This window comes from Anguilla anguilla, chromosome 13 (assembly GCF_013347855.1).
Source record: "Anguilla anguilla isolate fAngAng1 chromosome 13, fAngAng1.pri, whole genome shotgun sequence".
Lineage (NCBI taxonomy): Eukaryota > Metazoa > Chordata > Actinopteri > Anguilliformes > Anguillidae > Anguilla > Anguilla anguilla.
Genome location: NC_049213.1, coordinates 40548354 through 40619309, shown reverse-complemented (window position 1 = coordinate 40619309; position 70956 = coordinate 40548354). Strand labels below are relative to the sequence as shown.

Here is a 70956-nt window from a genome sequence, read left to right as displayed (position 1 = left end):
TGCTAAAGTGTATGTATTTATCATATTAAGTGCTGCAGGTATCATGGTTAAATAGTTTTTCTTTTTGTTTCAGTTTACTTCATAAAACGTCTGGACGATGATGATTTTTTTAAGTGTATTATCTTTAAAAAAAAAAAGAATAAAAGTTAGATCAGTGGTTTAGGTAACACGCCTGTTTGTATATTTATCTTAGCTAGGTCTATTTTGATACCTTTTGTCTCTGTACTGCATTTATGCATTTTTAATGAAAAAGGACTAAAGAAAACATGAAACAAAAAAGTTGAGTTCATTGTGTATTGATACCTCAGAAGGACTTTTCTCAAAGACAGGACCAAAACCTCAAAAGGGGAATGAAAATCGAAGAAAAATATGTAGCCCTCTCTTGCTTTTAAGAAAGAGCCAAACTGTAAGGTGTTTTTTGGTCCTCCTAGGTGCCCATACGTGTACAAACTCCCTTTAAACCGAATCATTCCTGTATTGACCATTACTTTTCGAGACTGTCCTTCACTAAACGGTGGTAGTTTCGGACTGTTGTTGCCCATCGTCGGGCTTTGGAGAGCCGTAACGGTGGTGTTAGTCCCGGGCACAGCCAAGGGGCCGGCTCATTCGGCCGTTCATTTTAATTGCCGTGGAATCGATATTGCTTTCATTACCGTGGAACCAATGTTGCTGTTCCGTGTCTCCCTGCGCCTCTCGTGCGGCGGCCGTTTGAGCTCACAGGGAGGCCTGTACCACTTTCAGAGGCAGAGATAAGACAGGTTTCTGCTCAGGCTGAAGGCAAAATTAATCTGCCGTCAGCTCACTCTTACTGACAGGGAAGAAAGATTCGGCGATGCATTGTTTTTTTTTTGTTTTTGGAGTTGTTTAGTTGCTCTTCTGTGAAACAGTCTCAGCTTTCCACGGCGGCATACCAAATGAGTTTTAAAGGCTTTCAGAGATGCATGTGATCTGATGTGACCACCAAACAGGCTCTGTGCTGCCGGGGTTACCCTGAGCTTATCTGTCGTAGCCCAGCGCAGCTGCAGCTAAGCGCGCGCTTTGACGACGGGGAAAGCGAGGCGTCCTTAGATTTATGAAACTTTCCGGCTGTCGATCGTTCAAAAACACTTTCATTCATTGTCGTGATTATTGTTATGAGTTGAGGTCGCGGTAAAGTTAACGCCGACGCTATGGGCTCTCCGGTGAATTCTGTGACGTGGAACTCCATAACCCACCGCCTGACAGCTTTGAGGTGACGTATCTCCAGGAAAGGGGGACCTTGCAGGGAAGCTTTGACCAATGGTGTTAATTTCTAGGCCAACAAAACGGAACTACCACTTAAGCTTTCCTGTCATTTGTATCTTTACGAATGTGTGTACATTTTTCCGCAGTGACTTTCTGTACCTGGGGGTTTGTTTTTGGTTCGATTTGTTGTTGTTTTTTTTATCTTTTCTTTTGTTTGTTTTTTTTTTCCAAGTGAGACCCAGGTGAGAGAAGATGGGTGTTTTTCAGATGTTCACTAAAAAAAGAAAAAAGAGGCAACTAGCCCCGCCCACCTTGTTGCTGTTGCCCGGTTACCTTCTCTGTGTCCGTCACTGCCATTTTCCTCATGCTGTATAAAACACATATATCTGTGTATTTGTAACCTGAATCTTCTTGTGTCTGTTCATGCAGACAATAAAAAAAACTGTACAGTAGTTCTAGTTGCATGTAATCTGTACTAATTATTGACAATGGCATTATAAAATGCAATAAAATACTTATTACACTGTCTGCACCCTTGGTCCCCTGAGTGTTTCTCTCTCAAAGATGAATCTGTACTCATGAATTACAGACTTCGGGGAAGGAAGTCCAGTCCTGGGTGTCGTGTTTGTCATACTCAGAATTTTGTTGAGCGTGTAATTGTTCATTGGGTTCCTTTAGTAACAGTTTCATTGGCTTGACAGTATCCGTACTATTTAATGACAAAAAAATATATTTATCATTAAGGATCAAATTCAGTTAAACCCAGTCCTAAAATATTTGTTAATTTTTTTTTCTTTCATTGTGCTGAGGTGTTATTTTAAGCCATATTTTGCTTGCACCCCCAACTCACGCCCCCCTCCCCAGAAGTGATTTTGCTCGGTTCTCAGTGGCATGGCAGTCCGCAGGTAGCCTCAAAGCCTGCTGAGAGAAACCAGATTTCATCCAGTTTGCCTTTCAGTGCATTTTTAAAGAGCCGTCGTTTTTTTCAGGTAACTCTGTTAAGGTCTCAGTTAAACACTTTTACTTTTTAAAAAATTTATTCTGCGGCCTTGTCTTACATAAACCTTCAAGGATTTCGGAAGGAGACTGCTGTCATTCTGATTCATCGTTCCGTTTGGAAAAGAATGCGACTGTTCAGCATTTTAAAACTGGTTGGGTCTTATTTGGGTTTTTTAGAAGCTTGAATATTTTTGCACACTGATTTATTAAAAGCCCACAGCAGTATTTTACTTGAATATGACCTGTTTTAGAGAAAAGGCTTTTACACTGAAAAGCTGCTGATTATCTTAGAACTCAATCAAGGAATTCAGAATAGTTTTCACATTTGTTGAATTTGTCTGACAGCTTTCAGTAGAACTTGAACTTTCAAATATAAAGGTGACCTACTAGTTTAAAAAAACAATGCTAGACACCTTTTTAGTGTTTATAATAACTACTTTCTTATCAGTCTTTTGTCTAGGCTGACTTGCATTTGATTTTGTCGCTGCATAAAAATACTGTTCAAAAAAAAAAAAAAAAAACATTTTTTAAAGTATTGATTTCCATCAACACTTCACACGTCGGACTCAAACCAGCAACCCCCTGAACAGCACGTTGCTGTGCTGTGCGCCACAGGCGGAGCTGTGTGTTCCCACACGCATTAGCAGAATAAAACCTCCGTCTTCAGTACGGGGGGGGGGGGGGGGACTTCAGCTGTCAGCCTGTTCTGGGGAACGTGGCGCACCTAAGCGAGTTTTCTCTGGCGGCTGGTGGCGGTTGCTAACGCCTTCTGCATTCTTTCAGGTAACCAAGGCCTTCCATGGCGGCCTCTCTGCTGACGACACGGAGACCCCGCGCTTCCTGCCGCTCCGCGCGCGGGAGAAAGGGCTCTATTGTGTGAGGAAATCTGCTCCCAATTAGAGGAGCCCCACCATTTCAGAGGTAAAAAAAAAACAAAAAAAAGAAACTTTAAAAAAACACGTGCCACTTTTCCACGCCGTGTCTGACGCGCACGGCACATTGGATGTGAAAGCGGGGGCCTCCGAGGCGGGGCCTTGATTGTCGTTCTGGCAGCTCAAAGCCGGTCGCGTGGGGTGGGGGGGGGGGGTCGGCTGTGTTGGTTGGGGCGTCGGGGCAGCTGAGGGAAACATCTGGACAGATTGGGGTTTAATATCAGCCCCCACCCCAGGGGCAAGGTGGGGGCAGGCCAGTCAAAGCTGAGCAAAAGGAAAGGGACTTCCAGGGGGGGGAGAGGACCTCTGGAGCAGCCCTAGCCCCAGCTGCCCCCCCTCAACCGCCACTCACCCCACCCCTGAGCTCCGAGGCACAGCCCCCCCCCCCCCCTTCAGGGACCTGATTGTAATGGGGGCTAATGTTTGCAGTTTGTTTTCCTGTGTGGCGCTGTCGCAATAACAAATGACTTATTGAATTTAAGCTGTTCTTACGAAAAATAGCACTTTATTTATGCTACGTGAAGAGTGGCTCATAAGTTAGATTCTTCGCTTCGTAAAAGACCTTGCTTGTGACAGCAAGACAAAGTGATTCCGAAGCCCTTGCAGTCGAAAATGATGAAACCAGCTCCGTTTAATTTTCTCACATAATACATATTCAGTTTTGTGCATTAATCATCCTTCCGTGCTGGTCTCACACAGGTGCTTCGCCGTATCATACCTACCGTCTTCTCACGAAAAACCTCTTACCGAAACAATCCTGGACTTTAAAAGATATCGAGAATGCTAATTAAAATAGAAAATAATAAATTATTTTAAAATGGCTTTAATTTTAATTAAGAAAAAGTAAAAAGAAGAATAAGTTGGTGGTTCATCTGCGAGCCTTTTCTAATGAGTAATTATTATCAAGCGGTAAAAATGAGCCTGTACCATATCAGTTTTTAATTAACATTCAGCACATTGTTTATAATACGGTAAGCAGGGAGAAACGATGGTCGCGTCGCGTCGCGTCGAACCATTTCCTACACTTGCCATCGCCCTCCCCAGAAGTGCTTCCCACATCCTGTAACATTCTTTCATCGACACGGCTCCTGCTTTTGTTTCCTTTCGCGGTGAAAAGGGTTTAATTTTAACGCAGAGATGGATGGACGGAGTTTAACCACAGGGAGAGTAAATCTGGATTTGCGGCTGTATATAGAGCGAGTGCGCGCGGAGCAGGACGGGGCCCTTTAACGCAGATAATGCACTTAATGGGGGCTGTGACAGCGCTCCATTCAGAGTCTTTGTCAAAGGCCTAATTTGCATAGTCATCAAGGGAGCTGCTTTGTGCTTGTCACCATTACAGGAAATGGCTGTCCCTGGTTTGTCTTCATTTTAATTTTTGATAAAATACGGAAAACGAGACCGCTTCTGCCCGTTTCCACCGCTGCCGCTGTTGTGACGAGTTGTCAAGTTGTTGGCGCGGCTTGGGCGGGGGCCTCCGGGACCGCGGCGGTCTCGAGAAGAGCCTGGAGCTCGTTAGCCCTCGCGAGCTGCCCGCGAAACGCAACGGTCATCTCGCAGCGCTGTGCTGCAGGGTCTGACCACCAGGAGGAGTAAACAACCCAGTGATTTCAGGCAAACGCACAGACCGTCTGCCCCACTGCCGCCCGAGAACACCTCACACCCCTGGAACACAAAAAAAGAAAGAATTTGACTGCTGAGGGGATAGATGGGAGGATGTTGTTTTAACCCAAATAAAGTCTACGGAGTTGTATTTTTCTTTTCTGTATTTCGTGTGAGTATGAATTGTGCCCAGGGCTTATCTGTAAATGTGAGAGGCACAGGCAGAAATATATTTTTTCTGTAGGGAGAGTGTGTGGGAGTCGGTAAGGAGAGGAGCTGATTGACTCTGGAGCGGTTTTTGATTTTAACTGTTTTCTCTCCTTATCAGGGGTTATCGGGGGTTAGGAGTCAGGCATAAGTGGGCCTTCCTCATCCATATTTCAGAGTGAGACCACAACACCAGCTCACCCAGCGAGCACACGCCTTGGAACAAAGATCCTGACAAAATAAAAGATAAATGTGCCCTTTTGTGATTCAGATGATTATATATATATATATATATATATATATATATCATGAGATGATTGCATGAGGCAGAGTGGTTGGACAGGCGCATGACACAGAATCCTAAAAATGGCCCCATTAGATCTAATCCATTTAGGAAGGGATGGGAGTCTACCTGCATGTTGCGTCTGCGACGGTCTCATGTCTCATCTGAGACACTGCACACAAAGAAAGACTGAACAAACAGAAAACTTTGGGCTGTTTTTTTGTTTGTTGTTGCTGAATTAGTTTTATTTTGTGATTAGATTTATGAAACTCACTGCTTTGGAATATGTTCGCTTTATTTATTTATATATACGGGTCGACCGTTTCCAGCTAAGGTGCTAAATGCTGTCCGTCTTCACAATATCAAACTTAATTAAGGTTCCGTAAGAGAACTATCCCACCCGGACCGCTGAGTCATGTGCGGGCCTTGTGTCGGGGAACAAAAGCATCTTTGTGAATGATTGGAACCATACTTTTGCTCTCTTTCCCTCTCTTCCCCTCTCTCTCCCAGTCCGTGCCAAGCCGGCCAACCCACCAAAAACAATCAGCGTCAAAAGTTTAAAATAACACCCAGGCTCCCGGCCGATACGTGCGGAACGTCAGCAGTTCTCCGATGACTTTTAAAAATCTTTTTTCCTCAGCACCCCCCCGGGACAGGCCAGACGACACCCCGGCGTCGGTACCGCCGTCGGATTGGACGAGGGCGGGGGGGGGGGGAAGTTCAACGAAGGTCTCAACCGGTCGTTGTCCTTGCAGTTTCCAGGGGAAGTCCACGGTGGCTCCCACGCAAGGCTGCTCAAAGGAGACTGGCTTGCAGGAGCAGGGGTTAGGTCATGCAACAGGGAGAAACCTCTATAGGGCATGAGGATGCCAAGAACCCCAGAGGCATCTGGACAAGGGCAGAGCGCTTTAAATGCCCCATGGAGGCAGAACAGAGAACAGGGGGGTGAAAACGGGCCGACCCGTGCCACAGCCGATCTGGGCCACGTCAGGCTGGAACTCCAGCAGCGGGGGGAGGGACGGCAACGCAGTCCAACCCTGTGCATGGATGAGGTGCCACATGGTCCTCTCAGCCTGGACCACTGTACAACTGAACCAAGCTCAGACTGTGCAACCTGTGTCTTAGACTGTGTAACCTGTGCTTTACAGACTGAAATTGGCCTGTGTAACCTGTACTTTACAGACTGTGCTGGCACTATGTAGCCTGTGTTTTGCAGTCTGTGTAACCTGTGCTTTACAGACTGTGTAACCTGTGCTTTACAGACTGTGCTGTTCCAATGGAGATGAAGAGTAGTTCACCTTATTATTATCATCCATCATGTAAGTCCAGTTATGCTTTGCATTTCATTTTACATTTTCTGAGGAAAAAGGTCATTGAGTTTTTGAAAAGTGCTGATTTGGATGTACAGGCTACTAAGAATATATCAGGTTTTTCATTGTTCAGTTTCTAATCATAGACGTGTCAATCTAGACACTTTTGATGGGTGGTACTGTCCCATAAAACAATGCTATGCACTCTGTTGGACCGATATAATATGCCTTTAATAATACATGGGCCTATCTGTAAATATATTATAACAAAAATTGGAAGCATTTGTTCGGACTCCACTCCACTTTTTATGGGACAATTTGATTTTATAAGACATTAGTTTGCATCACTGTATTATTTAAAACAACTCAGTTTCAGGTTTTCACAGAGCAAATTCCTTCTTTGTGATATTTCATATAAATATGTTACTATTTCAAGGTATATCTGGTGTTTTTAAAAATATTTAATTTTATTTTATTGCTATGTCCTCAAATATAACCAACACATTTCTGCAATTATAACATTTTTAAAAAATGTTATTTTATGAACTATTTTTTTTGAAGAGACTGGTGAATTTTGTGAAATGGTGTTTAAGTATTGAACTAAATACAGATTTAAAATATTTACATTTCCTTACAGGAGAGAATCTAAACATGACACAAATGAATAATTCATTTCTGGACCGTTCTAAAACCCAATAACAGTTCTCGATTATTAAGAAAAAATTTTACATGTGGCATGTCATATATACAGTAGTGTTAACTAATTAATATTTGCCATGTCTGTAACAGAGTCCTGTTCGTAACATAGAAATCCAGTACCATTTGCAAACAGTTACACAGAAATTCAGTACCATTTGCAAACAGTTACACAGAAATCCAGTACCATTTGCAAACAGTTACACAGAAATCCAGTACCATTTGCAAACAGTTACACAGAAATCCAGGACCATTTGCAAACAGTTACACAGAAATCCAGTACCATTTGCAAACAGTTATACAGAAATCCAGTATCATTTGAAAACAGTTACACAGAAATCCAGTATCATTTGAAAACAGTTACACAGAAATCCAGTACCATTTCCAAATAGTTACACAGAAATCCAGTACCATTTGCAAACAGTTGCACAGAAATCCAGTATCATTTGCAAACAGTTACACAGAAATCCAGTACCATTTGCAAATAGTTACACAGAAATCCAGTACCATTTGCAAACAGTTACTCAGAAATCTAGTACCATTTGCAAACAGTTACACAGAAATCTAGTACCATTTGCAAACAGTTACTCAGAAATCCAGTACCATTTGCAAACAGTTACACAGAAATCCAGTACCATTTGCAAATAGTTACACAGAAATCCAGTACCATTTGCAAACAGTTACTCAGAAATCTAGTACCATTTGCAAACAGTTACACAGAAATCTAGTACCATTTGCAAACAGTTACTCAGAAATCCAGTACCATTTGCAAACAGTTACTCAGAAATCCAGTACCATTTGCAAACAGTTACACAGAAATCTAGTACCATTTGCAAACAGTTACTCAGAAATCCAGTACCATTTGCAAACAGTTACACAGAAATCCAGTACCATTTGCAAACAGTTACTCAGAAATCTAGTATCATTTGCAAACAGTTACACAGAAATCCAGTACCATTTGCAAACAGTTACACAGAAATCCAGTACCATTTGCAAACAGTTACACAGAAATCCAGTACGATTTGCAAACAGTTACTCAGAAATTCAGTACCATTTCCAAACAGTTACACAGAAATCCAGTACCATTTCCAAACAGTTACTCAGAAATCCAGTACCATTTGCAAACAGTTACACAGAAATCCAGTACCATTTGCAAACAGTTACTCAGAAATTCAGTACCATTTCCAAACAGTTACACAGAAATCTAGTACCATTTGCAAACAGTTACTCAGAAATCCAGTACCATTTGCAAACAGTTACACAGAAATCCAGTACCATTTGCAAACAGTTACTCAGAAATCCAGTACCATTTGCAAACAGTTACACAGAAACCCAGGACCATTTGCAAACAGTTACTCAGAAATCTAGTACCATTTGCAAACAGTTACACAGAAATCTAGTACCATTTGCAAACAGTTACTCAGAAATCCAGTACCATTTGCAAACAGTTACACAGAAATCCAGTACCATTTGCAAATAGTTACACAGAAATCCAGTACCATTTGCAAACAGTTACTCAGAAATCTAGTACCATTTGCAAACAGTTACACAGAAATCTAGTACCATTTGCAAACAGTTACTCAGAAATCCAGTACCATTTGCAAACAGTTACTCAGAAATCCAGTACCATTTGCAAACAGTTACACAGAAATCTAGTACCATTTGCAAACAGTTACTCAGAAATCCAGTACCATTTGCAAACAGTTACACAGAAATCCAGTACCATTTGCAAACAGTTACTCAGAAATCTAGTATCATTTGCAAACAGTTACACAGAAATCCAGTACCATTTGCAAACAGTTACACAGAAATCCAGTACCATTTGCAAACAGTTACACAGAAATCCAGTACAATTTGCAAACAGTTACTCAGAAATTCAGTACCATTTCCAAACAGTTACACAGAAATCCAGTACCATTTCCAAACAGTTACTCAGAAATCCAGTACCATTTGCAAACAGTTACACAGAAATCCAGTACCATTTGCAAACAATTACTCAGAAATTCAGTACCATTTCCAAACAGTTACACAGAAATCTAGTACCATTTGCAAACAGTTACTCAGAAATCCAGTACCATTTGCAAACAGTTACACAGAAATCCAGTACCATTTGCAAACAGTTACTCAGAAATCTAGTATCATTTGCAAACAGTTACACAGAAATCCAGTACCATTTGCAAACATTTACACAGAAATCCAGTACCATTTGCAAACAGTTACACAGAAATCCAGTACAATTTGCAAACAGTTACTCAGAAATTCAGTACCATTTCCAAACAGTTACACAGAAATCCAGTACCATTTCCAAACAGTTACTCAGAAATCCAGTACCATTTGCAAACAGTTACACAGAAATCCAGTACCATTTGCAAACAATTACTCAGAAATTCAGTACCATTTCCAAACAGTTACACAGAAATCTAGTACCATTTGCAAACAGTTACTCAGAAATCCAGTACCATTTGCAAACAGTTACACAGAAATCCAGTACCATTTGCAAACAGTTACTCAGAAATCCAGTACCATTTGCAAACAGTTACACAGAAACCCAGGACCATTTGCAAACAGTTACACAGAAATCCAGTACCATTTCCAAACAGTTACTCGGAAATCCAGTACCATTTGCAAACAGTTACTCGGAAATCCAGTACCATTTGCAAACAGTTACACAGAAATCCAGGACCATTTGCAAACAGTTACTCAGAAATTTAGTACCATTTCCAAACAGTTACACAGAAATCTAGTACCATTTGCAAACAGTTACACAGAAATCCAGTACCATTTGCAAACAGTTACTCAGAAATCCAGTACCATTTGCAAACAGTTACACAGAAATCCAGGACCATTTGCAAACAGTTACTCAGAAATTTAGTACCATTTGCAAACAGTTAGAGTTGGCTTCTGCCTTTGGCACTAAATGCAGAACCCAAAGGCCAGCTCTGAATGCAGTAATGCTCCGTAATGACACTGTAATTGCACAAATACAAAGATGAAGAAACGGATTGTCTTACCATATTCATCTACAGAGCATTTATGTGACTGTTACAACAAACATCTGAACTGTTTAAAGAAAAACAGACTATTTAGAGGAAGTTGGATGTTGACTGATGTTTGTGTTTAATTGGATGGGGAAGATTAAATAAGCAAATATAATATTTCAACTTGTCTATACGTTACCAGTATAATATTTCAAGATATCTACTCCACTCCAAAAAAGTGTCCTTGGTTTGTAAAAATAAAATAAAATAAAATCGATTCATTTGGTTGAGAAACCGTTGGATTTGGATTTCAAAAGACATGCCGTGCATGTAATCGGGTCTACATGGCGTGCACGAGCTGAGAGCAGTTTAGCTATTTTGCTCTCACAGGTTGTTACGTCAGTGAACCACATTTAAATGTGATTTACGGCCTCCCTGTCCGCCAAGCTCTTTCACGGTCTACCTTACATACGATTCCGATCCGTTCCACTGCTTCAGCTGGTACCAGATCCGTCTGTCCCAATGATACCACATTCTTAGCTTTTGCTTTAGAATCCACAGCGTTTGGGCACGCTGGGGCCTTTTGATGTTGATCTTTGACCCACCAGTAGAGGTAACGCTCAGCTCATTAAATATGTCCAATTTATCCTGAGTGAAATGATGTAGTTGAACTCCTCGGCACGCGCCTTTGCCTTCCGCTCTCCTGTTGCGATACCACTTTGAACTCATCAAAGGAAATGTCTGAAAGTTGCCGCTGCTCTGGATATTCTAATGGCTGCCACAGCCGTGCGTATGCTACTTTATTGCTTTATTCCTGCGTATTTTGTGAACTGTTATTTTTCAGAACACTATGAACGGTACACTATACTCACCTGCGCAGCTAGCCTCTAATGTGCAGTGGCGCAAGACATGTACACACGCGCGCACACACACACACGCGCGCACAGAGTGTGTGGGTTTGTAAAATCGTAGAAGTATACTTATATTATGCGTACATCCATCAATAGGTATGACTAAATAAGTAGTGGTCAAAAAAATCCTTATCATCATAATCATCACCATCATTATTGTAAATAATAACAAGAAGAGAACGAAAAACCACATTTATGTAGCAATTCGTGCTATTTTTAAGACAGACTTTCATATGAGGTTTGCCTGTTTGCATTTGACTCTGGTTTGGTTTAGCTAACATAATTACAGATTACAGTGTTTAAGTACGAGCTCTCGCTAACTTTTTTTGCCCGGAGGAAACGCAGTAATCAGCCTTGCAATGCAATTTCCTGTCGAAGAGTCTGGAGCTGTCTCCAAGACCTGGATCCGATAGAAGGGAGGCGAGAATGCGAGGGTGAGAGAGGAAGAACTAGAAAGATAGGGCGAAAGACTTGGGGATTGAAGAATAAATAGAGAGGACAGAAGAAAACAGAGGTAATAAAAAGGAATGCAGTCGCAGAAATTGAGAGCGCTGTCAAGTCTGTCGAGGGGCTGAACGAATTCTACACGGGACAAAGATCCTCTTCAGGGCGCTAGCAATCTCAGATCGGCAGCAGCGTTTCGGAGAAAAGTTGACCGAACTAAAAAGTTTTGGAAGGACCGAGAAAGTTGTTGAAACCAACGGTATTAAATTGTACTTTAGATGCGCGCGTGAACGAGGCAAATGGAGAAGAAGAGACGGCTTATCGAACACGGGACGGGACGGTAAAAAAAGAAGTCTTAAGGAAAACTGGAAATCACATTTCGGAGAAAGGAGTTAGAATGAATTAGTGCAATATCAGTGAGTATTGCTGCAGCATCAAGGTGGGTTAATTGTTCAAGTTATGCTTTATTCCAATGTTGATTGACATTGTTTTATTATATATCGAGTCTGGACACGTTCAACAGGTCTGAGTTGGTCCAAGCGCAAGCGTGCATAGACTCGTTGGGGGAACCTAGGGAATATCTGCAATAAGTAGGTAAATATGATATGGGACAACTGGGCAAAAGTGGAAAGGTTTTGTGTTTAAACAAGTTTAGATTTTTAACGCAATTGCAATAGGCCTACCTGTATGCGTACATTTGGACTTGTTTTTCTGCACAGATGTGATCATATTACAAACGCATAACATCACGAGAGCCAGCTGTGTGCAATATGAACAGCGTATTGTGTATCCAACCATCTTGCTTTTGTTTAGCTGTCGTTTGAGGTCTCCTTGCATTGTTTTCGGCACGTTTCTCCTCGATTGTCTCTTTTAGCACCGAGTTCTGTATGCACTGCGAGGTGCGAGCAACGCGTCACTCCGCTTTTCTCGATATTTGCGACCAACTGCAGTGATCTTCCCTGGGCCGCGCTGCTTGTCTTTTATATATAAATATCAGGAGCTTTAGGCTTTCTGTCATTCTTGCAATTCGTAGTAGAAGCGAATGCGGTGGTCAGCAGTAGCCTACTGACATATTTTTTTGTAAAAAAAAATTTTTTTTAAAGAAAGGAAGAAAAAGTGAAATACTGTAAATTGAAGCTGTGCGTTAAAGTTGGCAGTTACTCCCACGGTGTATAGTAATTACACTGTCCAACATTGTGGTGTGCTCTTTCAGTGTTGATATTGAAGGTGCAACATATTGGCATCAGAGTTTAATCTTATGGATGTTTTAGAAAAGTTTTTTGTTAGTAGTCTTGAGTTACAGAATGAGCAGAACCATTTTGAGGGGACTGGTTCTGGGTGTACTTTAATAACGCTAAAGTGTGAAAATGGGATATTTAAGAAATTATGCCAATGAAAACGCCGTCTTATAAGCGAGAGCGCGGTGCAGTCGTATTCGCGGTTTTACGCGAGAGCAAACAGTCAAACAGCTGCCTGACAGAGAAGGTCTGTGCGGAGCTACGCCTCCGATCGCCATGTTTCTGAACTGATCAGCTGGTCAGTCTTTTACATTGAGAATGTTGGCACTGATGCGCCGTTTAATTTAAACTTTATTGCTGTAAAAAATTCCCCAGTTACTCTCACCCCTATATCCATGCGCAGTTTTCATTTACAGCAGTGACTGACGTGTGTTTTATAATCAAATCTAAGTACAGCTGATAAAACCCCAAATTTCCTCTCCTGATAAACTGCTCACTGTTTTTGTTTGTTTTTGGTCTCACCTCACAAGTGCTGTTTGTGTTTTCTCCTCTGTCCAATTTTAGTCATGGCGCTCCTGGAAAATTTATGGTTTTATACTATGGGCCTCTAGCTTTGGTTTTGTAAAAACTAAACAAACCTGACGTGTCACAAACAGAATCAGTGGCAGTGATGGTGGGAAAGGTGATGGCTGCTCCCGCAGAGTAGCCCAGCGGGGTGTGTTATCTGTGTCTCACAGTGAGGGTGTGTTATCTTTGTGCCTGACAGTGAGGGTATGTTGTCTGTGTCTCACAGTGGGGTGTGTTATCTGTGTCTCACAGTGAGGGTGTGTTGTCTGTGTCTCACAGTGAGGGTGTGTTATCTGTGTCTGACAGTGAGGGTGTGTTATCTGTGTCTCACAGTGAGGGTGTGTTATCTGTGTCTCACAGTGGGGTGTGTTATCTTTGAGCCTGACAGTGAGGGTGTGTTGTCTTTGTGTCTCACAGTGAGGGTGTGTTATCTGTGTCTCACAGTGAGGGTGTGTTGTATTTGTGTCTCACAGTGAGGCTGTGTTTTCTTTGTGTCTCACAGTGAGGGTGTGTTGTCTGTGTCTCCCAGTGGGGTGTGTTTGTGTCTCACAGTGAGGGTGTGTTATCTGTGTCTCACAGTGAGGGTGTGTTATCTGTGTCTCACAGTGAGGGTGTGATATCTTTGTGTCTCACAGTGGGGTGTGTTTGTGTCTCACAGTGAGGGTGTGTTATCTGTGTCTCACAGTGAGGGTGTGTTGTCTGTGTCTCACAGTGAGGGTGTGTTGTATTTGTGTCTCACAGTGAGGGTGTGTTATCTGTGTCTCACAGTGAGGGTGTGTTGTATTTGTGTCTCACAGTTAGGCTGTGTTGTCTTTATGTCTGACAGTGAGGGTGTCTTTGTGTCTGACAGTGAGGGTGTGTTGTGTTTGTGTCTGACAGTGAGGGTGTGTTGTGTTTGTGTCTCACAGTGAGGGTGTGTTATCTGTGTCTCACAGTGAAGGTGTGTTATCTTTGTGTCTGACGGTGGGCTTTGATTCTCCTCCCAGCTCAGGAACAGATGTCGGCGGACGGGAGCCCAGGCGCGGGTTTGGATGGACCTCCCCGCGAGGCTTGCTGTACCCCACAGCATCCGTCCCAAACACCTGGCCCAGGTAAGGGAAGACCCCCACCCCCCCTCGCCGAACCGGACGCAGGCAGCCTGTGTTCTGTTCAGCCATCCTTTGACAACAATACAGGGCCTTTGATTGACGCCTCAGCGATTTCTCTCCAGAAGACACGGTGTACCTCGTCTCCGTTCAGTTTAGAACACGGCTGCTGGCGCAGTGAGGTGTTGAGTCTCCCCGAGCTGACAGCCTGTGTCCGTTTTGCTCACAACACCAAAGACAGACTGTGAGGCACGGCGCCCAGCCTGTTTACGCTCTTTCTCACGCGTGGAGAAGAACATTTCTCCGCAGCGTTGGAACGCGATTACTAGTGATTATCACGGGCTTTTTCTGTCCCAACTGGTGCATGTAATGTAGATGTGTGTGTGTGTGTGTGTGTGTGGATGCATGTGTGTTTGTATAAGAGCATTACAAAGAAAGGGAGCAGTGATTATTCGTACATAAGACCCGCTTAAAGATCTGAAGGGAGAGACTAATCCTCTCTCTTCAGAAGCGACAGGCCCAGTGGTGTGATGGGAAGGCTGCTCTTTTCAACACGTGAATTTAATTATGCTGAGATGGTTATTGTTGCTCCTAAACAATATTTTTTTTCCTTTCCTTTGCGAAAGGGAAATTCTTAATTCTCATGTAGGAAGTTATAATTAAGAGCAGATCTGATTTTTGTTTGTATATACATTCAGTGGCCACTCTATTAGGTACACCTGCTTGTTACTGCAAATAGCCTGCTCCTTCAAACTGTGAATCACATGGCTCCAACTCAGTATATAAAGCATGCAGACATGGTGAAGAGGTTTAGCTGCTGTTCAGCCAGACATTAGCAAGGGTCAAGGCGCATGATCTAAGCAAGGTTGACGGTGGTATGATAGTTGGTGCCAGACATAGTGGTTCCAGCATGTCAGAAACAGCTGCCTTCCTGGGATTTTCATGGACTACAGCTTCTAGAGTTTACAGAGAATGGTGCAATAAACCAAAAGCATCCAGCGAGGCAGTTCTGTGGGTGAAAACACGTCGTTAATGAGAGAGGTCAGAGGAGACCGGGCAGGGAAAGGCTGCAGATGCTCAAATAACAGCTGTTTACGGCAGTGGCGTGCAGAAGGACATCTCTGAACGCACAACGCGGCGAACCTGGAACCTCACGTGTGCGCATGTGTGAGTTTGCACGGGACAGGTTAGAGAACTGGCCCCGGACAGGTGGGGGAGATGTTGTCCTGAAGTGACTGGGCGGTGGAAGGGCTGATTTTATAGGACAAGAGCGAGACCCTTGGGGGCAGATTTTCTCCATGGTAGCTCCTTACACTGCATTAAAAAAAACTGAATTTCTGGAAGATATCCTGTTAAACTTCAGTGAAGTTTGGGAGTGTGTTGGTCGTGAGTAGAGGTTTCTCTGTCTCAACACGTGTACTTTCAGAAACGTCCGCACACTCCCGAGCCACGTCTGTGATGGTGGATTTCTGGACTCTGACATTCCCAATTAATTCATGGCCTCTGCCCGCACTGGAATTTCACGGTGTGTCCTGGCACGAGGACGACCCACGTCTGGACAAGAGCACCTCCGTGTACAAAATCACGTGCGTTTCTTTCACAGAGCTGTGGTTTCACATGTGAGTCCTCCCTGTGAATGCACACGGTTTCACATGTGAGTCCTCCCTGTGAATGCACACGGTTTCACATGTGAGTCCTCCCTGTGAATGCACACGGTTTCACATGTGAGTCCTCCCTGTGAATGCCCCGGTCCATGCAGTGTTAGATCTGTCACTGTGTACCCGCCGTGGCCCTTGGTGGGGTCTCACAGGTGACCGTCTCCGGGGTCGGGCAGAATCCCTCTCGGAGAGAACGAGGCCTGGCCATCCTCAGATTCTCTCCCTCCTCTGGTTCCCGTGTGTCTGGCTCGATTGAAACCAGTCCAGCTCGTTGCCTGATTAGACGCGGGAAGCATGGCCCTCTGGGTAATTGCTGCTCATCTGGGCGGCTCTAATTGAGGCCCCCCTCTTCTCTGGAGGCCTGTGGTGTGTGTCGGCAGCGTTGGGCCCCAGAAGCCGTTTGAGGACAGGGTTGAGGTGGGCCCCTCCCAGCGCTGGCTGTGGATGTGTCCCATAGCCCGCTCCTGAGATTTTTGGCAGGAGTGTGCCGTAAAGCTTTTGGGTTTTTTTTTTTTGCGTCTGGTTTAAGAAGCTCGGCGGGGAAGGCAGCAGGACAGAGAGCCCCCACAAGCACTGCTTTCATAACCCCACCACCCCCCCTGCCCCCCCCCCCCTCCCCGGGCAGCCCGGATCCTGCTTTCTGTAACCGTCCTGAGACTCCACGCCCTGGAAGACCCTCGGCGGCCCGGCCGAACTCTCCCAGGGGAACCGTGTTGGGAACGGGCGTCGGATAGGGGGGCAGGAATCCTGAGGAACGTGACCTTTTCGGGGGAAATGATGCCGCCCTGCGCTGAAGAAGAGCTGACTCACACAGGCCTCTCCAGAGCTCAGTCCCTGTGCTGACTCACACAGGCCTCTCCAGAGCTCAGTCCCTGTGCTGACTCACACAGGCCTCTCCAGAGCTCAGTCCCTGTGCTGACTCACACAGGCCTCTCCACAGCTCAGTCTCTGTGCTGACTCACACAGGCCTCTCCAGAGCTCAGTCCCTGTGCTGACTCACACAGGCCTCTCCACAGCTCAGTCCCTGTGCTGACAGTCCCTGTGCTGACTCACACAGGCCTCTCCAGAGCTCAGTCCCTGTGCTGGTTTGGTGGTTTGAGGAGCTGTGGGTGTGTCCCATGAGGAGGGGGGGGGGGCACTGCCAACTGGGGTGTACAGTGGCTGTGACCTACAGCAGCAGTGTGTGTTTATGGGGACCCTGTGCCTGTGGTATGCTTGTGTGAGTGTGTTTGTGTGTGTGTGTGTGTGTGTGTGTGTGTTCGCTATCGTTAATGGCAGTGGGGTACCCTAATCTCAGGCCTGGTCTCTCTCTGATAGGCTGGTAATCGAAGATGAGCAGCTGACGTGTTCACAAGGCTACGCTGCTCTATTTCGCGTCCTGCATATCCTAACATGTGAGCAGGACCCTAAGGTGGTGGCACTGAACACCATCTGATTCCACGTGCTTATGTGAAATTAACACAGCTAGCCCAGCGAGCCTTGCAAGTAGGTGGATGTACATGAACTGGTACGAGATCACGCTGGGACAACTGTGTAAAAACAAACACCTTATGGAAAGCATTCAATTGTTATTGAATATTTAAGAAAATATAGAATAAAAACTTTGTCTCTTAGAGTTAAGGAGAATTTGGTTTCAGAATGAGCTTGAATGACACGGCTAGTGTAAGTCGCTAGTCCTACCTGCAGTACCAGCAGTAATTCTTTTGTCCTTAAGTGCAGAAGTAAAGTGGTTTCTCTGCCGTAAACACAGGGCTTCTATAAACGGAAAAAGGGCTGCGTTTGTTTAAATTCCTTCGCCCCGGGTTTGGGTTCAGGAGCGCTCTGTGGTTTGGAGGAGCCCTGTGCCCCCTTGCGTGCTGATAGCGGGACAGGGCTGTTTACGTTTCGTACATTAGGCATTGTGTCTCCCGGATTTAACGGGAGGGGGTCCAGCGCTGCGGGGTTTTTATTTGCCTGCGTCCCCCCGACAGATCGCTCGCCCCTCAGAGCGCTCCGCGCAGTTCTGTGGACATAGCAGCTCCTTTCTGTGCCATCAGCTGCCGCCCGGAGGCCATTCGGCCCCACTGAGCCGCAGAGATGCAATCAGCGTCTGTTTACACGGGACGCAGTCTACCGTCCAGATTAGCGCTGAGTGGGTTCTCCTCTGAGCGGCTGGCTTTGCGGCCGATTCATCTCCCCCGACACACAAAGAGCCAGTTTATGTATCCTATTTATTTTGCTCTTTAAGTTTGACATAAAAGCTCCGCAGCCAGTAGTCATGTGACCCTCCAGCCTGCTTCCTGGCTGTAGGTGAGAGGGCGGGGCTTGGTTTCGGCCTTGAGGAGGGGTCCTGTAGTAAAAGCTTGCGTGATCTGGTCTGGGGTGGGGCGATTTCCTTCTGGACCAAACAAGGTCAGAAACAGCTCGCCCTCTCCGCTCTGCTGCAGCAGGGCGGCTGGCACTCCCTGCCATCCGGGTGAATGGTTCTCACTCATCCTGACTGCGGAGCTTCTCCTCAGTGGTGAAATGACCCCCCCATTCCTCTGCGAATGTCTCGGTCTCCAGCCATTTTCTGCATCTCTTCAGACTGTACCTGGACTGACCCTCTGCAGTGTTAGCTCCAATCTAGTATCACTCTCATGTATCACCTATACCTTACGGACCTAGCCTACACTTACTACGTGAGCTAGACCTGATGTTCAAGGCTGTGCATAACTGGTGCTTGAAGAGAACTGTAGCTTGTTCTGCACTTGCTCCTACGACCTTCAGTATGCACTTATTGTGCATTGCTTTAGATAAAAGCTCCAAATAAGATGTAATGTACCAACCTTCCCCCCTACCTCAGTGCAGTGATTAAACGATTGGACTGTTTATGCTGTCTATTGGATGAGACTGTAAACCCAGCCCTGGCTCAGTCCATTAATGTCATTAAAGATTATTATGACACTTCCTCTCTGGGCATCTAGTCATCACCCGTGTAGTTAAAATCTTTATTTTTATAAGCCATTAATTAGCATTTTCATAATTATCTGGTGTTAGACGTCAGCCTGGAAAGGCTTCGTTTGAGTAACAAGTTTTAAGAAGTGTTTTGAGCATATCTTGTGGATTCTCCAAGGAGCACTTTTTTAATGTTAGAAAGTAAGTATGTGCATTTAGGGTGGTTAAACAAGGCGGGTACACCCAGGGAAAGCAGTGGGTTAGCTGCACAAAGACTTCAGAAATCCGGCTTTATCTGGACCACTGGCCTGCAGTGTGGCTGCTGCTGTACACCCAATTCAACATTTCCAGCGTGTCATTTTGAAATACTCATTGATTTTTTTCCCCACCATAAAAAGTAAAATTAATTTCAGGCTCCAGTGAGATAAACATGCCCGGTGATGACTGCAGGGTGTGGCTCTTCATATTTGATTTGTACGGGCCCTGGCTGCCCTTTAAACGGTTCGTGTTTGATGCCGATTCGGCTGGCATCTGTCGGAGCGTGCGAAACGAAGGCTTCGCTAATGAAGTCATTTGGCTGCGATCCCAGAGGCCTGCGAGCCTGCGCCACATCTGAGCGCAGCTGCCTCAGGACCTGCGAGCCTGCGCCGCATCTGAGCGCAGCTGCCTCAGGACCGGGCACCAGAGGCCTGCGAGCCTGCGCCACATCTGAGCGCAGCTGCCTGAGGACCGGGCACCAGAGGCCTGTGAGCCTGCGCCGCATCTGAGCGCAGCTGCCTGAGGACCTGCGAGCCTGCGCCGCATCTGAGCACAGCTGCCTCAGGACCGGGCACCAGAGGCCTGCGAGCCTGCGCCACATCTGAGCACAGCTGCCTGAGGACCGGGCACCAGAGGCCTGCGAGCCTGCGCCGCATCTGAGCGCAGCTGCCTGAGGACCTGCGAGCCTGCGCCGCATCTGAGCACAGCTGCCTCAGGACCGGGCACCAGAGGCCTGCGAGCCTGCGCCACATCTGAGCACAGCTGCCTCAGGACCGGGCACCAGAGGCCTGCGAGCCTGCGCTGCATCTGAGCGCAGCTGCCTGCGGACCTGCGAGCCTGCGCTGCATCTGAGCGCAGCTGCCTGAGGACCGGGCATCTTTTTTTTTTTTTTGTCATTTTTCTCCCATTTGCTCCCCAATTTAGTCGTTATACCAATTCCCCGTGTGTATTACAGTCTTGGTCGATGCGCTATCCTTCTGTTGGTCTGCGGAGGGTGTAGACTACCGCATGCCTCCTCCGATACATGTGGAGTCGCCAGAGTTTCACTGGGAGAGCGTAACGCGTGCGGAGGTTTACACTATCTCCCCCAGATCCCCTCCCTGCTGAACAGGCGCCCTGACCAACCAGTAGGAGTCGCTAATGCAATAATCAGTACTCATACCGGCTTCCCACCCGCGAACACTGCCAATTGTGTTCGTAGGAACGTCTGACCAAGCCGGAAGTACCGCTGCCGGGGATTGAACCCGGGTCACTGTGGTGGTAGGCGAGTGCATATACCTCTACACTACCCAGACGGCCCTAGGACGGGGCATCTTACGGGCTTCTTAAGGGCTCTCCCCTCGAATGCCTTCCCCCACACCACTTTGAAAACAGGAGATTTGGCGAAGGAGATGGTGTCTGTGTGAATCGATACACACTCTCTTTTAAAAACCTCCATATCGCTGCATTTCTGTGGTGTCTTTAAAGTTTGGGTTTGGTAAGCCAACTGTCTGTGTGGCTTAAAACCATTACTATAATGGCCTTTTAAGAAAATCTGTCATTAAAACTTGCATCTGATATTCCTGTTGGTTCTGTGATGCCAGACAAGATTTCTGACTTTTTTTTTTTTTTCCCTTGTTTTTATTATTCTGCTGCAGTGTAGCGGAGGGAACACAGCCAGCGTTCTCTCCGTGTGTGTGTTTTCCCCACTCAAAACCGAACATAAACACTGACTGCTCCCCCAAAAATAAAACAAGGGGTGTTTCTCACAAAAGAAAGTTTGGAACACAAAACCCGGCACAATTAGGCGCCGCTTAGAGGCCTGTTAAATGGCGGACATTTTCTGCTTTAACGAGCTTACGCCGTTTCATTCTTTGTGAAATAATCTGTGAATTTGGAAAAGTTCCAGCGCCGAGCTCTGAGGCGTTCTCGGAGTATCTGCTGTCAGTTCTGCCTCCGTTACCGTGGAGATTAAGCCTCATTGTTTTAGCGCATTGGCGCAGTTGAGATGTAACTGAACTTATTAACGTGTTATGAGTAGATTTGGGTCGACTCTTAATTGTTTTCTTTTTTGTCGTAATTGTGCCCCTGAGGGGTCATCTCGGAGTGGCGGCGAATTTTCGGCGAGCTCGCGGAGTGTGGCGGGGGAAGATGGGCGTCGCCCCTCGCGTGACGCGTGCTCGGTGCCTTCGGCCCGTTTGCAGCGTTCTGGTCGGCGACGCCGCCTGTTCTGCTCGTGCTGCTCGAAGCACCCCTCACGCGGGGCAGCTGGGTGGGGTAATTACCACACCACTCACGGTCTGCTGGTTTTTTTTTGCGGGTATAATAAAGGTGAAATTTATGAAACTTAATGGCGTAGGAGCAGTGAATGATGAAACATAAACAAACACGCTAATGCCGAGGGGCTAAACCGAACACGCTAATGCCGCGGGGCTAAACCGAACACGCTAACGCCGCGGGGCTAAACCAAACACGCTAACGCCGCAGGGCTAAATCGAACACGCTAGCGCCACGGGGCTAAATCGAACACGCTAATGCCGAGGGGCTAAATTGAACACGCTAACGCCACGGGGCTAAACCCAACACGCTAACGCCGCGGGGCTAAACCGAACACGCTAATGCCGCGGGGCTAAACCGAACACGCTAGCGCCACGGGGCTAAATCGAACACGCTAGCGCCACGGGGCTAAATCGAACACGCTAATGCCGAGGGGCTAAACCGAACACGCTAATGCCGCGGGGCTAAACCAAACACGCTAACGCCGCAGGGCTAAACCAAACACGCTAACGCCGCGGGGCTAAACCAAACACGCTAACGCCGCGGGGCTAAACCGAACACGCTAACGCCGCGGGGCTAAATCGAACACGCTAACGCCGCGGGGCTAAACCAAACACGCTAACGCCGCGGGGCTAAATTGAACACGCTAACGCCGCGGGGCTAAATCGAACACGCTAACGCCGCAGCTAGCTTCTTTGGCGCCCGGCGTACGGCAGAGCCGAGAGAGAAACGCGCTCACGCTGGGCGTGTACGCTGCTGAATGTGGTGCGTGTGGCTCTGTGTGTTCCGCTGGTGTTCTGACTGAGGGCTGTGATTCAGTGGCCCCCAGCAGCCCTACAAGCCTGTACCACGGACATGTGCATCCCCCCCCCCCCCCCCCCCCCCCCCCGCCCCCCAACCCCCCAGGTTAGGATGTGTAGTAGCCAAGGAAACACTAACATACACAACACACACATGTGCAAACACAAACAATCATGGTTCTGGGTCAGGGAGTGCAGTAACCAAGGATACACTTTCTCACAAACAAACACACACACTCACGCCCACACACAGGCTCACGCACGCACGCACACACACTCAACAGGCATGTAGATGACTTTGGGTGGCGTACATGTCACGTGTGTGTACCGTGTGCAGTGCATGTTCACCTGGCACCGCCCCTGACTGCTCATGCCAACTGACTTATTAACACTTATGTGCTGTCTGTCTGCCTGGGGAGGGGACAGGAATGTTGATGGAAGGTTGTTTGAACATTGTTGGAACGTTGATTGAATGCTAATGGAACATTGATGGAATGTTGATTGAACATTGATGGAACATTGATGGAATGTTGATTGAACATTGATGGAACATTGATGGAATGTTGACTGAACATTGATGGAACATTGATGGAATGTTGATTGAACATTGATTGAAAGCTAATGGTGTTATTAAGTTGATGGAACATTGGTAAGTTGGCTGAACATGGATGGAATGTTGATAAGTTGATGGAACGTTGATTGAATGTTGTTGGAATTTTGCTAAATTGATGGAACATTGATGGAATGTTGATTGAATGCTAATGGTAAGTTAATAACCTGATGAAACATTGATAAGTTGATGGGACATTGATGGAACTTTGATTGAACGTTGATGGAATGTTTCCTCTGCCTCTTTATTTGGCATATTTCACTTCCTCCTGGTTGGCAGCGTTTAATAAATAAATAAATAAATAAAATGGCACGTCTTCATCTTACCATGACGGTGATGATGATCATAATAATAATGTCAACAGCTGCAAATCTTACACAAATTTGTGGCTGTCAGTTAGTTTTTTATTTTTCAATTTGTGTAACCACATGAGATGTGCTTATTGGCTGGCAGCCAGCCACGGCATTAATCAGCCCAGGTAATTAACTTCACAGGTCTACTGTTGACCCTTCACCCCCCTGCACCACTGTTGAAGCGTTTCACTCTTTTTGTTTTTTGATCAAAAAGACATTTGCATTTTATTGCCAATAAACAGTAAAATATTCAGATTGTATAAACTCTAATAGAAAGTACATTCGGTCCCTCTTGGATTCATATAAACTGTTACAGATAAATAACTAGTGAAATTTTAACTGCACCAGCAGGATAGGGACATAGAGTCAGTGAGCAAGCTTCACATTCCAGCTGATGTAACAGAAAAGCTAGTTTTGTAAAAAAAAAAAAATGTTGATTTACATGGACTTTACATTTTAAATACAAATTACATTTTAATTTGTATTTGAAATGTAAAGTCCATGTGAAAAGGCTACCTTGCGGTCTTATTATTCAAGGATGTGATATGCAGCATTCACAGACAGGAAGGATCAAAATCACCAGTTCCTTTCTTTAGATGGTTTATGGCAAGGTAATGGACACAAGGTTATACTGTATATCCTAACCAAACTAATATGTTAAACACTAGTCTTTGTTCAGAATTGTCCTTTCTAATGCAGGTTTAGAGTGGGGTGTGAAACTAAACCGACTCCTACGGCAGCAGAGCACTGATCTGAAAGACTCTCTGGGCCTGATTTACTAACCTTTAGCGTATGCAAATACCTCTTAGTGCACACAAAACCAGTAACGTAACCAATCAAACATCGTGCTAAAGAAGTACTGCAATCAGTCATTGGTCATGTTATTGGTTTTGTGTGTGCTGAGGGTCTTAGTAAATCAGGCCCTTAGTAAGACCAGAGGCGACTCAAATGCCAATATCGCTGATGCCACTGGTCCTGGTGCTCCTTATTGACGTATAGAAGGGCAGACCATGCCCTCTCAGTAAATACACAAGCTTTTTTAAAGGAGAGGGAGAGGGATAGAGAGAGAGAGAGAGAGAGAGAGAGAGAGAGAGAGAGAGAGAGAGGGAGAGAGAGAGGGAGAGAGAGAGAGAGAGAGAGAGAGGGAGAGAGAGAGAGAGAGAGAGAGAGAGGGAGAGAGAGAGAGAGAGAGGGAGAGAGAGAGAGAGGGAGAGAGAGAGAGAGAGAGAGAGAGAGAGAGAGAGAGAGGGAGAGAGAGAGAGAGGGAGAGAGAGAGAGAGGGAAAGTTACAGAACCGAAGCCCTGTGGTGTGGCAGGAATTTGCTTGGCTGTAATGTTCAGGGCGGGGCCACCGCAGACGAGCGGAGGTAAGCTGTTATCTGCGCAAGAATCTGCCTCACACCCACTCTCCAGATGCCCCCCCCCACACCCCACCCATTTTCACCCAGCTTCTACATGCTATGTGCCCCCCAGGGGGGCAGGTTATTGTTATGAATAAGCACTGGTCTTTTTTTGTCTTTTTTGGAATGTTTTGCCCTTTTTGATAATTTTTTCATTTTTCAAAACTCAGTCCTTGCTTCCCCTTGGTAGTGTGTTATTACATCTGATCTGTATATTTCTCAACTTTCCTTGATTGCTTAGGTCTGATTTCTGTTAGTCATGTCTGTTCCCTGCAGTGACTGCGTTCCCATGCCGATGTGGAATTGTCTGCAGGCATGTTTCGGGCTTGCTGGTAGTATTCGGTTGCGGATTGGTCCAATAAATGTTGGAAAAAATATCCAAAGTTTTTTGGTCATACCGTAAACGGGAATTAAGAAATTTAAGAGATATAAATGCATCGCCTTATCAGCACTTGCTACTATAATCTGAGCCTGTGGAAAAGATTTTAATAAAGATGTGAATATCTAAAATATTTAAATGCAATTTAAAAAACAAAAGCACAGGTTAAACTGGTTTCGCATGTAATTTGTGTTGGAACGGGACCCTGTCCTTTGGGCAGATGGTATTTATTCAGCCCTCTTGCCTGTTTCACATTACCCAGATTAAAAAAAAAAATATCTACGCTTGTAATCGAGATACTGGAGCTCTTTAATATGACATGAATGTGAAAATAAGCGTATTTTACAAACATGTCGAAAGCTAAAGCAGGAGTTGGGCTGTTCAGAAGCTACGGTGCTTCCCCACATGGGTGCTTCCCCACATGGCCCAGCACTAAATCAGAGTGACTCAGCCATCAGTCAGTCAGTAATTTCACTGAGACAAAAGGGCGTAATCGTTACAGTCACTATCTGAGTTTACGCTGTGATGGCGGCTGATGATGCCTTCTCCTTCTCTGTTTCATAAACGCTACCTGTGCAGGTTGTGTATCTTTATGTTCTGGTTAGCCACCGTGAGTCAGTCTCGTTTGCCGTGAACTTCCACGTCCCACTTCGTTCTTAAGTAAGAAGTTCAGTGGGACGGAGTTGCAGTTGTCCGTGCTAATCTTTAAAATAGAAAAAAGAAACTGAGTCACAAGGTGTTCTATCCTTGCAGTACTTAAAAAATGTGTTGACAGTTGACTCATTTCCGGTCCGAGGTCATTGACCTTCAGCTTTCTTTACTTTAATGTGGTACAGAGATGAGGCCAGCAGCTTGTACTCCTTGGATAACAGAAAGGTTATTAGTGCGATTCACTGCAGGGCCTGAAAGTATTTGGTGCCAGGAGCTGTGATGGACTCCAGTCAGGGGGGGGGGGGAGCTTGCGGTAGAGTGTGCATTTTGACTGCTCAACTTCAGGAAGCACAGGTACTGTAACGGCTACCTGCTCTAACCAGGTACGGGAGCTGCTTCACCGTACCGCACCGTACCCTACCGCACCCTACCGCACCGTACCGTACCGCACCGTACCGCACCATACCCTACCGTACCCTACCGCACCCTACCATACCGCACTGTACCGCACCCTACCGCACCCTACCATACCGCACCGTACTGCACCGTACCGCACCGCACCGCACCATACCCTACCGTACCGTACCGTACCATACCCTACCGTACCGTACCGTAGCATATCCTATGTGTGGGATTTCTGCTAAAAACTTCTCAATCGTCGTTCAGCCCTTCAGAATAGCAGCAGATACCTGCTGAGGTGGTGTTTTATTGGGTGGAATCCAGTAAGCCAGTAACTATTTAATTCCTCCGTTTAGGTTCTCAGAACAACTTATGTGACTTACCACTGTTTGTTTCCATCCTCTTCATTATTGCATAAAACAATAAAAACAGAACAAATTATACCATATGGTCAAAATATGCCCGAAGACAATACTGGGGAAGGACTAGATTATTTAATGTTTATTCCCAAAGTATGACATAATTCAAGTGTGATGGTATTATTGTATTCAATATTTAGTTTTAAGCTTCCTTATTTGATTATATTGTATTGATTTTATTAAAAGCAGGAGGATTGTGGAGAAGTTGGAGACAGACGAGCAGATTCTAGGTCAAGGCTGAACTCTCCTGCTCTTTAAAAAAAGCAGCCACCTCTCGCCTGGCAGCCACCTTTTTCTGGCCACACCTCTTCCTCTTTCTGGGATTTTTCTTCAGTCGCCTAAAGGCTCGTTTGGTCGAATAAGAGACAAGTTGGGTCTGGTTTTATTGAATCACGTATGCCTGCTAACTGGCTGAGTGCGTGTGATTGAATCTAGAGCAAAGTGCTCTGGAGTGAATCTGGGGATAAGTGTGCAGGATTAAATATAGGGCAGAGTGTGGGGGATTAAATATAGGGATAAGTGTGTGGGATTGAATATAGGGATAAGTGTGCTGGATTGAATATAGGGATAAGTGTGGGGGATTGAATATAGGGATAAGTGTGTGGGATTGAATATAGGGATAAGTGTGCTGGATTGAATATAGGGATAAGTGTGGGGGATTGAATATAGGGATAAGTGCGCTGGATTGAATATAGCGATAAGTGTGCGGGATTGAATATAGGGATAAGTGTGCGGGATTGAATATAGGGATAAGTGTGCGGGATTGAATATAGGGATAAGTGTGCGGGATTGAATATAGCGATAAGTGTGCTGGATTGAATATAGGGATAAGTGGGGGGATTGAATATAGGGATAAATGTGCGGGATTGAATATAGGGATAAGTGTGCTGGATTGAATATAGGGATAAGTGTGGGGGATTGAATATAGGGATAAGTGTGCTGGATTGAATATAGCGATAAGAGTGCAGGATTGAATATAGGGATAAGTGTGCTGGATTGAATATAGGAATAAGTGTTCGGGATTGAATATAGGGATAAGTGTGTGGGATTGAATATAGCGATAAGTGTGTGGGATTGAATATAGGGATAAGTGTGCGGGATTGAATATAGCGATAAGTGTGTGGGATTGAATGTAGGGATAAGTGCCCTGGATTGAATATAGGGATAAGTGTGCGGGATTGAATATAGGGATAAGTGTGCGGGATTGAATATAGCGATAAGTGTGTGGGATTGAATATAGGGATAAGTGGGGGGATTGAATATAAGGATAAATGTGCGGGATTGAATATAGCGATAAGTGTGCTGGATTTAATCTGGGGATAAGTGTGCGGGATTGAATATAGCGATAAGTGTGTGGGATTGAATGTAGGGATAAGTGTGGGGGATTGACTATAGGGATAAGTGTGCGGGATTGAATATAGGGATAAGTGTGTGGGATTGATTATAGGGATACGTGTACTGGATTTAATCTGGGGATAAGTGTGCTGTATTGAATCGCTGAAGTTGGCTCATATGAAGACATCAGGAAAATTAATAAACCATTATAGACGCCCTGGGAGATCGCAGCCTGGCTACTGAATGCCCCCCCCCCCCACCCCCTCATTTAGGAAAGGCGACTGCCTGGCCCCCTGTAAGTCTCCTTTCATCCCCTGAGAAGCCTATGATGGGCTGAAAATCCTCCCTGTTACGCCCCCCCCCCCCCAGACTAACCCAAACCCCATCCAGTAATTTTCATATCTGATTTAGCCATTTTGATTGACAATAATGAAAACATCGTGACAAACACTGCCTCAGAAATCTGTTCCACATGTTGGGAGAGAATACGGAGGGCGGAAGCGCTTACATTTCCATCTTAATCCTGTTTACTTTCTGGAGAGCGCAGAGAACTCTGGGAGTTTGAGTCTGCACCGAGCACCCTGACCTTTGACCTCTGCACTGCGTCACATCGCAGAAATATACCCTGTGTCCGTTAGGTGTTTGCCAGTGGTCACTCTGTTAAGGAATATTGTTTTCAAGGTGACAGATGCTCTGTGTGGCCATTGCTATTTACGGACTTTCATATGTTTCTGCAGTGATTCTGCCAAAACAATATAAACGGAAGTGAGCTCTGAACACCTCTGAAAGGCTCTTTGACCGCATGGCTCACCGCTCCCGAGGAACGTGTTTGAGTGGACATGAGGAACCGGCCTGGCCTGTGTGCTCTCTGTGCTGCACTAAACTTTTCCCTCCGTCTCATTTTCCCCATGCTTAGTGCTTGTTTCCAGAAAAGGAATATAAAAATAACAATGCATAAACCGTAAGAGAAACATTCTTTATTTTCTGGGGCCGAGCCCCAGGTTTCCATTTTCTTAAGCTAAATGTCAAATGCAAGTGTACCTACTGATCAGTAGGTTTGAGTTACAGGCGAGGGGGTGTTTGTGGTGGAGTGATTTCGCATATATAATATGCGTATATACTGTATATACTGTGTGCCGTACGGGCTAACGCAGACAGGCCAGGCTGGTCGCTGAAGGCCCTCTTTTGCCAGGCTGCGCTCAGCTGGTTCCAGATGTGGAGTAAACAGCAGGAAACCCTGTTAGAGCTTTAATGTGCTTTAATTACGACACCGGTACCTGCAGGAGAGCCGGCTGTTTACTGCGCAGTTAAAGGGGGGTGGGGGGGTAGGGAGGGGGGGTTACACAGCACATGAAAGGGCCACTCCATAGGCTGGAGGCCATGTTTTAGGGGCAGGGGGGCTTTGGGGTGGATGTGGGTGGAGGTGACGGCACACGGGACAGATGTTGTCATCATTTAAGAGCGTTTAGCAAGGCTCTCTGGAAGTAAGTTCACCTTACCTTATCATTTACTGTGTATCTCATTAGACCTCGCGGTTAACCTTCTTTGTAAAAACAAGAAGTAAACAAAATACAACTGATAAGTGTTTGAGAAAAAAAATCCCAGTAAGTCTGTGGTCTACACACAAACGCCAGCCTGTGATTCTCATCATTAACCACCTAGGATGGCCAACCAAAGACTTTCAATGAGTTGTATTTTAGTCCTGTCCCAGATGCCCTAGTTAAGTCTGTGGAGATCATGTACATGTTGTGAGGAGCTCACTCTGTGGGACAGGAAGCAGGCTGTCTGCTGTTAAATTGTGCAAATGCCCGGTGTAAGAAGTTCAGGACCTAGTGAGCGATTGGTTCAGGTGGTTCTCATGGTTTTGGCGGTCCGGGTCATAGTGTGCCACTCAGCCTATTGCAACACTCCTGTCCAACCTCTGACCTTTAACCTCTACCCTCTACCTAACCATCCTGAGAGGAGGCGCCCGGTCTCCTCCTACGCGCTGGCCAGAACACCCCGAGCCGCCCTGCCCTCCACCTCACCCTGCAGAGAAACCCGCAGGCCCCAAACGCCAGAGAGAAAAGTCTGAAACACAGCCGGCCTCGGAGAAGATAAACAAGAGGGCCGCCTGAGAGCCAATGAGCGGCGAGCGCACGGGCGAGCGAGAGAGCGGCGAGCGCACGGGCGAGCGAGAGAGCGAGAGAGCGAGAGAGAGTGGCGAGGAGACGCGAGGAGACGGTGTGCGTTTACGGGCGCAGCTGGTTCTCGTTTGCGGAGGAATGAAACGCCAGCGCCGCGTCTCTCCGGCGCTCCGGCCCGCCGCTTTGAAGAAGCCGCTTCAGCGCCGCGGACCGGCCCGCGGAATTACCGCCCCGCAGCGGCTCCGCCCCCCGAAACCCCCCCCCCCCCACCGCAGCGGGCCCCGCTCGGCTCCGCCCCCCCACCCCCCCCCCCCCCCGTCGTTAGCCGGGGTCATTTCTCAGACGTGGGTGCGCTGTGTTACCGTCCCACCTCGCTCTCCGCCAAGGCCTTGGCTGGGCCGCCGTTTTGGGCTGGTCCTCTGACTTTCTGATTGTTTGTTTAAAAAGAACCTTTTTTTGCTTTTTCTTCAGCCTGCGGTTCTCTCCATATCTGCTCCTTTGAGGTCCGCGAGCCGCCCTGTAACCTGCATAGCACATAGCTCTGATCTGGAGCACGTTCTGCCCCATTTACAGACCTCCAGCACAGTGACCTCTGCTGAAACTGCCTCAGTCATCCTTTAAACAAAAAAAGTTTTTTTTGTAAAGATTGCTGAGTCACTTCACTTAAGACAAGTCCAGGGCACATTCCCACCGTTATAAAAGGGTTTTGTATTTCTGATCCCTGTATTCTTCTTCTGTTGTTGTTGCACAGAAGCTGAGGAGAGCAGTGAGTCCCAGGGCCTTATGGGAAACCCCACAGAAATGCAGGAGGTCTCAGAGAATGGACACAGCACCAGCCTGTCGCCAGAGTCCGGCTTCTCAACACCAAACGCCAGCGTCACCTGTAAGTACAGCTCTGAGAATACCAGCTCACCCTTTCATAACCCTAACCCTCACCCTAACCCTAACCCTCACCCTAACCCTAACTCTAACCCTTCACAATCCTGATGCTTCAGGGTCTTAGTGAGGAGAAAATAAAACATGTCCAAGGGCTCATTCTAAACACTGTGGGCTCTGACCTTGGAGTTCATAACTGAAAGCCCAGGTCTTAAAGAGAGTGTGGGGTTCATAACTGAAAGCCCGGGTCTTAAGGAGAGTTTGGGGTTCATAACTGAAAGCTGGGGTCTTAAAGAGAGTTTGAGGTTCATAACTGAAAGCCCGGGTCTTAAAGAGAGTTTGGGGTTCATAACTGAAAGCCCGGGTCTTAAAGAGAGTTTGGGGTTCATAACTGAAAGCCCGGGTCTTAAAGAGAGTTTGGGGTTCATAACTGAAAGCCCGGGTCTTAAAGAGAGTTTGGGGTTCATAACTGAAAGCCCGGGTCTTAAAGAGAGTTTGGGGTTCATAACTGAAAGCCCGGGTCTTAAAGAGAGTTTGGGGTTCATAACTGAAAGCCCAGGTCTTAAAGAGAGTTTGGGGTTCATAACTGAAGCCCGGGTCTTAAAGAGAGTTTGGGGTTCATAACTGAAAGCCCGGGTCTTAAAGAGAGTTTGGGGTTCATAACTGAAAGCCCAGGTCTTAAAGAGAGTTTGGGGTTCATAACTGAAGCCCGGGTCTTAAAGAGAGTTTGGGGTTCATAACTGAAGCCCGGGTCTTAAAGAGAGTTTGGGGTTCATAACTGAAAGCCCAGGTCTTAAAGAGAGTTTGGGGTTCATAACTGAAAGCCCAGGTCTTAAAGAGAGTTTGGGGTTCATAACTGAAAGCCCAGGTCTTAAAGAGAGTTTGGGGTTCATAACTGAAAGCCCAGGTCTTAAAGAGAGTTTGGGGTTCATAACTGAAGCCCAGGTCTTAAAGAGAGTTTGGGGTTCGGTGCAGCATGTTCAGCGGAAGCTCACAGCCCTTATCTGCAGACGAGTTAGGGTTAGGGTTAGGCCTCTGGTGTGGGGCTGGTGTGGTCCTAGTTAGGGTTAGGGTTAGGCCTCTGGTGTGGGGCTGGTGTGGTCAGAGTTAGGGTTAGGGTTAGGGCGCTGGTGTGGGGCTGGTGTGGTCCTAGTTAGGGTTAGGGTTAGGCCTCTGGTGTGGGGCTGGTGTGGTCAGAGTTAGGGTTAGGGTTAGGGCACTGGTGTGGGGCTGGTGTGGTCCTAGTTAGGGTTAGGGTTAGGGCGCTGGTGTGGGGCTGGTGTGGTCCTAGTTAGGGTTAGGGTTAGGCCTCTGGTGTGGGGCTGGTGTGGTCAGAGTTAGGGTTAGGGTTAGGGCGCTGGTGTGGGGCTGGTGTGGTCCTAGTTAGGGTTAGGGTTAGGCCTCTGGTGTGGGGCTGGTGTGGTCCTAGTTAGGGTTAGGGTTAGGCCTCTGGTGTGGGGCTGGTGTGGTCCGAGTTAGGGTTAGGGTTAGGCCTCTGGTGTGGGGCTGGTGTGGTCAGAGTTAGGGTTAGGGTTAGGGCGCTGGTGTGGGGCTGGTGTGGTCCTAGTTAGGGTTAGGGTTAGGCCTCTGGTGTGGGGCTGGTGTGGTCCTAGTTAGGGTTAGGGTTAGGCCTCTGGTGTGGGGCTGGTGTGGTCCGAGTTAGGGTTAGGGTTAGGCCTCTGGTGTGGGGCTGGTGTGGTCAGAGTTAGGGTTAGGGTTAGGGCGCTGGTGTGGGGCTGGTGTGGTCCTAGTTAGGGTTAGGGTTAGGCCTCTGGTGTGGGGCTGGTGTGGTCCTAGTTAGGGTTAGGGTTAGGCCTCTGGTGTGGGGCTGGTGTGGTCCTAGTTAGGGTTAGGGTTAGGCCTCTGGTGTGGGGCTGGTGTGGTCCGAGTTAGGGTTAGGGTTAGGCCTCTGGTGTGGGGCTGGTGTGGTCCTAGTTAGGGTTAGGGTTAGGGCGGGGGCCTGGTTGTGGTCTGGCGCCCCAGCGTCTCTGTTTCACCGCGAGCATGGCGGTGGCGGAGGTGGAGGCCGGTGCAGCTGAAGCAGAGCAGCTAAAGCAGAGCAGCTGTAGCAGAGCAGCTAAAGCAGAGCAGCTGTAGCAGAGCAGCTGAAGCAGAGCAGATGAAGCGGAGCAGATGAAGCGGAGCAGCTGAAGCAGAGCAGCTGAAGCAGAGAAGCTGAAGCAGAGCAGCTGAAGCAGAGAAGCTGAAGCAGAGCAGCTGAAGCAGAGAAGCTGAAGCAGAGCAGCTGAAGCGGAGCAGCTGAAGCAGAGCTCTGTTCGGCTGGAATAAGGGCGCGCTTGTGACCGCCAATCAGACCCCCCGTCTGAGTCACGGTGCGGACACGCCCCCCTCCAGAACTGGGTCAAACTGCCCCCCCTCCCTCGCCCCCCCCCCCCCCCCCATCAGAGCGCACGCTGCCGCGTGGTGGGCGAAGCCGAACCCCAGTCTGAACATGCCCTGCTGACAATGGGTGTGGAGCGGCCTGCTAAAGATTTAGGATTCAGAAACAAAGAGGCCTTTTTGAGACGCGCAGCAGAACAGGGAGGGGTCAGCCAGGTCCCCGGGCTGTTCATGTTTCCTTTTTTGTAGCAACCGTGATTATTTAAGGGTTGCCTTAGCGACCGTAGGTGAACTGGGATGTTGTGCTTCTGGCCACCGAGTCGGGCTTTTTCTCTCAATATGTGTTGGGGTTGCTGTGCGTGTGTGTGTGTGTGTGTGTGTGTGTGCGCGCATGTGTGTGTGTGTGTGTGCGTGCTCTGGCTCCTGTGCAGATTGCAGTCTGAATCTCGCTCGCAGTAATATGCATGCCAGAGCTCAAGAGGGCGCTATAGGGTATGCTCTGTATTGGACCCCGCCGTGCGTACAGTACACTACCTGCCCCCCCCCCCCCCCCCCCCCCCCCCCGCGCAAACACACACATGCTCCACTACCTGCAGCCATAGCACTGTTCTGATTGGCTGCTGAGCCTCGCATCATCCTCATCATCCTACTCTTAACAGGGGCCAGCTGGTGAGGCTGCAGTGTGTTACTGTACGCCTGTGTGTGTGTGTGTGTGTGTGTTTCTGTACGCCTGTGTGTGTGTGTGTGAGTTAGGGTTAGGGATAGGGTTAGGGTTTGAGGTGGGGGGGCAGTAATATCAGGCAGTGTGTGTGTGTGTTGTGGGGGGTGATGTCAGGCAGTGTGTGTGTGTGTGTGTGTGTGTGTGTGCATGTGTGCCCCCCCGTGTGTGTGTGTGTGTGTGTGTGTGTAAGTAGCGCTCCAGTGCACAGTCACTGGCTGTAATGCTGACACATTCCATGCTCCCTTTTATATTTATTTATTTATTGACTTGTTTATTGTTATACGTCCCCAGTGCCCTAACCGTCACTGTAACCGCCTGAATTCACATGATGTGCAGTTTCCTCTGCCTTTAGCAGGGTGGGGGGAGGTGTGGGGGGGACTGAGAAAATGAGCATAAGTACAGCGAGCTGTGAGGTGAGGTTGGGGCTGAGGCCCGGGACGGATCACATGGTAAAAAACAGCGATGGGGCGGGGCTATATAGCGCCCTGCCACGCCGGGCGAACAGCCTTTGAAGCAGCTGTTTAACGAGCTGACTCAGACTGACAGTTACAGGGGAGCAGTAAAACGGTGACTGGGGGGGGGTCTGTCAGCACCCCCCCCCTTCCTGTGTGAGACCCCATATTATCACTCACACGCTTTCTGACGAGGGGGGTCATTTCGCTGTTTGAAAGGGGGGGGGGGGCAGCCCTGGCGCCGGTCCTCCATGTTTAACGCGGCTCGTAAAAGCTTCGCCGTAGCCGCATGCTGATTGCGCAACGCACACGGTGTACTCTGGCTTCCTGTGTTCCTCCAGCGCCCGTAAAGGGGGGAGGGCGGGTGAGGGGTGTTGCATCACCGCGTTTGCGGGGAGCTTCTGGCTCCTCCGGGTCTCTCTCCGCGCTGTGAAGTGAGCGTGCGCTCTGCTCGTCTGAGCGGTTCTGACGCCTGGCGGCAGAGAGCTGGTCTGTTACTCAGCCGCACCTGTTTGGGCTGAGCGCCTCTCCAGGGCGAAACGGGCGAAGGAGCCGAACGGGAGCGCGGTCGCACTCCGAGCACAGATGGCCCGGCGCGGGCTGATGATGTCATCGCAGTTGCACACATCTGGCAGTCTGGGAATGTCTGGAAATGGCTTTCACCTCTGGGTTTCTGATACGGCTTCGCTTAAAAACAGCTGCAGGTTTAAAAAATAAATAATTGTAAGTTAAGAAGTAAAGGTCATACCACAAAGAAAAGCACGGCGTTTGGCGCACATGTAACGCGAACGCGGCCGGCCTGTCTGCTGTGGCTCAGAGTCGCTCGGTGTGTGTGCTGTGGCTCAGAGTCGCTCGGTGTGTGTGCTGTGGCTCAGAGTCGCTCTGTGTGTCGCGGGCTCAGCGCCGCAGAGCTGCTCCCCTCACACACGTGGTCGATGGCGGAGGACCCGCCGTCTGTCCGGAACCTCCCGTAAAAACGCGCGACTGCGTAAATAAAGTTTCATAGAACCACCAGAACCCCTCAGTGGTGGAACACTGTGTTCTGTTCAGTACCTGTGAGTTTGGGAAACAGTTCTGTTCAGTACCTGTGAGTTTGGGAAGCAGTTCTGTTCAGTACCTGTGAGTTTGGGAAACAGTTCTGTTCTGTACCTGTGAGTTTGGGAAGCAGTTCTGTTCCGTACCTGTGAGTTTGGGAAACAGTTCTGTTCAGTACCTGTGAGTTTGGGAAGCAGTTCTGTTCAGTACCTGTGAGTTTGGGAAACAGTTCTGTTCTGTACCTGTGAGTTTGGGAAGCAGTTCTGTTCCGTACCTGTGAGTTTGGGAAACAGTTCTGTTCAGTACCTGTGAGTTTGGGAAACATCTTCACAGATTTAAGGTCATTTTACTCCACTTTTTTAGAATGAGTTATTTTTCTCCCCTTAATATCTTTCTGCTATGACCTTGCATGTTCATTCTCTTGGTCGTACGAAACTCCAACTCCAAAATAACTTCCAGAATTAAGGAACAGCGCCTTTGTGACATCAAAGTGCCGATTCCAGTGTAGTTCGACAGTGTGCTTAACGCTGTGCGTCAGAAATCCCGCGTATGTGCGCTTATTCTCACTGCGGCTTTGATCTGCCGACTTGAGTGACGACATTTGAGATTATTGAGCCGTTTGCTTTCGCCTGACATGATGGATGGATGGATGAAAGATGGATGGATGGATGAAAGATGGAGAAGTGTGACGGCAGCATCCGTACAGGACCCGTCGAGCTGCCACTGAAACGGAAAGCGAACGAGAGACGGGTGGAGTTTCACAGGGTTTCAGAGCGTGAGAGAGAGAGAGAGAGAGAGAGAGAGAGAGGGAGAGAGAGAGAGAGAAACAGAGAGAGAGAGAGAGAGAGAGAGAGAGAGAAACAGAGGGAGGGAGAGAGAGAGAGAGAGAGAGGGATAGAGAGAGAGAAACAGAGGTAGGGAGAGAGAGAGATCATCCCAAACTGGGTCTGTATGTTTCGTTTTCTTTGCAAGTAACAGTATGTTGGGTGTGGTCGTGGATCTGCTTAAACTTTTGTGAGTTGAAGTCATATGTATTACATTTTTGTCTAACGTGTATGTTTAAGTGGACTTTGGAATGACTTGTTCAGTTTGAAAGTAATATGGTAGCAATTTGGGTTTGCCTTTAATTTGATTTATTGTTTTAGTCGTTAAAATGCCACAACTGGCTTGATATGAGGTTCAAGAAGTCAAACATGCTACATGCCACTTTGAAAGTTCCATATTTCACAGTTTGTGCATTAATTTATACTAATATATAAAACTGATGTTTAAAAAAGATCTCAGCTCAGCTCTATGGGGGTGAAAGTTTAGGACTGGCCCGGGACGTTCCTGCCGCTGGGGCAGGACGGCAGTCTGCTGTCTCTCTTTGAGGGGCACGGGCGTTCCCCCCAAATCTGTCTCTGTTCTCTTTGCATGCTTACTCATGACAACCCTCAATTTCATTCAAACTGAATGTGTTTGTTTTTTGTCATGTAAGATCGTTGGCACTGCTGTGTGGTATATGCTAAGCTACACACAGTGTTTAATAAAAATTGTATTTATTAAAGTATTTGAACAAGTTTTTTGGCATACGGAACACGCACTGAATCAGCCAGAGAATCGTCTGCGGGAGCGCTTGGCGTGTCCTGCCGTTTGCGTTCTTGTAGTCCGCTGTGGCGTGAGTCTGATGTGGACACAGGCGGCGCGTGGACACTGCCAGCTGTCAGAACCATAATGCATCTGTGTAAAATTCTGCAGGAATGTGGGATGACGGCCACAGTGAGTCACATCTGTGAGGGGCGGTGCCTCACTGCGCACAGCCGGCCTGGTGTGTCCAAACGCGCAGGCCGCTCTGCAACCTCACAACCTCACCGCAGTATCGATCGGCCATTACAGACCTCCTTTCTTATTGTACCCCCCCCCCCCCTCCCCCCCCCGGTGGCTGGTGCGATTCCCCCCCGAACCCCTGGCCCCCAGCCCCCCCCCCCCCCCCCCCCACGGGGCTGTAATCCGTCTCATTTTCAGCGCTGTCTCTGTGGTTTCCTGTCTGAGCCGCGCTTATTTTATTTACTCTCCTGTCCGCGGGTCGCTCGTCCGGATCAACACCCCACGGGCATCCCATGGAGCCCAGCGGTGTAAACACCTTCAGCCGGACACCGCCGCGGTGCTGTGGATCCTAAACGAAAACCACACCCTGAACAGTGACACTAAACGTGTGTGTTACCCACCTCTGGAAGGTGGTGATTTTTTCACTGGTGGAGAAACCCCTGGGCCTGAGAGAAACCCCCTGAGCCTGAGAGAAACCCCCTGGGCCTGGCGGTAGCTTCTCACTGACAGAATGCCCGCTCTCCTCCACCTGCTCTCCTCCGCCTGTTCTCCTCCGCTCCCTCTCTCCTCCACTCCGCTCCCTCTCTCCTCCTCTCCGCTCCCTCTCTCCGCTCCTCCTGATAGAGCACATCTGTTCCGTCTGGGCGTGGTGTTACCGTGGCGCCCCCCCGACCCCCTTCAGTCGCTCATTATCTCTCCTCGGTGGGGGGGGGGGGCCTGTGGCAGGAAATGAAGCTTCTTTAAAAGCCCCGCGTCCCTGTCGCTACTCTGAAACTCTCTGATTAGGGCTCCCATCGCTCCCATCGCTCCCATCGCCCCAGATTGTCATTGAAATGAGGGCTTGTCGGGGGGGATTAGGACTGATTCGGTCGCCCCCTTCTCGTTTGGGGCGGCCATTCCCTTATTTTGGGGACCCATTTGAAATCTGGCTTTGGTGTTTAAGAAGCATGCCATCGAATCGTCTCTTATCCCTGGTAAATTTGCACGGTAATTTTGCCTAAGCGCATTTTACATATGCATTAGACGCAGCCGTGCGCGCTGCATGCGCCTGGGCTAATGCATTTCCCCGTTCCTCGCACTTATTATCACGCTTTAGATTTGAGCGGCGCGAGCTTTCCCTTTGTGCTTCTGCTCTTGGAGAGATTTTCACAAAATGATTTTTTCTTCTTCTTTTTTTTTTTTTTTTACTGAATCCAGCCGAATCTGCCACACTCTCTTGTGTTAGTGAGTTTTATATATATATTTTTTAATTCCTGCTTTGCTGATTATTTCCCCCCCAGCACATGCTGTTTATCTCCTCCCTGGTTTCTCTGTTTTAAGGTCCTAGTCCAGGGAAGTTCTGTTTTTCTCTCGCTGAGCTTCCCCCTGAGCTCACTCTGCTCTGTGATTGGCAGGTGGGAGTGGCCACACTGACTCACACCCATTAATTACAGAGTTTGGGGGTGGGGGGGGATACAGGAGCTGGTGTGTTGGGATGTGGGACAGTGTTTTGGGGGTGGGGGGGCGTGCAGGGGCTGGTATGTTGGGATGTGGGACAGCGTTTTGGGGGTGGGGGGGCGTGCAGGGGCTAGTATGTTGGGATGTGGGACAGTGTTTTTAGGGGGTGGGGGGTCGGGTGTAGAGGGATATGGGACAGCATTCTGGGGGGGGGGGGCATTGCAGTCATTCAGTGCAGAGGTGAACAGTTAGCAGATTATGACTCACCCCCCCCCCCCCCCCGCTCCCCATGGGCGGTGATCACATGACTGGGGCCTGGCCCGTCTACATAATAATCCCGTCTGTCTGCGGCCAGCCACTCCACACAGAACCTGCTTATTTGGGCTTTTATTCACTCCTTTAACTACCTGCTGGTGAATCACTGTGTCTCTCTGTGTGTGCGCACACACCCACAGATGTACTCTGCCTTTTAAAAACAAAAAAATAGTTTAAAAAATCCTCAGCTTTGGAGACACTTGGAGTTAGAGAATCACACAATTCAAATCCGCCGAAATCCCTAAAACCCCCACCCTCATTCCTCCTCAGTTTCTCCCTGGGACAGGCCGTCTCGGGACGGGGGGCTCGATTTGCAGTGATAAAAATGTTCCTGGGATCACGCGCTCCCAGCCTGGGGGGAGAGAATCAGCCCCTCCCCAAACACAAGGGCTCCATTCTGTACGACCGACCCAGGGCCCACTGCCCCGTGCCCCGTACTCCCTGTTCCCCGTACCCCCTGTTCCCCGTACCCCATGTTCCCCATACCCCCTGTTCCCCGTACCCCATGTTCCCCATACCCCCTGTTTCCCGTACCCCATGTTCCCCGTACCCCCTGTTCCCCATACCCCCTGTTCCCCGTACCCCCTGTTCCCCGTACCCCATGTTCCCCGTACCCCATGTTCCCCATACCCCCTGTTCCCCGTACCCCATGTTCCCCGTACCCCCTGTTCCCCATGCCCCCTGTTCCCCGTACCCCATGTTCCCCGTGCCCCGTGTCCCAGGCCGAGGCTGCCGTAGTTTTGTGCACCACACAGAGCGTTGACCTTTGACCTTGTTGGCCCTGTGCTGTGGAGACGGCAGGCGGGATGCTGGGAAATGAGGCCCGGCCTGTTAGCCAGCTACCCCTGGAGCCCCAAGGGTGCCGACGCCAGCATGTTTACGCCCCGAACACAACCCCCCCCCCCCCCACCCCAAAACAGAGCTTCTCCCAGCTGGACCGAGAAGAGAAGGATAAACTCTGCTCATTCCTCTGTGCTCTATAAAATATTTTGACACCATTTCGCGTTTCTGGGTCCAGCTGGGGGACGACTCGGTGAAATCCGTGTGTAAATCACGCGCTGATTCCGCTGCGTCCTGCTAGCGTGGCTCAACACAACCGGCTCGTGTTTCTCCCGGATACTTTCTCACGACTCTCTCTTCTGGACGGACTGACTTTGATCAGACGCTGCGCTCCTGAGCTTCAGTGACAGAGCTGGAGCAGCTCTGCCTCTCCCAGCTGTCAAGAGCAGACAGGGCTCAGCATTGTTCAGCTTCAGTTGTTCCTAAAGTTCTCCATAACTGTCAGTTATCACATTATTATAACTCAAAAAATGAATTATAGAGTGCACTTGACAAACATTACCCAAAAATGAAAAGACAAATGGGTAAAATAACTGGGAAGGAAAGGTCTGTGGTCTCTGTGAAGCTGTTTCTGAGCCATGGCTGTGGAGTTGTAATTGTTCGCTTTTTTTTCTCCTGGGAAGGAAAAAGGCTGAAGCTGATTTTTAGGGACGGTGTCCGTTTCTGAGGTTTGTGCTTTTTCTGGTGTTGGGCACTGTCTCAGAGCAGCTCTATCTCAGAGCAGCGCTATCTCAGAGCAGCTCTATCTCAGAGCAGCTCTATCTCAGAGCAGCGCTGTCTCAGAGCAGCTCTATCTCAGAGCAGCGCTATCTCAGAGCAGCTCTATCTCAGAGCAGCTCTATCTCAGAGCAGCGCTGTCTCAGAGCAGCAGTATCTCAGAGCAGCAGTATCTCAGAGCAGCAGTATCTCAGAGCAGTACTATCTCAGAGCAGCAGTATCTCAGAGCAGCTCTATCTCAGAGCAGCAGTATCTCAGAGCAGCGCTATCTCAGAGCAGCTCTATCTCAGAGCAGCAGTATCTCAGAGCAGCGCTATCTCAGAGCAGCGCTATCTCAGAGCAGCTCTATCTCAGAGCAGCAGTATCTCAGAGCAGCACTATCTCAGAGCAGCTCTATCTCAGAGCAGCAGTATCTCAGAGCAGCGCTATCTCAGAGCAGCGCTATCTCAGAGCAGCTCTATCTCAGAGCAGCAGTATCTCAGAGCAGCTCTATCTCAGAGCAGCTCTATCTCAGAGCAGCTCTATCTCAGAGCAGCAGTATCTCAGAGCAGCGCTATCTCAGAGCAGCTCTATCTCAGAGCAGCAGTATCTCAGAGCAGCGCTATCTCAGAGCAGCGCTATCTCAGAGCAGCTCTATCTCAGAGCAGCAGTATCTCAGAGCAGCACTATCTCAGAGCAGCGCTATCTCAGAGCAGCGCTATCTCAGAGCAGCGCTATCTCAGAGCAGCAGTATCTCAGAGCAGCGCTATCTCAGAGCAGCACTATCTCAGAGCAGCAGTATCTCAGAGCAGCACTATCTCAGAGCAGCGCTATCTCAGAGCAGCTCTATCTCAGAGCAGCAGTATCTCAGAGCAGCGCTATCTCAGAGCAGCGCTATCTCAGAGCAGCAGTGTCTCAGAGCAGCGCTATCTCAGAGCAGCGCTATCTCAGAGCAGCGCTATCTCAGAGCAGCAGTATCTCAGAGCAGCTCTATCTCAGAGCAGCGCTATCTCAGAGCAGCGGTGTGAGTGGGTCCAGACCACAGCAGGTCTCTGTCTGGGGTGGGGGGGGGGGGTGTGAGCGGGTACAGACCAGAGCAGGTCTCTGTCTGGGGGGGGGGGGGGGGGTGTGAGCGGGTACAGACCACAGCAGGTCTCTGTCTGAGGGGGGGCGGGGGGGTCTGGTAGTTCAGCGTGTTGCCAGGCACAGACATATGGAGCATATGGATGACATACTTCCTGGGTTAGAGACGGCCTCTAATAGGACTGCTTATGCAATGTACAGTTCAGCATGTCTCCCTTTTGAAAATGTTGATCTGTGACTGTAGGAAGAAGACCGGGAACCTCGTCAAAGTGCCCGGCATTTACCTCCGAACCTGCAGCTGTGGAATTAGTCCGGTTCTCTATCTGACAGGCGGGGGAAATACTCTGCGTGAAATATCAGCAAAGGAATCTTTTTTCTTGTTTTTTCTTTTTGTTTTTTGCAGTGGGTGCTTCATGCACCTGGCTATGTTTGAGGGGGTGGGGGGAATTATTAAACTTGTAATTTTGCTTGGAAAAAAAAAACATAAAACAAAGCAATCCAACGCGAACCATTTAGGAAGGATTTCTGTTAGGGGGTGGGGCTTCCTGGTTATTGATGTGCTGTTGTCAGTGACAGGCTGAATTGGGAGGTAGTCGGGTATTCATTAGCATATAATAAAAAGATATTAACATACATTAGCATATATTAGAATGCGGTATGGAGATGGGCTGGCGTTGCTGTAGGTGATATAATCTGGAAAAGAGACTCTTTTCAGCGTCACGAGTGCCACCAGACCGACTGTTAGTGTCTTACTGACCGCTTACGAAAGACGCCAAAGTTTGTTTAGAAATATGGGGCACATTTGGTCAAACACTGAAACTTCTGTTTTGATAATTACTTAATATTCAGGGTCTGAGCTTATTACAAATGAAAGAAAATAGATTTAATTTCATGCAGTATGAATTGAAATATTATATTTTTTGCCATTTAGCAGGAACATACACGTATTACATTCTGGTAAATATACCAGATATATATATATATATATATATATATATACCATATATATATATATATATATCTGTTTATGTGTATTTCTCAGGTTCCGGTTAACTTCCTTTGTTAAGGGAGCACTGACAGCACCCCAGGTGGGAATCGAACCCACAACCTTTGAAAGTCAAAGTTCAAAGGTCCTTTGTGTCTTTCTTTGTTTACTTTTCCAATTCTCACAAATGAGGGAATTGTAAGTCTGGTAATTGCTTCGCTGAAGCGATCACTGATGTAGACTGCTGTTGAGGCAGAAGTCAGTGACACAGTAATAAAAAAAAAGTCATTTTTCTCCTATTATTGCCTTTTAAGATCAGTTGTGCTGCCCCTCCTGAAACTCCATGGGGGAAGCGGGGAGGCGGGGTGTTGGGGGGTGGGGGTGAACAGAAACTTTACTTTTCCCTTTTTTACGCTTGATTCCTGTGTGTCTTTTCCATCAGTGTTCTGTCTCTGAGCTGCGAGGCAGCTGCCAATCAGAAGGCAGAGACAGGCGTAAATTTGCATATACTCAGGAGACCGCGTCTCCTCCTCCTCTCCTCTCCGGCAGGATCCTAACACTCGCTTCCTGGGCCCCTCGTGTCTCAGCTTAAGAACAAGGAGGCAGTAAAGGTGAAATATAATGGGGGAAAAGTATTACTGAACTAAATCAGAGAACCCTTTGGAGACGTACCCAAACGCACCTCAGCGGCTCGGAGAAAGGGATCGACGCATCAGCAGGAGAGGAGGAGGAGGAGGAGGAGAAGGAGGAGGCGCTGGTTTTCCCCGTCAGGCTCAGAACTTCCTGAATGGCTCTGTAATGCCACACAGATCGCAACACGTCCTCCATTTTGTCAAAAAAAAGAAAGAAAAAAAAGCGGGAACCTTGACAGTGAGAGAGTGAGAACGTTTACCAGTAGATTTAGACGATGTTGGCGGGAGCTAAACGCGCTCGAAAGGCACGGGACGTTTCTGCTCTTTACCCAGAGCGCATCTGGAGCGGCGTTTTTAAAAACGCCGGACAGAGAAGGATGATGTTATTGAATAACAGTCCAACGGTTGCCGAGCGACCCCACGTGTGACCCAAAAATAATAATTCTACACAATAAGTCTACCTGTCTCTCAGCTATTATCTCATATATATATATATATGTGTGTGTTTATGGCCAGTCATGTTCCATTATGGTCTCACCGTCTGTACAGAGGCGTGTCTCTTTTTTTGGCAGACGCTTCATCTTGCACAACGAAACCGTGTTTTCCTGCAGTTATCATCCAGATTTACTCAAATGTGTTGGAAAGCGTGCGCACTGGTCACAAAAATATTTCCCTCCGCAGGACGAGGACGTTAGAAACGACGGCGCGGGCAGACCGTATTTATCTCACCTGGGTGGAAGGTGTGCTCCTCCCGCGCGTTTCTCGCGTCCGTCGTAATGAGAGTTTCGTAGCCCCGGGGAGCGACACCATGCCAAGATCAGCTCCTGGAGCAGCTTTCAGAGCAACACTAGAACATTCTGTGGGCTGTGAAGTCACAGGGAGCTGCAGTCTGAGCTTCACAGGGAGCTGCAGTCTGAGCTTCACAGGGAGCTGCAGTCTGAGCTTCACAGTCTGAGCTTCACAGAGAACCGCAGTCTGAGCTTCACAGTCTGAGCTTCACAGAGCCACGTTTGGGTGGAGTCCATCTCCAGCCGAGAGTTCATCCATAACTTTAATAAAATCATAAATACAGGACTGCAGTCACCATCTGACAAAACTTTACACTGCTGCTGCCTCTCTCAGCCAGAAAGAAGAGGAAAAAACACCTGGTTTGATTTGCAGCAGGAATCAGTGCTGCTGTGAATCTGCATTAGCTTTTAGTGCATAGCTGCACCCGCTTATTAGGCATGGAGTTAATACGCTGTTGATTTTTTATCATTTTCAGCTCTACCTGTGTTTAGAAAGGACTTCATGGTTTGAGGCCCACAACTCACTCTCCCAAATCTGCTTCCCTTTAAGGAAAGAGTGTGAGTGAGAGAGAGTGTGTGAGAGTGTGTGTGAAAGAGAGAGAGAGTGAGTGAGAGTGTGAGTGAAAGAGAGAGAGAGTGAGTGAATGAAAGAGGAAAAGAGTGAGTTAAAGAGAGAGAGAGAAAGAGTGAGTGAGAGAGGGTGTGTGAGAATGTGTGAAAGAGAGAGAGAGTGAGTGAGAGTGTGAGTGAAAGAGAGAAAGAGTGAGTGAGAGTGAGAGTGAAAGAGAGAAAGAGTGTGAGCGAGAGAGGGAAAGAGAGAAGGAGCGTGTGAGTGAAAGAGAGAGAGTGAGTGAGAGTGTGAGTGAAAGAGAGAAAGAGTGAGTGAGAGTGAGAGTGAAAGAGAGAAAGAGTGTGAGCAAGAGAGGGCAAGAGAGAAGGAGCGTGTGTAGAGAGAAATGGGGAGCGCGCTGGCGGAAGGATAAAGGAAAGCGCACAGCGTCGACTCCACCGCGTCGTTACTTAACCGTCTAGACGTGCGGGGTCGCCGTGGGGCTCCTGGAAGCAGATTTTGTAAACATGTGGCCCGTCCCATCAGGACCCCCTCCCCGCTGACTCCCAGCGCCTTTCCCAGAAACCGCCGGCCTGATTTAGGGTGAATGTGCGCTTATTTCAGCAGACCTGGCCCCTCATTTCAGCAGACCTGGCCCCTCATTTCAGCAGACCTGGCCCCTCATTTCAGCAGACCTGGCCCCTCATTTCAGCAGACCTGGCCCCTCATTTCAGCAGACCTGGCCTCAGCTTTGCTCCGCTGCCGTGAACTCGCTGTTTTACTCATAAAGGCCGAGTTTAGGGTGTGAAGACTTTACCAGTCTTCAGTGCTTATTTATTCTGTTGTTCTTTTGACACTTTCTTACCTGAAGTGGGACTGATAAGACAGCATAGCTCTTACTCAGTAAAGACTGAATTTACTCAAACACAAAAGCCTCTCCACTTTCCTGTGTTCAGAAAGTTAACCAAATAACTTTTTTGTATTGGTTTATTGGACGCACCCAACACAGCACGGCTGAGCGTGGTGATGTCTGCTCCAGGTCTGGTCTTTCTCAGGTAGAATCAGAGAGCTGAAATGTGTGTGTGCGGGACGCTGAAGATGTCTGCTCTTTGTGTTTTTGTTTTTAATCTGCAGGTCAGCCCCAGGCCCGATCGACCCCTCTGGTCCTCCCGCTGGACAGCTCGTCAGATTCGACCAGCCTGCTACAGAACGGGGTGGGGTGCCCCCCCCCGCAGCCGAACGGGGTGAGGAACGGTGGAACCCGCACCCCCCCGCTCGCCGGACCCCCCCCGCGCCCCGCCTCGCAGAAGAACCCGCGCAAGCTGCAGTCCAACCCGTCAATCACCAGTCACATGAGCAAGAAGAGCAAGAGCAGCTCCAAATCGGGGGGGTCGCAGATCCCCAACGAAGCGCGGGACGGTGAGTGCTTTAGGTTCCCCCCCCCCCCCCTCCGAGGCGGGACGGTGAGTGTCAGGGGGTTGTGCAGTAGGCTGTGCAGTGGGCTGTGCAGTGGGGTTGTGCAGTAGGTTGTGCAGTAGTTTGTGCAGTAGGTTGTGCAGTGGGGTAGTGCAGTAGGTTGTGCAGTGGGGTAGTGCAGTGGGGTAGTGCAGTAGGTTGTGCAGTGGGGTAGTGCAGTGGGGTAGTGCAGTAGGTTGTGCAGTGGGGTAGTGCAGTAGGCTGTGCAGTGGGCTGTGCAGTGGGGTTGTGCAGTGGGGTAGTGCAGTAGGTTGTGCAGTGGGGTAGTGCAGTAGGTTGTGCAGTGGGGTAGTGCAGTAGGTTGTGCAGTAGGTTGTGCAGTAGGTTGTGCAGTGGGGTAGTGCAGTAGGTTGTGCAGTGGGGTTGTGCAGTAGGTTGTGCAGTGGGGCTGTGCAGTAGGTTGTGCAGTGGGGTTGTGCAGTGGGCTGTGCAGTGGGGTTGTGCAGTGGGGTAGTGCAGTAGGTTGTGCAGTGGGGTAGTGCAGTGGGGTAGTGCAGTAGGTTGTGCAGTGGGGTAGTGCAGTAGGCTGTGCAGTGGGCTGTGCAGTGGGGTAGTGCAGTAGGCTGTGCAGTGGGCTGTGCAGTGGGGTTGTGCAGTGGGGTAGTGCAGTGGGGTTGTGCAGTGGGGTTGTGCAGTGGGGTAGTGCAGTAGGTTGTGCAGTGGGGTTGTGCAGTAGGCTGTGCAGTGGGCTGTGCAGTGGGGTTGTGCAGTGGGGTAGTGCAGTAGGCTGTGCAGTGGGCTGTGCAGTGGGGTAGTGCAGTAGGTTGTGCAGTGGGGTTGTGCAGTGGGGTTGTGCAGTGGGGTTGTGCAGTGGGGTTGTGCAGTGGGGTAGTGCAGTAGGTTGTGCAGTGGGGTAGTGCAGTAGGTTGTGCAGTGGGGTAGTGCAGTAGGTTGTGCAGTAGGTTGTGCAGTGGGGTAGTGCAGTAGGTTGTGCAGTAGGTTGTGCAGTGGGGTAGTGCAGTGGGGTTGTGCAGTAGGTTGTGCAGTGGGGTTGTTCAGTGGGGTTGTGCAGTGGGGTTGTGCAGTGGGGTTGTGCAGTAGGTTGTGCAGTAGGTTGTGCAGTGGGCTGTGCAGTGGGGTTGTGCAGTGGGGTAGTGCAGTGGGGTTGTGCAGTAGGTTGTGCAGTGGGGTTGTGCAGTAGGTTGTGCAGTGGGCTGTGCAGTGGGGTTGTGCAGTAGGTTGTGCAGTAGGTTGTGCAGTGGGGTTGTGCAGTGGGGTTGTGCAGTAGGTTGTGCAGTAGGTTGTGCAGTGGGGTTGTGCAGTGGGGTTGTGCAGTAGGTAGTGCAGTGGGGTTGTGCAGTAGGTTGTGCAGTGAGGTAGGGCAGTGGGGTTGTGCAGTGGGGTTGTGCAGTAGGTTGTGCAGTGGGGTAGCGCAGTAGGTTGTGCAGTGGGGTTGCGCAGTAGGTTGTGCAGTGGGGTTGTGCAGTAGGTTGTGCAGTGGGGTAGCGCAGTAGGTTGTGCAGTGGGGTTGTGCAGTAGGTTGTGCAGTGGGGTTGTGCAGTGGGGTTGTGCAGTGGGGTTGTGCAGTAGGTTGTGCAGTGGGCTGTGCAGTGGGGTAGTGCAGTGGGGTTGTGCAGTAGGTTGTGCAGTAGGTTGTGCAGTGGGGTTGTGCAGTAGGTTGTGCAGTAGGTTGTGCAGTAGGTTGTGCAGTAGGTTGTGCGGTGGGGTTGTGCAGTGGGGTTGTGCAGTGGGGTTGTGCAGTAGGTTGTGCAGTAGGTTGTGCAGTAGTTTGTGCAGTAGGTTGTGCAGTGGGGTTGTGCAGTGGGGTTGTGCAGTGGGGTAGTGCAGTGGGGTTGTGCAGTAGGTTGTGCAGTAGGTTGTGCAGTGGGGTTGTGCAGTAGGTTGTGCAGTGGGGTAGTGCAGTAGGTTGTGCAGTGGGGTAGTGCAGTAGGTTGTGCAGTGGGGTTGTGCAGTAGGTTGTGCAGTGGGGTAGTGCAGTGGGGTTGTGCAGTAGGTTGTGCAGTGGGCACTGCAGTGGGTAGAATGTGGAACTGGAATCACTGGGAGAATCTCCTGCTGGCCACGCTGATGGCCTGGTCTGAAAGACAGGCAGGGAGGGGCCAGATACGCCGCCATCGCTCCCGTACGACCCCTCCGGCACAGCTCAGTTCTCCCCGCTATCAGATGGACTCGTTAGCCTGGACCCCCAGAGGGGAGCGTCTGGTCTCGCTCAGAACAGAGTGGGCACGCAAAGCAGCTCAGCTCAGCACAGATAAAACACCAAAAACAGGAGACTCCTTTCATTTCGTTCCAAGAGGAGTTTGATAGCTGCCTGAACCCTCGGAATGCTGACTCCATCTTTACACCCCGCTCAGCTGCCAAGAAGTTATTCTGTCCTGTTAAATCGCACACACACTGTTCCCATCATGCAGATTCAGCTCTTGGTAAACCTGTAATCTCCTTTAGCTTTCTCTTATTTATTACCCACGTAGCCTCGTCCAGGGGAACTTAGAGGGATGACACGCGATCCGTTATACTGAGGGATGTTCAGTGAGGTTGTGCAGGCAGAGCACAGCCACACGATCCTCTGGTTACAAACCCGAGGCCCAGGGCACTTAATCAGAGTGGCCACAGAGAGCAGAGTCAGAGCTGCGTTTAGCAGCGAAACTTCGCCGGCGCTGCCACGTACCCTGTGATGTATGAGGGAGATTAATTCCACTTTAACAATAAGAAAATGTTAATGAGCCAGGAATGGGAGTGTAGCGACTGCTGTCCCTGAGGTGTGTGTGCGTGCGTGCGTGTGTGTGTGTGTCTGTATGTCTGTGTGTCTGTGTGTGCGTGTGTGTGTATGCGTGCGTGCGTGCGTGTGTGTGTGTGTGTACGTGATGTGTGTGTGCGTGTGTGTGCATGCGTGCGTGCGTGCGTGTGTGTGTGTGTGCGTGCGTGCGTGTGTGTGTGTGTGTGTGTCTGTGTGTCTGTGTGTGTGTATGCGTGCGTGCGTGTGTGTGTGTCTCTGTCTCTGTGTGTGTGATGTGTGTGTGCCTCTCTCTCCCCTGCAGACTGCTGTGTGCACTGCATCCTGGCCTGCCTGTTCTGTGAGTTCCTGACTCTGTGCAACATCGTTCTGGACTGCGCCTCCTGCGGCTCCTGCGCCTCCGCGGACTCCTGCTTCTGCTGCTGCTGCGCCTCGGAGGAGTGCGGCGACTGCGACCTGCCCTGCGACATGGACTGCGGCATCATCGACGCGTGCTGCGAGTCCGCAGACTGCCTGGAGATCTGCATGGAGTGCTGCGGCCTCTGCTTCTCCTCCTGATTGGCCCGCGCGCTCGGAGGCGAAGACCAGAGGGGCCGCTCTCATTGGCTACCCAAGCCTTGCTTGCTGGAGAACGGAGGAGTTGAGACGGGAAAGGTGGGAGAGGGGGCGTGGCCACTCCTTGGATCAGAGACCGCTGGCTGCCCAATCAGAAAGTCTGGCTGTTGCTCCGCCCTGGGATGGTGCCGTACAGACCCGCTAATCGAGATGGCGCTCTGTGTTTGTGTCGCTCCGTCTGACTGGTCGCTCTGCGTGAGACGGGCAGTCTTCCTGCCCGGGGGGGGGGGGTAACTCCCCCTGACCCTCGCGAGCCACGCTTCAGTACTGTCTCCTGCCCGGTCCTATTAGACCGTAGCCGAGCTGCCGATGGCCAGGTGAGAACACGCTGCATCGCCTCGCGGATGCCACGGGATGTCACCATGGCAACTTAAGCAATAGGTAATACTGCATTTAACAGGGTGTCTGTATTTCTGTAGATATTAAAAGCCGGCCAGGACAGAGGGGGAAAAATATATATATCTAAGTAGAACTTTGGTAATGTCTGTGGGTAATAGTCCTTCAGTGTAATACGGACTGTTTGCTTCTTCACAATAAGAACAGAGGAAGGAGCTGGCCCTGGGGGTGTTCTCCTGGGAGTACCCCCCCCCCCCTCGCTCTGGGTTCTCAGAACGGGTGTGAGGGTCAGAGGCCTGTCCTGCACAGTCACAGGAGGTCTGGGGAGGCCGTCAACAAAAACGTCAACAGAACCGGACTGAGCAAAGACTTGTGGCAGTGCATGGTGGGGTATGATAGATGTGTATATTTAATGTGTGTTTTCTGTCATATCGGTGTTTACTGATGCGTCATGCGTAAAGATGTGAAGAAGGGAGCCTCTTTCCTGTACGTCCAAGGCTCCCTGTCCCGTGACATTTCTCAGATCTTAATTGTACATTTTTAGTCTGACTGTCTTATTTTCTGTGATGCTGGAAACGGTGTGTGACGCGGTGTCGGTGGGCTGGAGACCGGAAGAATGTGGTGTGTGTGTGTGTCACTCCATCGTGAACTCAGTCTGGGTGTGTTTGGTAGTGAGGGTGTGCGGTACCTGTGTGTGTGTCACTCTGTGTGTTTGGTAGTGAGGGTGTGCGGTACCTGTGCGTGTGTCACTCGGTGTGTTTGGTAGTGAGGGTGTGCGGTACCTGTGTGTGTGTCACTCGGTGTGTTTGGTAGTGAGGGTGTGCGGTACCTGTGTGTGTGTCACTCGGTGTGTTTGGTAGTGAGGGTGTGCGGTACCTGTGTGTGTGTCACTCGGTGTGTTTGGTAGTGAGGGTGTGCGGTACCTGTGTGTGTGTCACTCGGTGTGTTTGGTAGTGAGGGTGTGCGGTACCTGTGTGTGTGTCACTCGGTGTGTTTGGTAGTGAGGGTGTGCGGTACCTGTGTGTGTGTTCAGGCATCCGTCTGTCTGTTACGAATACCTTCACTGCTGGAAACTGTAGAAAGCAGACGAGTGGTTTCATGGGAGAAACCGTTTGGTTGGTCCAGCAGCTTTGCAGTGGCCATGGGCTCGGTGCTTGCTTGGCATGCTGGGTAGCTGGGTTTCTCCTGGTTTCATTTTACAGTAAACGTTAGGACTCGTTTTTGAGCTCATGCTGATCCATACGTGGCTACTAATTAAAATCTCTGTGATTAGCAGTAGAAAAAGCCTTTCAGAGAAACATTCCCGACGCACTTCACATTCTGTCCACAGCACAGTGAAACACCACAGAGCAGAGTTCTCCAGAGCGATCTGTGTAGACCTGTACGTCTCTGTTATGAGTACAATGTGACGCTAGCTTCTTATTGTCAGTTCTTGATTCTGATGTCACCACGACAAAGAACAGGAAATGGAACACAACGCAATTTCCCTTCATTGTTACTGCTGGTTGTTCAGCGGCAAAGGATCATGGGAAAAACCACCCCGCAGGTGCGTTAAGGCACAAGCTTTTCAGATGACAGTACAATGGTGTACAGGGACAATGGTGGCTACACTAGCTAGCATGTACATTCTTCATCTCAACTGTCCATTCAAACAAATAGAGAACAATTATCCACAATCAAACGGATGGAGTTTTCCGTTTCTTTTCTCAAACACAAAATTGAAAAATAAAATGGTAAAATGCATCAAACTATATCAATATATCAAAATATTATTACTTACACTCATCTTTGAAGAAATAAAACAGAACACTGCAAAAATGTAAGGTTTTATGATTAGAGATCAAGCTTACGTAACAGAGGTCACAATCACTGGGCCTCACGTTGGAACACTGTATTTTCTTGCTTGAGAAAGGTACACCATAATCACCAGTCCTTACTGAGAAATCTGACCCAGACTGCTTAATAGAGTGAAGAATCAGACTGCTTAATGGAGAGAAGATCAGATTCGTTAGGAGCACTGCTGCTCGTACCTGCTGTACTGATTGATCAGAGTACTGTATTGATTTAAAACAAAGAAAGATTTTAGCCTCTGATAATTCTTTCATACTTTGAACTGGAAAAACTGAACAAAGAAAAAGCCAAAGAGCTTTTTGGATTCCTATGCAATTCTCCAAACTGAAACTCCTGTGGTTCATGACCATTTCAGACTTGTGTTTTTTTTTTGTTAAATCTTGTTTTAACAATTACAAGTAAAACATGCATAAACGAACAAAGTAGAAAAGGCTGTGGATCCTTTTGTATTTTCTGGAATAAAGCTGCATTTTAAAATCACTTCTGGGTTTGTTGTAATTTGGGGAGGAGGAGATGTGATCACAAGCTAAAAATAAGGAAAGTGCTTCAACAGAAAGTACGATACTAAGCAAACACCAAAACCTCTCAATCCAGTAATATCATAACTAATACCTGCAGTAGAAATCAATATCAATATCATGATACATTTCCCTGTGCTTTTGCAGTGGATTTTAACACTTTATTCAGACTGAAAGGAACCCGTCAGGTTGTGAGTTGATTCCTTCGTTGCTCATCTCCTCTCCTGCTTGTGCATTGGAGCGTGTCGCTCAGCACCTGATTGAAGGCCTGTAGGCTCCCTCAGTCCATAACTGACATGTAGCACACCCCCCGTCTCCCCAGCCCAAAATGTGTCCAGCTCGCCCCCTTGTACCCGTCCCCCGTCCTCCTCGGCTGACCTGACAGCAGTAGAGCCGCCGTCGCTGTCCTCTTCGTCTGTCCTATAATTAAGAAGAGTACAGACAAGCAGACGGAGGTCCTCTATAGCATGTGCTGTCGTCTGCGGATATGTCTCCTCCGTGCTGCGCTCACAGTGATGTGCTCACAGTGATGCGCTCACAGTGATGCGCTCACAGTGATGCGCTCACAGTGATGCGCTCACAGTGATGCGCTCACAGTGATGTGCTCACAGTGATGCGCTCACAGTGATGCGCTCACAGTGATGCGCTCACAGTGATGTGCTCACAGTGATGCGCTCACAGTGCTGCGCTCACAGTGCTGCGCTCACAGTGCTGCGCTCACAGTGATGTGCTCACAGTGATGCGCTCACAGTGCTGCGCTCACAGTGATGCGCTCACAGTGATGTGCTCACAGTGATGTGCTCATTCCGTGTGATCAGTGCGCTCTGTCTGCTGGCAGACAGCTGAAATCCACCCTGAGCTAATCTACGCTTGCTGCCCCACTGAGTTGCCAAAAAAAAAAAAAAATTTAATTAGTGTCCAATATCCGTGTGTTATTTTTCTCTGAAACACAGACGTAAATACAGATCAATTTCTGCTCACTTCCCAACCAATAAATCCCCCGTAGGATCTAATTATTTTCCATTTCAGTCGTTTATCAGACGCTCCGATTCAGAGCCACTTACACAGATTACATCTTTACCCACAATCCCCTCACACGGCTGGTCACTTACTGGAGCCGTTCAAGCGTCTGGCTCACAGGTACAACGGCAGTGCCTCACCTGGGAATCGAACCTGAAACCTCAGAGTGACACGCCCAGTTCCCTAATTTGTTACGCCGCCCCGCCAACCCACAAGGCTTTTCCAACAATCCCATAATGACCGTCCCTTAGCAGCAGAGCACAAGAGAGAGAAAAACATCATTCTGATTTTGAGCGGAATAGCGCAACAAATTTTACAGATTTTCTAAAGGTCTGCCAAAATTTTTGAGAAAAAAAATGGGGCCTTTTTCGGGCCTGGCAGTCCTGCAGGGAGTGGGACCTCCTCTCTGTTGGGTTTACAGGATTACAGTTTACTGCTTCTGGACGCTGCGGCCCTTCCGAAACCAACCCATAGACCCCGCGCCTGAACAGCACTGAGGCCTGAGACCGTCTCGGCACTCCGGGTGCGACGACTCACCCTGCCCCCCCCCCTCCCCCCCCTCCCCCTCTCCCCCTCCCGCCACCCCCTCCCCCCCTCCCCACCGCCCTCCCTGGCTTGAGGTTCTCTTGCGGCCCCGTTCCAAAGGTCGAGGACAACAAATTTACTGTTCCCGCCACGGGCCGCTGAAACGCTGGCCGCTCTCCCCCCCACCCTCCCCCCCCCCGCCCCCCCCCCCCCGCGGGAACAGAGCGCCGATTCACGTCGGCCTGGAGACACGCGATCGGGAGAACAGACCTGCATCTCATATTCACTGCACTGACATCTGCAACTGTTTTCAGGAAGCTTGCTGAACTGTTTTTCTTTTTTTCTTTTTTTTTTTTTAGACACCCCCCCCCGGCCCCCCCACCACCACCACCACTACCATGAATCTCTCCCTCGTCCTTTAGAATCTCTTACACATGCCATACGAAACTGAGGGAAAATACCTATTGAATATTAACTATAAAATTACAAAGCCCGTATTGTAATAGGGGTGAGGAGGTCGCCTGCTGTGATGAAAATCATAAATTAATACCCCGACATGAAAGGAGATTCGCCTTCGGGTTGCTGGATCTCAGCTTTCCTTTCTCTGCCGCCACACGAGGCGATCAACAGACCTGTTTTATAAAAGCAGAGGTGAAGAGAACACAACAGTGGCCATATATCTCACACGGTTGTGTTTTTTTGGTGCTGCGATAAAGTTTATCACCTAGCGACAGGGACAGTGCCCGTCTAACCATTAATAAAACTCATTCTGGATCCTGTCTGCAAAGATATTTTCCCAGATATTTTCAGCGGATATTTTTATTTAAATCGTTTCTGTGTTCTGTTTTTGCTCAAGGGTGGTGAGGAAGAGGCCACCGCACATATTTACGTTTAATATTTCTGTTCCTCACAGTTATGAATAAAGCCTTTTTTAACCGTTTGTGGGGGGGGGAAGAAAAAAAAAACACAGTTGGAGACAGTTTGCCTGAGGGATAAGACTGTTTTCAAGAAACCTTTTGATTTAGATAAATTTAAATTGCGCTCACTCTGCTCAGAACTCAGTTTTAATGACTCCTGGTGTCTAATAGGCTCCCTCGACCAATCATCATCCAGTAGCCACATGACCAATCATCATGAGGCTGTCTAATTAAACATGGGTCTTGCGGTTCGCTGTGTGCTGCAGCCTTCAGTATCCATTCATGAGCACTGTGTGGTACAGCCTTCAGTACCCATTCATGAGCACTGTGTGGTAGTTACTGCAGTGCCTGAGAAAGGCAAGCTCAGAATTCATATTTGTGTTCCGTAAATTCCGTAGCTTTCCTCCGACCCTCGTGCTCCTGTGGGCACGTACTGCAGACTCAGAACCACCGGGAGAAACTCTGTGGAATTCTCTGTTATCAGGAATGTTGTGGTTGATGGATTCGTGGCATTCAGTGTCTGAATTTGTTTTCTCAGGAGTATAAATTTTATCTCATGCATCTCGCTCTCTAATGATTGGCCATTATAATTGGGTTAATAACTCCCTGTCCTCCTCATCTGGTGTGTGTGGTGAATGTTCTGGTGCAAAATATTTGCAATGCATTATCAGTGACAGATATGAACTTATGCTTATTATTATTATTATTAGTAGTAGTAGTAGTAGTAGTAGTAGTATTTTTATTATTATTACTATTATTATTGTTGTTGTTGTTGTTATTATTATGATGCTTTGCTGAAATATGAACACATAATATAGTAATCCATGAACTTCTGAACTAAACAACTAAACAAATGTCAAACTAAACAAACTTTTTTATTTTTTAGGTACGAGCGTTACATTTCAAGGACTTTGGAACATGGTGTACTTCTTCTCAATTCCCTTTGGTTTTTTGAGTTATTTAACCTTTTACACAATTTTAGAATTTGGATTATGACATCATGGTCAGCAACTCAGCACAGAGTTCAGCTCAGAATGTCAGTCCACCCCAAAACCAACTGCTTTTCCATCTTGAACTCAAAAATGACAAAATTATTCTGGAAAAGATTTTTTTTTCAAACTCCATGAATAACTCTACGCAAAGAAACAGGATCTTCCAGGCTTAAGGACACCAAAGTTTTAGCTCTGCTTTCATCCAATCAGCTGCAGCGCATATTAAAATAGAGTCGCCCAATGGCTGCTTAAACATCAGAAAGATTAAAGCAAAGACGTGTATGAGAGATCTGCCCTTTCTCCCACTGTTAAAAGCCAATAATAATTTTAATACCAGCCATCTCTGGACCACTGAACTAATAAACTCACAACCCGCACTTTGAGACCCTGTAAATACACACCAGTCTGGAGGTTCATCTCGAACCCATGGCTGTTTAACAACTGCTGAATGGCATTCTCCACCGTGTCAACAGGAGGTCAGCAGATGACAAAAATGTAAACTCTGCAGGCCCAACCCCCAATGGTTAAAATCATAGCAAATTTCTAAATGCCAAAAATCAGCTGTGTGGCATATTGCACAGCAAAGATTAAAAAATTTGTTTTTGCACTTTTATTTATTATCCCACAATATGACATTGTTAACACTGCTTCTACAATCAAATGCTAAAAGTGAACCTAATCGATGATCTGCTAGCTAGTCTAGTTAGTTAGCCTAGCTCGTAAGTTTACTTTTCATAGTTCTGGATCATAATGTAGTTGATGTGGTTCCACACCAGGGGATCCAATAAGAGAGGAGATGATGTCAGGAAGTGATGCATCTCGGCCAATGAGCTGCATCATCTGTCCGCTCCGTAACCGCACAAGGCCAGCACTCGAGGTTTATTTCGCCAAAATACCTCTGCTGGTCTTTAGGAAATAATGACTGAATGTAATTTGCTGACATTAGTATTAATTAAAACACTAAAATAGAATTACCTAGGATGGGTCCCTATTCAGACACGGGCCACTGTTCCCCCACACAAGGCTCCGCCCACATGCCTGTGACACGTTGCTGATTGGCTCTATCCAGGCCCTACGGTGAGTAGTGCGCATGGTGACCCAGCATGCTCGGAATGCATTTCCAATATTTGCATTGTGACATCACTGAGGCAAACAGCCAGTCACCAGCAGCTGTGTCCAGGCGGTAAGGGGGAGCCATAGGCTCATTGGCAGGGGCTGGTCTGAGGCGGCTTTGCTGAGGAACGTGGAAACATGGCGCAGTGTAACAGGCTGCTTCCACACCGAGGGCCTTCTCTCTCGGGCTGAGTCTGCTCTGTGTGATATGTCACGGCTGCAAGGGGCATGTGTGGCTGAGGAGAGATCCTAACGCACATTTATGTGTGAGAGAGGAGCGCTGATTAGATACCAAACAAAACCCAAACATAAGAATGCGAGAGTCTTATTTTAAAATCATGAGGTCATGCGTATTCACAACGTGGTGCAGTTCATTTATGTTTTTGTTTTTTTTTTGTCTATTACCTACAAGGTAATTAAGTGAAATAATTGCTTTGGAAAGTAAAAACAGTTTCCAGATGTAATGAATAAAAAAATAAAAATAACTGACAAGCATGATCTACAATAATGGCAGGTGACAGGTGTTGTTCACACCTGATGAAATCCACTTTCCATTTCCGCCGTTCCGTCAGCTGATAGACACTCCACTGCCATGGAAACACACCCGACTATTTAGCAAAACAACACAAACCAAATCTGCACTAATAATGTTAAACCAAGATTTTTAAAAATGTAAAAACAACATAATTTTTACAAAGCCCCAGACCTTTGAGCCTCATGATGTCGATGTGTCACGACTTCTGAGCTGCTCTTCTGTTGCTCATGGTTACATCACTGTTCTTCCGTTGCCATGACTTCACAGGTTGTACACAGCCCGGGTTGTCCAGGTGATTGCGTGCGAGTGACAGCTGCATATCGCTGTCGCCCTACATGCTCATGCAGTTCCCTGTCTATGGTCTGGGGCTTTGAACAGACAGAGCAACGTCTTCAGCAACATCAGAATCGTACCTTGCGCCCCGCTCCACCTCTAAACTGGGTGTGGGTGCTGTGGTTACACAGTGCATTTTTCTGCATTTTGAAGTTAGATATCCCAAATATTTTAAATTCTGAAAACTTTTTTGGGCGCATTATCACCGATTATACGCCCAAGATACAACCTCAAAGGCCAAGGCTTGCCCACATGAGCCAACTGTTTTAAAGACAGTGACAGAAAGGTTTCCTAAATGAAGCCACACAGCAGCAGCAGCAGCAATAAAAAGTGTGCCTGCTGCTTGAGCTGCTTGTCATGCAGAATGTTTCAGCTAGCCCAATTAATCTTTATAAGCTACACAGCAATAGGGGTCATTTAAAGGAAATTAAACTAGTCAGTCCTGTAAGAGCTTTCTGTTTGTTGGTTACAGGTCCACGTGGTTGATGATGCATGGAAGGTGATTTCAGACAAATTAGAAAACAGGAAAACCATGACTTTATTATGAGTGTGGGAAATGACAACCACTGTCAGCGTCTCAGTAACGTAATGCACTGAAAAGGGTACAAACAAACACAATCGAATATAAAGGGAAGGCTAATTAATTGCTAATGAAGAAAATGAGGCGCCAAGATTTTTTAAAAAGTTGGACGTGTCGTATAATTAAACCTAACTCATTCTAATGAATGGATCGTTCAAACCCAATCACCGTAGGCTTATTACAACAGCCTGCGAACACGTCCGGCTAACAAGAGCGACCGAATTGTTCATTTCCGCATTTAAAATAGCTAAGCACGTTGAGCGGCAGTCATAACCACGGCAGTAGCCAGGACGATGATCGCTAAACCATACGGACGCAACAAAATCGGGGAAGATTGATGTCCGCTCCGGAGGAGGGCTTAACCGCAGGTGATGCTCTGGATTCCGTTCAGACATGGGAAGCGAGTGAGAAAGAGCGAAAACAGAAATGTTTGGAAGCGCGGGCAGCCTCGCCGGCCAAGCGGCTGAACGGAGCTCCAGCAAGATGGCGTCACGCGCACCGTCCTCGGGGAGTGGGCTGCGTCGGCCTGGTCTGCGCTCGCAGCGGCTCGCAGGCGTCACGCCGCTGAAAGCAGGTCACAGAGGAGGAGGTGAGAGCGGGGAGCGGATGAAAGACTGCTCTGGGACTGAGACCATAGAGCGTAGATAGGAACATAGAGTAGGGTAAGTGACTGAGACGCAGAACAGCTACAGATACGGAGTTTAAAAACATCCGGCCGTTTAATGAAATTCACATTCAGAAAGCCCCGTGGAGCTTAATGCGTTCTGCAGGCGCCACAACAAATAGCTACTACAGGAGCGCTCGCGGGACGAAGGTCACTAGTGCAGCCACTGAAAGGAGGAGGAATTCAGTCCCGTGAATCCAATGTCACTGTGTTAGAGAATAAAGAGATCGCAAGCAAAAATAAAACGGGCGCACATGACTCGGCCACATGTGTCATAGTGCAATGTCACGGCCATTATGGCCTATCTGATTTAATATATCAAAACAGCAACTTGAGCAAAGGGGATAAACTGGTTTATATTTTTTTTGTTTAAAGTACACAGAAGTCAGTTAGAGTGCATTCAGCTGCGGAATGGACTTCGCCACCCCTTTTATTTCAGGTCCCTGATAATACGTTGGCTCTGAGCTGCGTTCAGAAATCCACAAAAACGCGTTTGACTCAGTTTCGCTGTTTTTGCATGCGGCACACGAGCAGCTTGTGGTCGTTCGGCGGAAACAGAATCCGGAGCGATCCGTGCGGTCCTGCAGCTCTGGTACTGACTGAGAGAACACTCAATCCCACTGGCTACAGCTCCCACACAGATCTGGCTCAGAGTCTTTACAATAATGCCTGGAGTAGCTGCATGTGTGTGGGAATGTGTGTGTGTATGAGCATGTGAGTGCGTGTGGGTAAGTGTGTATGTTTGCGTGTGAGTATGTGTGGGTAAGTGTGTGTGTGTGTTTGCGTGTGTGGGGGGGGGGGGGTGCCTCCGTGCATGCGTGTGTGTGCATGTGTGTGTACGAGCGTGTGGGTAAGTGTGTGTGGGTAAGCGTGTGTGTTTGCGTGTGAGTATGTGTGGGTAAGTGTGTGTGTGTTTGCGTGCGTGTGTGTGTGTGTGGGGGGGGGGGGGGGGTGGTGCCTCCGTGCATGCGTGTGTGTGCATGCATGTGTGTGTACGAGCGTGTGGGTAAGTGTGTGTGGGTGCATGTGTGTGTGTGTGTGTGTGCGCACATAATTGGGGGGCTTTCTAGAGCATTCCTGTCTGAGTTCCATGTAACACAGACTTTCTCAGCCTGTTTTAAAGCGCTCTGGCACCAACCAGCTCGTGGATCCAGCTTCAAACGGACACATTTGGATCCCGTTGGTTTTGGAGAGCGTTTGAGTGAGCAGCCCTCCCCCCATGCAGGACTGTAGCTCTGGTTGTCTTGGCCCGCACCTCTAACCGGGTTTTTGGGGTGTGCAATCATACATCTTCTTCGGGAGCGCGTGACAGAGTCATTAATCAAACTCTCTGAATCTCTCTGCTATGAGACAGAATTCAGAATAATAAATCAATTGATAAATGTCTGGATAAATTCTCCCTTTTTAATTGAAGGGCAGTTGTGAGACTATTAGATTGGGCGATGAAATGCAAAAGTAGTGAGGACTATTGCAGAGGCGTCAGAGATGAGGATCGTGGCGTCGAGATGGAGTGTTGGCTGAAAAAAAATAGTAATAATCTCGAAGGGAAAAAAAATGAAATGAAAAGTAGAATTAGCTGAGCAGATGTGGGCAGGCGGTTGTGGTTTGAGATATGCTGGACAAACGGAGCGGACGTCCTCTCCGGGCCAAATGACCCCCTCCCTGTTGATTCAGCTCCGGCTCCGCCGTCCCGCAATTAGAGGCCGTGTCCCCCCCCCACGGCTTCCTATTTAATCAGGAGCGCGTCTGAGAGAGGAGGAAATAATTAAAAGGAAGAATTAAACGATGGCGACGATAGCGCTGCAGCCTCCGTTCGTAGCGCATGCGCCGCGCGCTCGGGAGGCGCGACTCTGAAAGACAACGAGGCTCCCGCACAGACAAGATCTGCTCCCACAGTTCCTGGGTGTGGCGTGCCCCACTTCAGCCTCCTTATCTGTCCGCAGGTCTGTGACAGGTTAATGCTAAACAACATGGCTGCAGGCTGCCACTGCCTCTTCCATGGTAAGGTCTGTGACAGGTTAATGCTAAACAACTTAGCTGCAAGCTACCACTGCCTCCTCTGCACTAAGGTTAGTGACAGGCTAATACTGAACAATTTAGCTGCAAGCTACCACTGCCTCCTCTGCACTAAGGTTAGTGACAGGCTAATACTGAACAACTTAGCTGCAAGCTACCACTGCCTCCTCTGCACTAAGGTTAGTGACAGGCTAATACTGAACAACTTAGCTGCATGCGACTGCAGCCTCTTCCAAACTAAGGTCTCTGGCAGGCTGTTGCTAAACGACGTTGCTAAAAGTGACCCCGGCCTGTTTTGTAAGAGTGAGGTCACAGGTGTTGATCTGTCTGCCCCGTGTTGGGAAAGCACACTGCAGATTATGACCAACAAAGGTCAGTTTGTACCCGCTGACCCGCTGAGCTCTCTGTTTCCTCCGACTGCAGACAAACAATACGCAAACTGCCTGACTCACAACCCCTCCACCCCCAACCCCCCCACCCCCCACCCACCCCCCGCACCTCAAATACCTCAAAGACCGCCAGGGGAAACGGTATTAAAAGTGCATTCATGGTAGAGTGAGTCATGTACTGTAAGAGATGGTGCAGTGTACAGGGGAGAGGCTGTTAAACAGGCCAGCTTTCATCTTGGTGGGAGGGAAGAGCTTTTTACACCACCCTGTGCTTGTCTAACGTACTGCATACATCCCGGAGCATGGGACCCTGTTCACAGAGAAGTCTCTCCGCCCTGTAGATAGAGCAGCAGTGGCACTACCGTTAATGCGCAGCTGTGCAGGGGCTAAATGAGCAGCCATGCATGAGCTAAACACGCAGCCATGCATGGGCTAAACATGCAGCCATGCATGAGCTAAACACGCAGCCATGCATGAGCTAAACACGCAGCGATGAATGGGCTAAACATGCAGCCATGCATGAGCTAAACATGCAGCCATGCATGAGCTAAACATGCAGCCATGCATGAGCTAAACACACAGCAATGAATGGGCTAAACATGCAGCCATGCATGAGCTAAACACGCAGCCATGCATGAGCTAAACATGCAGCCATGCATGAGCTAAACATGCAGCCATGCATGAGCTAAACACGCAGCCATGCATGAGCTAAACACGCAGCCATGCATGAGCTAAACATGCAGCCATGCATGAGCTAAACATGCAGCCATGCATGAGCTAAACATGCAGCCATGCATGAGCTAAACATGCAGCCATGCATGGGCTAAATGTACAGCCATGCGTGGGCTAAACACGCTGCATACAGGCTCCCTGCAGTTTTAGGGCCTTTACGGTGCCCCTGGAGCCTCGCCAGCCCCCCAGGGGGTGAAAGGCGGCGATGTGGCCCCCTCCCTGATCCTGAGCTACCCGTGAGCCACCCGCTAATGAGCCCAAAGTAGCCCCTTCCCTTTCCTGTGTTTGTCCACGGAGTCGCTTCTCTTTCCCAGTTTCTCACCTCCAGGGGCTGCACTTGCCAGGTTTATTTCGGGGCACGGAGGCTGGACTGCGAGGAGACGTGTGAAGTTGGTAACAAAGCTCACTAAATAAACGGCCGATATAGCTTTGGGTGGTGCAGCGTGCAGCGAACGGAACCGCTCATTTTAAAAACGCTGAAACCTGTGCCCCAGTAAGCCTCCTTTGACATCATGTTTGCTTAAACTCTCTCCTCTCAGAAACGGCTTTTTTGTTTTTCTGAGCCAGAAGTCAAATGAGTCCCTGGGAGTGGCTGTGAATGCTGGCTTCTGTCTGTCTGACCCAGAGCCCAGAGAATACACCGAGCGCAAACACCGTCCTTTCACACGTCCGTTTGCACTCTCGCCTCAAATACATATTCAGAAACAGAGCCAGTCATGTCTGAGAGTCTTCTGGCTGTGTTTACACGCTTAGATATTTATTCATTTCATGTTCATGTGTCCTTTTTAATGAATATTTTTAAAACTTATTTACCACATAAGTATATATGAATATCCCATACCAGTAAGCCTCACCATTTCTATAGGAGGGGGATCAGATTAAATCATATAATTCATGAGCATACTCTGAAACGCTTGTGTGAGGTAATGGTCAGTTTCCGAGTGATCTGCTTCCCAACAAGCAGCTCTTGCAGCACGCTCCCCACGGGGAGTTTGCTCAATATTGGCACTGAGAACATGTTTCTGAAGCATTTCATCCATGAACACACAAAGCTGCGCTTGTGCAGGCTGTGCAGGAAGGACAGAAATCCCCCCTCTCATATGCAAAAAAAGGGCCCGTATTTGTATTGTTTGGCTCGAGGCTGTCCCTGATCAGCGTAATGGGCCTCGTGTGCGGGGGTGGTGGAGAGGGGGAGGCGTGGAGGAGTGCCAGAACCGGCAGGCCCAAACGGGGGCCGAGGACCGTACCACAATAGAGGCCCCCGGGGCTCCTGGCCCTCGGGACGGCCCGTACAGGAAGAGGCGTCTCGTCCACAAATATTCATTTCCTGCAGCAGTGCGGCCGCCCGCTGTTCTGCTGGAGCGTGCAGCTGTTTGCTTTAGGGTCTGAAGAGTAATGAGTGGAGTGTGCTGCAGCAGAGCAGAGTGTGTGGTGTAGCAGAGCAGAGTATGTGATGTAGCAGAGCAGAGTGTGTGGTGTAGCAGAGCAGAGTGTGTGGTGTAGCAGAGCAGAGTGTGTGATGTAGCAGAGCAGAGTGTGTGGTGTAGGTGTAGCAGAGCAGAGTGTGTGGTGTAGCAGAGCAGAGTGTGTGCTGTAGCAGAGCAGAGTGTGTGGTGTAGCAGATCGGGTGGTGTAGCAGAGCAGAGTGTGTGATGTAGCAGAGCAGAGTGTGTGATGTAGCAGAGCAGAGTGTGTGGTGTAGGTTTAGCAGAGCAGAGTGTGTGGTGTAGCAGAGCAGAGTGTGTGGTGTAGCAGAGCAGTGTGTGTGGTGTAGGTGTAGCAGAGCAGAGTGTGTGGTGTAGCAGAGCAGTGTGTGTGGTGTAGCAGAGCAGTGTGTGTGGTGTAGGTGTAGCAGAGCAGAGTGTGTGATGTAGCAGAGCAGTGTGTGTGGTGTAGGTGTAGCAGAGCAGAGTGTGTGGTGTAGCAGAGCAGTGTGTGTGGTGTAGGTGTAGCAGAGCAGAGTGTGTGATGTAGCAGAGCAGAGTGTGTGGTGTAGCAGAGCAGTGTGTGTGGTGTAGGTTTAGCAGAGCAGAGTGTGTGGTGTAGCAGAGCAGAGTGTGTGGTGTAGGTTTAGCAGAGCAGAGTGTGTGGTGTAGGTTTAGCAGAGCAGAGTGTGTGGTGTAGGTGTAGCAGAGCAGAGTGTGTGGTGTAGGTTTAGCAGAGCAGAGTGTGTGGTGTAGCAGAGCAGAGTGTGTGGTGTAGCAGAGCAGAGTGTGTGGTGTAGCAGAGCAGTGTGTGTGATGTAGCAGAGCAGAGTGTGTGGTGTAGGTTTAGCAGAGCAGAGTGTGTGGTGTAGGTGTAGCAGAGCAGAGTGTGTGGTGTAGCAGAGCAGAGTGTGTGGTGTAGCAGAGCAGAGTGTGTGGTGTAGGTGTAGCAGAGCAGAGTGTGTGGTGTAGCAGAGCAGAGTGTGTGGTGTAGCAGATCGGGTGGTGTAGCAGAGCAGAGTGTGTGGTGTAGGTGTAGCAGAGCAGAGTGTGTGGTGTAGCAGAGCAGAGTGTGTGGTGTAGCAGATCGGGTGGTGTAGCAGAGCAGAGTGTGTGGTGTAGGTTTAGCAGAGCAGAGTGTGTGGTGTAGGTGTAGCAGAGCAGAGTGTGTGGTGTAGGTGTAGCAGAGTGTAGTGTGTGGTGTAGCAGGGTGGAGTGTGTGGTGTAGCAGATTAATATTTGGAGGTATTACGCTGTAGATCACCAAGAAAACCCAGATTTGAAATGAAAGCAGAGCAGAGCAGAGCAGTGTCGAGCTGGACGTTTCCACCAGGCTGTGTGACCCGATCCTTTGTCTGTCACTCCTGAGTCTGGACCCGTTAAATTTCTCCCGTTCGATATGAAACAGACAGCCAGACAGGGAGGGACAGGGGGAGGTTTTTTCCGTGTGCATCGTTATGAGAGCTAATTGATGTGACTGGAAGGTTCACAGCTGAAACCCGAAGTCTCTTTATGGCACCCAAAAAGTGACTCTCCTGCGGGTGGAGGTACAGCCGGGGGTTACACACGCAGACAGGGTCTGAGACGTCCCGCTCCAGGAGCGCTCACCCTAATTAAGAAAGGGTCAGCGGTATTTTCACACTGACCCAGATAAATCAAATGTGCGGTGCCTGAAGCAGTGCTGGCATTCCCACCTGGGCCCGCTCACTCTCCCAAACACGCCCAGGTGTGCCAAACACGCTCAGGTGTGCCAAACACGCCCAGGTGTGCCAAACACACCCAGGTGTGCCAGACACGCTCACTCTCCCAAACACGCCCAGGTGTGCCAAACACGCTCACTCTCCCAAACACGCCCAGGTGTGCCAAACACGCTCACTCTCCCAAACACGCTCAGGTGTGCCAAACACACTCAGGTGTACCAAACACGCTCACTCTCCCAAACACGCTCACTCTCCCAAACACGCTCACTCTCCCAAACACGCACAGGTGTACCAAACACGCTCACTCTCCCAAACACGCACAGGTGTACCAAACACGCTCACTCTCCCAAACACGCTCAGGTGTACCAAACACACCCAGGTGTGCCAGACACGCTCACTCTCCCAAACACGCCCAGGTGTGCCAAACACACCCAGGTGTGCCAAACACACCCAGGTGTGCCAAACACGCTCAGGTGTGCCAAACACACCCAGGTGTGCCAGACACGCTCACTCTCCCAAACACGCCCAGGTGTGCCAGACACGCTCACTCTCCCAAACACGCCCAGGTGTACCAAACACAGGCTCTGTGCTCGTAATGGTGCCAGGACTCAACCCGAGGTGGGGCGCAGAACCCCCCAAAGTGTGTCCCCAAAAACTGCACCTGGGCCAGGAGGAGCATGGAGTCCGCACCCCGAAATATTTACTCAGGCAGCTGCACGGTAAAAATCCACAGTCTGACATTTGAGAATCGGCAAGAAGCGCTGCTTTCTGTCCTTAAAGGGCACCTTGGACTGTTCTCTCTGAAAATATCAGCAACCCACTTGGCAATTTTTCTGTAACATGTATATTTTGTGGGAGACTGCAATTAATCTTCCATCAATTAAAATGTCAAGTGAACACTAGGGAAAGGGCTGGCCATAAAAAAAGTGCACAATGCAAACGGAATATTATTATCCAATATAGGCCTACTTAAGGATATAGATAATTATGAGAAGAGGCCATTCGGCCCATCTTCATTTAAATCATGTCCAAACACACGGCCTTTAAAAGGGCTGCAAATTAGACCGGCGTTTGGGACAGCTGGGCGGACTCCCTCAGCCAAGGCAGTTTGAAAAATGGCAGCATTTACCACGGCAACTGCCGGCCAAACAATATTTAAATTGCTCGACAAAGTTACCCTCCGGTTTTAATGAGGCCCAGCATTTAGGCATCAGCACACTGGAAGCGTGAGGCTGAGACAGAGGCGGCGCCCCCCCGCCGGCCCCCCCCGGCCCCCCCGGCCCCCCCCGGCCCCCCGGTTCAGCCTGAGTAACTCCGTGCGATGAGCTCAGCCTGTGCTGCGGGGGACTGGCGGGGTCTTCTCTGCGGCCGCACCGCGCCGACCTCGCGGAAGAACCAGAGAAGAAGGCAATTAATGCCGCCATCGCTCGCCCAGCTCGCGAGCGCGCTTCACACGTCTCTCACCGCTAACCTCGTCTGGCTGCTGAGCGAACGGCGGCTCGGCTGGGGGGTGGGGTGGGGGGGGGCAGGGGGGGGTTATACAGCCCGGGCGGCTGGGCTCTATTGTTTTAGGAGACAGGACCCCTCTGTGGGAGTTACAGGTAGACCGTGTTTATGCTCAGTGAAGCCATTTCATGATCAGAAATGAACATGCATATTGCTGCTATTTCTCAGAGGAATTATTAAAGCTTTTTTTTTATTTTTTTTATTTTAACATTTTTTTCTTTTTTTACCTTTAAAAAAAGTGACACATTCCTATCCAGGTGAAAGGAACTGCAATTTCTTTCCTTATAGGATTTTTAAAACCAGGTTCTGTTCCTCCTCCCAGTCTGGAATGTCTGGCTGCATTCCATCGCGAGTGTGCGTCGTGGTGAGGAACATCCTGCAGAGTGAAACCCTCCCACACACATACACAGATCGCTGCATCTCTGAACACACACACACATCGCTGCATCTCTGAACACACACACACATCGCTGCATCTCTGAACACACACACACATCGCTGCATCTCTGAACACACACACACATCGCTGCATCTTCAAACACACACACACAGAACGCTGCATCTCCAAACACACACACACACAGATCGCTGCATCTCCAAACACACACACACACAAATCGCTGCATCTTCAAACACACACACACACAGAACGCTGCATCTCCAAACACACACACACACACACAGACACACAGATCACTGCATCTCCGAACACACACACACAGTGTAAACCGGACTCATCGATGGCCTCGTGCAGATGGCTGTTGTCACTGTGAAGCGGTGCTGTTTTCAGTGTGAAGCGGTGCTGTTGTCGCAGCTGAGGTGTGAGGTACAGGTGCCCCGTTACAGGCCTGTCTCAGGCAGTTACGCGTGTTTTTCGTCAGATGCACTGGGGCTCGTATCTGAGGAGCGGGATCCCCACAGGAATGATGTCACCTCCTCATTTGCTCAGCGGGTCGGCGTGGAGGAGGAACACATCCGCCATTCTGCCAGCACAGACCCGCTCAGGGACCGGCGGCTTCCTCCTGCACCTGGGACAGGTGGGCTGAGCCTGCACAGGGTTCCCCTGCACCTGGGACAGGTGGGCTGAGCCTGCACAGGGTTCCCCTGCACCTGGGACAGGTGGGCTGAGCCTGCACAGGGTTCCCCTGCACCTGGGACAGGTGGGCTGAGCCTGCACAAGGTTCCCCTGCACCTGGGACAGGTGGGCTGAGCCTGCACAGGGTTCCCCTGCACCTGGGACAGGTGGGCTGAGCCTGCACAAGGTTCCCCTGCACCTGGGACAGGTGGGCTGAGCCTGCACAGGGTTCCCCTGCACCTGGGACAGGTGGGCTGAGCCTGCACAGGGTTCCCCTGCACCTGGGACAGGTGGGCTGAGCCTGCACAAGGTTCCCCTGCACCTGGGACAGGTGGGCTGAGCCTGCACAGGGTTCCCCTGCACCTGGGACAGGTGGGCTGAGCCTGCACAGGGTTCCCCTGCACCTGGGACAGGTGGGCTGAGCCTGCACAAGGTTCCCCTGCACCTGGGACAGGTGGGCTGAGCCTGCACAGGGTTCCCCTGCACCTGGGACAGGTGGGCTGAGCCTGCACAGGGTTCCCCTGCACCTGGGACAGGTGGGCTGAGCCTGCACAGGGTTCCCCTGCACCTGGGACAGGTGGGCTGAGCCTGCACAGGGTTCCCCTGCACCTGGGACAGGTGGGCTGAGCCTGCACAGGGTTCCCCTGCACCTGGGACAGGTGGGCTGAGCCTGCACAGGGTTCCCCTGCACCTGGGACAGGTGGGCTGAGCCTGCACAGGTTTGGGTTGGGCCTGGGACAGGTGGGCTGAGCCTGCACAGGTTTGGGTTGGGCCTGGGACAGGTGGGCTGAGCCTGCACAGGTTTGGGGTGGGCCTGCGCAGGTTTGGGGTGGGCCTGCTCAGGTTTGGGGTGGGCCTGCGCAGGTTTGGGGTGGGCCTGCTCAGGTTTGGGGTGGGCCTGCGCAGGTTTGGGGTGGGCCTGCGCAGGTTTGGGGTGGGCCTGCTCAGGTTTGGGGTGGGCCTGCGCAGGTTTGGGGTGGGCCTGCTCAGGTTTGGGGTGGGCCTGCGCAGGTTTGGGGTGGGCCTGCGCAGGTTTGGGGTGGGCCTGCGCAGGTTTGGGGTGGACCTGCGCAGGTTTGGGGTGGACCTGGGTTTCACTGCTGAAAGGAAACCTTGCTGGCGCTGGGTTTGGGGGTTTTAGAGAGAGAGCCTCTTTTAATAAGGGACTAGAGAATTTTATTTTTGTTCAACTGTCTTCTGGAGACCCACTGATACATGTTTTTTTTATTGAGAAAGACAAAAATGAGTAAATTAGAAATATAAAAAATGAAATGCCAGGCAAACACCCAAACTGCAGAGTCTCTCTGTGCTCTGAGCCGTAAAGGAGTGACTCAGCACCGGAACCTGGGTTTATTGCACCTTCTTTAGTCTTTTGTGCTATTCTGTAATTATGGTCTTTTAATCACTGTTTATTCATATTATTCTCTTTGCATGATTTTTCTTTTCTGGACCATGTAATTACAACAAGTGTGTCTGTGCGTGTGTGTCTGTGCATTAGTATGTATTTTGTGTGTGTGTGTGTGTGTGCGTATGTGCACATAGGTGTTTGTGCATGTGTTTGTGTGTGTGCATAAGCGTGTGCGTGTGTGTATGGTGTGTGTGTGTTTGCATGGTGTGTGTGCGAGTGTGTGTGCGTGTGTATGAGCACGTGTATTGTGTGTATGTGCATGCATGTATAAACATGGGTGTGTGCATGTGTGTGTCTGCGTGCATGCGTGTGTGTGTGTGAAATTGAGTCCTAAATTGCTCTCTATGTCCCCAATCATCTATCAGCCTGACCAGAGACAACATAAATTAAACCCAAATTAATTACATACAAAACCGCACCGCCTCCACACCCGGGCTTCCAGTGCAGAGCTGCAGACGCACAATGACTGCGGCTCGTACACTTCATCCTTTAATTAACCCACTAAAGTTGAACGTTGTTATCTTTGTGGATGAACAATTAAATTAATTTGTCGCGTTCATTTTTGATGGACCAAAACTGCACGTTGAAAGGAACAAAAAACGAAAAAGAACAAACAAATGCTGTGCTGCAGCACGCACGTGCGCCTTCCCTGTGTGAATCACGAGCGCTTGCCCACCCGCGTGGCGCAGAACCCGGGCAAGAACTGCCAACGACCGTGTGACTGGAAAGTGAGATCTGAGCCAATTAGCGGCCTCCACTTATAGTAATTTTATGCAAGGTATAGATCCTCCGAAACGTCTCGCCACGAGGACCGCCATGACTTGACCGGCTGAATGCAATTAAAGGTAATTTCTCTCTCATACACATACGTAAGCAAGCATAAGATCGCGGCATTTGTTTGGTGGGCTAATGTTGGAGAAATACCGCGCGAAGGCAGAACGGAACGGCAGCACAGCCACGCGGCCCGCTTGGCTTTAATTGGCTCCTCGAAGAGGCGGCTGAGTTCCCAGCGAATTATTCCGCCGGTGATTCCGGGACCTGTTAGGTGAGCTGCGGCTACGACCCTGCCCGTGGGAAGCGCCACGTGCTCGAGGGCTGCTGGGACGTCGTGCGCCGCACGGCGGAAACAAACGGCGATTATAGCACAAACAACACAACGGAGTCTGCGAAGCGACGGTGTGATAGAAACCAGGAATCGTCACGGTTTTTACGAGTCAGGTTTGCGGGGGCAAGAGTGGTTATAATCATTAACTAACACAAGCTGTTTAAGCGGAACAGCCCACGCGATCTTTTACATGCAGGGATGATCACCGCGCTGTAAGCAAATGTCTAGTGAACCCCTCTGGGAACACGAAGTTCCCAAAAAAAATTCTGGAAAAGTTGACAAATGTAATCGCGGCCTTATGGTGCGTTTATGCAGATTATGATGGACATGTGTTTGTCAAATGAGACCAGTTTCGGCAGCTATTCATGTATGACCTCTGTGTCAGGAAAAGTAGATGCACATAATATGATAATCAAATGGGTCTAAATTGTGTCTTGGTGATTGATATGTTGAGGTGCGTAAGCAGGCAGTGTTGTGATGATATAACACTAAAAATGTATTTGCATATATGTCTCCAGATTTTATACATATATACATACAGTATACTGTCCCTTAGAAGCAGTATTTTCTTCTTGTAAGGGCCTGAAGGGGTCATTCCCCTTTTTTGGGTGCAATTTCTAAACTGCTGAAAGAACCTGCATCATTATTTTATACAAGGGCAAAGGCAATTGCTAAACTCATTCCACTTATGTTTAAAAACAGCGTTTGAATAATAGTTTAGCCTGCAATAATTCACACCGGAATCACATTTTTGGGTGAGACACTTTTACACACTTTAGATTTTAATGAATAATGTTAAAATCAATGGAATTGGCTTCAGCAAAAAATATAAAATTATA

The 70956-nt window shown here is 48.9% G+C and overlaps 1 protein-coding gene across 2 annotated transcripts; it reads left to right on the top strand.

Moving 5' to 3' along the window:
- Positions 1 to 10702: 10702 nt before the first annotated feature.
- On the top strand, positions 10703 to 52045 carry mdfi (MyoD family inhibitor). Of its 2 annotated transcripts, none has more exons than XM_035387172.1 (5): positions 10703 to 10844; positions 14378 to 14482; positions 30788 to 30919; positions 45727 to 46011; positions 49068 to 52045. In XM_035387172.1, the coding sequence occupies exons 2-5, from the start codon at positions 14389 to 14391 to the stop codon at positions 49319 to 49321; spliced, it is 765 nt and encodes a 254-aa protein (XP_035243063.1). In that variant the 5' UTR covers positions 10703 to 10844; positions 14378 to 14388; the 3' UTR covers positions 49322 to 52045. The 2 variants fall into 2 exon arrangements, with proteins under 2 accessions (XP_035243063.1, XP_035243062.1); XM_035387171.1 differs by lacking the exon at positions 10703 to 10844 and adding an exon at positions 11129 to 12025.
- Positions 52046 to 70956: the final 18911 nt, after the last annotated feature.

Bases quoted from the DNA above. Each gene is read 5' to 3' on its own strand.
- mdfi (XM_035387172.1), top strand. From the start codon at position 14,389: ATGTCGGCGGACGGGAGCCCAGGCGCGGGTTTGGATGGACCTCCCCGC. The intron at 14,483-30,787 runs GTAAGGGAAGAC...GTTGTTGCACAG, and splicing joins GTCCCAAACACCTGGCCCAG to AAGCTGAGGAGAGCAGTGAG. The intron at 46,012-49,067 runs GTGAGTGCTTTA...TCTCCCCTGCAG, and splicing joins CCCCAACGAAGCGCGGGACG to ACTGCTGTGTGCACTGCATC.